The sequence below is a fragment of the Coregonus clupeaformis genome, unplaced genomic scaffold, assembly GCF_020615455.1.
Source record: "Coregonus clupeaformis isolate EN_2021a unplaced genomic scaffold, ASM2061545v1 scaf1209, whole genome shotgun sequence".
NCBI lineage: Eukaryota > Metazoa > Chordata > Actinopteri > Salmoniformes > Salmonidae > Coregonus > Coregonus clupeaformis.
The window spans coordinates 89,256-161,344 of NW_025534663.1; the positions used below are offsets into that span (position 1 = coordinate 89,256).

The window sequence follows — 72,089 nt, forward strand, 5'->3', positions numbered from 1 at the left end:
GCTGCTATCCAAGATGACATTAGGGCCCATCTCCACAAAGCTGCTCAGTGTAGGAGTGCTGAGCTAGGATCAGTTCCGCCTTCTAGATCAAAATGAATAAGATTATAAAGACAGATGGTGACCTGATTCTAGATCAGCACTCCCACTCTGAGACGCTATATGGATACGATCCCTGATCTCTGAATTACGCATTCAATCAGCGGTGGGAAAAGTACCCAATTGTCATACTTGAGTAAAAGTAAAGATACCTTCATAGAAAATGGACTCAAGTAAAAGTCACCCAGTAAAATACTACTTGAGTAGAAGTCTAAAAGTATTTGGATTTAAATATACTTAAGTATCAAAAGTAAAAGTATAAATAATTTCAAATTCCTTATATAAAGCAAACCAGACGGCATAATTTTTTTGTTTTTTATTGATTTACGGATAGCCAGGGGCATGCTCCAACACTCAGACATAATTTACAAACGAAGCATGTGTTTAGTGAGTCCGCCAGATCAGAGGCAGTAGGGAGCGGGTCGAGAGTTTCAAGTTCCTTGGTGTCCAAACACACCAAGACAGTTGTGAAGCGGGCATGACAACACCTTTTCCCCATCAGGAGACTGAAAAGATTTGGCATGGGTCCCCAGATCCTCAAAAATTATACAGCTGCACCATCGAGAGCATCCTGACCGTAAGGCGCTACAGAGGGTAGTGCGTACGGCTCAGTACATCACTGGGGCCAAGCTTCCTGCCATCCAGGACCTATATACTAGGCGGTGTCAGAGGAAGGCCCAAAACATTGTCAAAGACTACAGTCACCCAAGTCACCCAAGTCATAGACCAGGGGTGTCAAACGTCCGGCCCGCGGGCCAGATCAGGCCCGCAAACGGGTTTAATCCGGCCCGCGAGATGATTTTGAAAAAAATATATATAAAAAAATATATATATTTTTTTTTTGTAAAGTATAAAAATGCGCTGCAATTTTTCAATAAAATAAACTGCTGTTCCAATTGCGTCCACTGGATGGCGCAATAGCAATTGTGTTAAGCAAGCAAACTGTTTATACCGGGGCAGAGCAAGTAGGTCAAGCACGTGCAGCCAATGAGCTACTTTGTTTTGCCCGCGATATTTATTACGGCTTCTACTTTTAACATTATGTGCTTTGGCACCGTCATTGCCCCAATATGTCTCTGTCAAAAAAGAGAAAAGTGGACGCAGAGTGCAGAGTGTTCCAAGAAAAATCTCTGAGTGGCGCAATCTCTAAGTCTCCTGAGTGGCGCAGTGGTCTAAGGCACTGCTGCGCAGTGCTAACTGTGCCCCTAGAGATCCTGGTTCGAATCCAGGCTCTGTCGCAGCCGGCCGCGACCGGGAGACTCTGGCGGCGCACAATTGGCCCAGCGTCGTCCAGGGTAGGGGAGGGAATGGCCGGCAGGGATGTAGCTCAGTTGATAGAGCATGGCGTTTGCAACGCCAGGGTTGTGGGTTCGATTCCCACGGGGGGCCAGTATAAAAAAAAAATAATAATAAAATAAAAAAATATAAAATAAAAAAAACATGTATTCACTAACTGTAAGTCGCTCTGGATAAGAGCATCTGCTAAATGACTAAAATGTAATGTAAATGTAAAAATGGTCATCCTATTTATTCACGGAATTGAATGGGAAAGCTGTATGTTTGGTGTGTTCAGAGCATGTTGCAGTGCTGAAAGAATATAACCTTCGTCGCCACTATGTGAGTCTTCATGCTGACAAATATGACAACTTTCAAGGACAGCGGAGATGAGAGAAGGTGAATGAACTGTTGGCGGGTCTGAAGAAACAGCAGTCTGTGTTTACTCACAGCCGAGACATTAGTGACGCTGCAGTGAAAGCTAGCTACCTCATTGCTAATGAAATCGCAGTGGCTTCAAAACCATTTAGTGAGGGTGAATTTGTAAAAACATGCATGATGAAGGCAGCGGAGATTATGTGCCCTGAAAAGCGGCAGGCTTTTGCAAATATCAGCCTGACAAGAAACACAGTTGCAGACAGGATTTCCGATCTTTCAGTGGATTTGGACAGCCAGTTGAAGCAAAAAGTAAAGTCATTTATTGCGTTTTCGGTTGCAATTGATGAAAGCACGGACATTACAGATGTTGCACAACTGGCCATTTTCATCTGCGGAGTTGATGACACATTGACCGTCACCGAGGAGTTCGTGGAGTTGGTGCCGATGACAGATACAACGACAGCAGCTGATATTTTTACCGCACTCGTCGGCGCTCTGGACAGGGTCGGAGTGGACTGGTCCCACGCTGTCAGCCTGGCTACAGATGGTGCGCCCTCAATGATCGGGAAAAAAGCAGGCGTTGTGACAAAGTTCAGAGAGAAAGTGCAATCTGCAAATGAAGGACGTGATTTTTTGACTTTTCACTGTATTTTGCACCAGGAGGCTTTGTGTTGCAAGTCATTAAAGATGGATAACGTCATGAAGGTGGTCATCCAAACTGTTAATTTCATCCGATCCAGAAGCCTGAATCACCGTCAGTTTGACAGCCTTCTCAGAGAGAAAGACCACATCTATGGCCTGCCATACCACACTGAGGTAAGATGGTTAAGCCGAGGTGCTGTGCTGAGCCGTTTCTTTGATTTACGAGAAGAAATTGAACAGTTCATGGAAGAAAAGGACAAACCAGTGTTAGAATTTCATTCCGCAGAATGGATGCAGGACCTTGCATTTATGGTGGATGTTACAGAGCACCTGAATAACTTGAACAAACAGCTGCAAGGGCGCAACAAAGTTGTCACGCAGTATTATGACAGCATAACGTTCTTTCAAGTTGAAGCTGTCATTGTGGGAGACGCAACTTGCCGGTGGTGATGCAGCTCACTTCCCTGTCTGAAAAATGTGTGCGCGACCCAACATGTGGCAGACATGAAGCGGTTCAAAGATAAAATAACGGGACTGTTACGGGAGTTTGAGCAACGCTTTCAGATTTATGTTTATATGTTTTTATGTTGATGTGCTATTGTTTTTAATTGATTTTATTTGTATATTTAACCTATTCTTGACTCTGTGGTTCTTGCACTTGTTTGGGGAACAGGATTTCATTATTTTTATCTACATTTCTGCCTGAGAAATGACACCTGATATAGTTATGTGATCTGTGAAACAGTTCTGTTAATCACTGAGGCATTGTGTGTTTGTGTGTTCTTTTTCTTTAGAATTTTCAAATAAACTTGACGTGTTTTATGATTAATAGTGATGTTGTGCTTGTACTATTTTGGACACACTGTCCTCAGGCTCCAGCTTTATGTTGTATGTTGATCGTATTAAAACAAAGAAAACAATCTGAAGTTGTTGTTTTTAAGTTATATATACCATGATTTTTTCCGGTCCAGCCCACTTGGGAATAGATTTTCCTCCATGTGGCCCCTGAGCTAAAATGAGTTTGACACCCCTGTCATAGACTGTTCTCTCTGCTACCACATGGCAAGCGGTACTGGAGCGCCAAGGCCAAAAGGCTCCTTAACAGCATCTACCCCCAAGCCCATAAGACTGCTGAACAATTAATCAAATGGCCAGCCGGACTATTTACATTGACCCCCCCTCCATTTGTTTTTACACTGCTGCTAGCCACTGTCTATTATCTATGCATAGTCACTTTACCCCTACCTACATGTACAAATTACCTCGACTAACCTGTACCCCAGCACATTGACTCGGTACCAGTACCCCCTGTATATTGTGGTCCTCTGTAGCTCAGCTGGTAGAGCACGGCGCTTGTAACGCCAAGGTAGTGGGTTCGATCCCCGGGACCACCCATACACAAAAATGTATGCACGCATGACTGTAAGTCGCTTTGGATAAAAGCGTCTGCTAAATGGCATATTATTATTATTATTATATAGCCTCGTTATTGTTATTTTATTGTGTTACTTTTTATTTAGTAAATATTTTCTTAACTCTTTCTTGAACTGCATTGTTGGTTAGGGCTTGTAATTAAGCATTTTACTGTAAGGTCTACACCTGTTGTATTTGGCGCATGTGACAAAATACCATTTGATTTGATTTGATTACCAGGGACATTCTCGTGATAAGTGTGTGAATTAGACAATTTTCCTGTCCTGCTGATCATTCAAAATGTAATGAGTACTTCTGGGTGTCAGGGAAAATGTATGGAGTAAAAAGCACATCATTTTCATTAGGAATGTAGTGAAGTAAAAGTTGTCAAAAATATTAATATTATTTTGTTTTCTTTATTTAACCAGGTAGGCCAGTTGAGAACAAGTTCTCATTTACAACTGTGACCTGGCCAAGATAAAGCAAAGCTGTGCGATAAAAACAACAACAACACAGAGTTACACATGGGATAAACAAAACATACAGTCAATAACATAATAGAAAATCTAAATACAGTGTGTGCAAATTTAGTAAGTTATGGAGGTAAGGCAATAAATAGACCATAGTGCAAAATAATTACAATTTAGTATTAACACTGGAGTGATAGATGTGCAGAAGATGATGTGCAAATAGAGATACTGGGGTGCAAATGAGCAAAATAAATAACAATATGGGGATGAGGTAGTTGGGTGGGCTAATTACAGATGGGCTGTGTACATGTGCAGTGATCGGTAAGGTGCTCTGACAACTGATGCTTAAAGTTAGCGAGGGAGATAAGAGTCTCCAGCTTCAGAGATTTTTGCAGTTCGTTCCAGTCATTAGCAGCAGAGAACTGGAAGGAATGGCGGCCAAAGGAGATGTTGGCTTTGGGGATGAACAGTGAGGCCAGCCAACGAGAGCGTACAGGTCACAATGGTGGGTAGTAAATGGGGCTTTGGTGACAAAACGGATGGCACTGTGATAGACTACATCCAATTTGCTGAGTAGAGTGTTGGAGGCTATTTTGTAAATGACATTGCCGAAGTCAAGGATCGGTAGGATAGTCAGTTTTACGAGGGCATGTTTGGCAGCATGAGTGAAGGAGGATTTGTTGCGAAATAGGAAGCCCAAAGTAAAGTACAGATACCCCAAAAACGACTTATGTAGTACTTTCAAGTATTTTTACTTAAGTACTTTACACCACTGCATTCAAATGTGTTTCTTATTTTGTTTTCTTTTTTTCTCGCTACCCAAGAAGACGTCTGACCTATGAAATACACATTCAATTTAGAGGGAAATGTTTTTCATCTTTTTTTTTAAAGAGCCTATTTAATATAACATTATGGAGTACGTTTAGTGACAAAAAAATACTTATCAAATCCATTTGAATTAATTCCATGTTGTAAAACAAGAAAATTGGGAAAAAGTCCAAGGGGGGTGCAATAATTATAGACACTGTTATGTATAGAGCTCAAATGAAACTTGCATATAACCAAGAACATACTCAAGCTAGAGCACACGCTAGGGTTGAAGAGTGGGAAGATGAGAGCGAATGGATGGTCGGAGAAATATGTTTATTGTGCTTCATTACTTCAGCAATAACAACATCTGCTTCAATGACAGCAAGGGATAAACAAGATGGCCCTAGTACAATATGTCTCTTCGCTACATTAGTAACCATGCGACTTTAGACTGCAGTAATGGCACTAATGTAATGAGCAACACCATCAACCCTGCATCATCCCGTGGCTTCATTCTGCCCTCTTCAGGGAATCACCACACAGAGAAATATTGAAATGATGATGTTTGAGGACAATGATACTGTCAATGCTAAAGCATCTAGAACTGAGAGAAAGGGGAGAGTCCAAGGAAAACTAAAACATCTGATTACCACAAACTCGTTTGAAAATGTAATAATGTCGGAGGAAATGTTATGTAAGTCGGAAAAGTAAGTAGAAAAACCATAGATGATATCTTGTTCCAAACTTTTTCTGTGTAGTTACCTTTCTTTCAAAAAAGAATTCAACACAAACGCTTCCCACCTCAGCTCATGAACAGTGAACACCCAGCTTATACCAAGTGAGGCATGCCTAGAAATTCAGTCTGTCAATTTACAGTGAGGGAAAAAGAATTTGATCCCTGCTGATTTTGTACGTTGCCCACTGACAAAGAAATGATCAGTCTATAATTTTAATGGTAGGTTTATTTGAACAGTGAGAGACAGAATAACAACAAAAAAATCCAGAAAAACACATGTCAAAAATGTTATAAATTGATTTGCATTTTAATGAGGGAAATAAGTATTTGACCCCCTCCATTTGACCCCCACCATGGCCAAGACCAAAGAGCTCTCCTAGGATGTCAGGGACAAGATTGTAGACCTACACAAGGCTGGAATGGGCTACAAGACCATCGCCAAGCAGCTTGATGAGAAGGTGACAACAGTTGGTGTGATTATTCGCAAATGGAATGTGATTGCCAAGAAGGGTCTTGCCACCAAGTACTAAGCCATGTTTTGCAGAGGGGTCAAATACTTCTCTTTCCCTCGTTAAAATGCAAATCAATTTATAACATTTTTTGACATGCGTTTTTCTGGATTTTTTTGTTGGTCCAATTCACTGTTCAAATAAACCTACCATTAAAATTATAGACTGATCACGTCTTTGTCAGTGGGCAAACGTACAAAATCAGCAGGGGATCAAATACTTTTTTCCCTCACTGTACCTACTACAATGTACAAAAAGGAAAGGATGCAATAGCTTTGCGGGGTGGTAATAGTACATGCAAATATGTGGACAATTAGCATAAAACCATGTCTGTCAGTCTGTCTGTCAGTCTGTCTTTCTTGAAGATCTTGTAAATAGCTCTCTAAGTAAAGACAATTGAATAAGGAAGCTTATAGTCTGAGGAAGAGGCTGAGGTTGAGTCCAAAAATAGCACCCTATTCTTATATAATGCATTACTTTTGACCAGAGACCTATGGGCCCTGGTCATAAGTAGTGCACTTAATAGGTAATAGGGTTCCATTTGGGATACAGACAGGGTTTGAAGCGAGTGGCGATTATGACTGAGTTAGTTCTGGTTTCATTTGGAGTGCAGACAGGTGAATTATCAGTATTGTCGTGTGAGGATTGCGAGGCAAGGCAAGTCATGGTCTTGGTTCTGCTTCTTGAATATCAATGCACATTCATAAGCTCTCTGAACTAAAGGGTAGACAGTAACAGCACAACAGTAGCCTAACCTCTGGCATTTCAAAACAAAAACATGATATTTCTGCTTTACCATGTGGCAAAACTGACCGAAGGTTATTCTAATTTTTTTTTTTTATATTGTACTTTAACTGAGTCTGTTTGGGGTGCCAGTGGGGCGGGATTTGCACTTTTGGGGCTATTTAATTGGTTCCACTGTGCCTGGCAAGCTCAATCGAGCAAACTGCAGCTAAAGTATTTGGAAGTAAATACACAACAGTCAGAAAGTTTCCTTCACAGCTTGTCTGCTGTCCTTCCATAGAGTTGCATAAAGAGTGCATATGGAAGATGCAAAGATGAGCCCTCTATCCAATTCTATGCCTCCTTGCAAATCCATAGAGGAATGCCCAGTCCCAAAAATGTTCACATGGGAGTTGGAGGATTAGTCACGTCTAAGTGGGTTCAGATTGGATAAGGGATTGACTAATTTCCCTTCCACGACCACATGTACGACTGCTTCCTAGTAGGAAAGCATCTGTTTGACTTTAGTTTAGGATAATTGGATAGATATCTGCTTTGTTTTGACTGTCCCCCACGCCACTTTAACAATAGTTTAGATTCAAGGGAAACCACAATAGCTAAATTCTGCAACACCATGGTAATGTAAATACTGTATCACAGAATGTTGACAGAGCATCCACAAGAAGAAGTAGGGATGCCAAAAAGTGGTGGGGTGAACACTTTGTTGTTGTTTGAATCCCAGACAGCCCCTTAGGAACTTTTCTTTGTAGGTAAACTGCAGTAGCTAAATTCTACTACACAATGGCAGTGGTGTAAAGTACTAAAGTAAAAATCCTTTAAAGTTGTACTTACAGTGCAATCGAAAAGTATTCAGACCCCTTTACTTTTTCCACATTTTGTTACATTACAGCCTTATTCTAAAATGGATGTAAAAAATTATCCTCATCAATACACAATACCCCATATTGACAAAGCAAAAACAGGTTTGTAGAAATGTTTGCACCAAAAAGCAGTAAAAAAAAAAAGGAAAACCTTATTTACATAAGTATTCAGACCTTTGCTATGAGACTCGAAATTAAGCTCAGGTGCATCCCGTTTCCATTGATCATCCTTGAGATGTTTCTGCAACTTGATTGGAGTCCACCTGTGGTAAATCCAATTGATTGGACATTATTTGGAAAGGCACACACCTGTCTATATAAGGTCCCACAGTTAACAGTGTATGTCAGACCAAAAAACAAGCCATGAGGTCAAAGGAATTGTCCGTAGAGCTCCGAGACAGGATTATGTTGAGGCACAGATCTGGGGAAGGGTACCAAAACATTTCTACAGCATTGAAGGTCCCCAAGAACACAGTGGCCTCCATCATTCTTAAGTGGAAGACGTTTGGAACCACCAAGACTCTTCCTAGAGCTGGCCGCTTGGCCAAACTGCGCAATCGGGGAGAAGGGTCGTGGTCAGGGAGGTGACCAGATGGAAACCACTCCTCAGTAAAATACACGACAGCCCACTTGGAGTTTACCAAAGGCACCTAAAGACTCTCAGACCATGAGAAACAAGATTATCTGGTCTGATGATACAAGGATTGAACTCTTTGACCTAAATGCCAAGCATCACATCTGGAGGAATCCTGGCACCATCCCTACGCTGAAGCATGGTGGTGGCAGCATCATGTTGTGGGGATGATTGTCAGCGGCAGGGACTGGCAGATTAATCAGGATCTATAGAAAGATGAATGGAGCAAAGTACAGAGAGATCCTTGATGAAAACCTGCTCCAGAGCGCTAAGGATCAGAGACTGGGGTGAAGGTTCACCTTCCAACATGACAACAACCCTAAGCACACAGCTAATACAATGCAGGAGTGGATTCGGGACAAGTCTCTGAATGTTCTTGAGTGGCCCAGCCACAGCCCGGACTTGAACCCGATTGAACATCTCTGGAGAGACCTGAAAATAGCTGTGCAGCGACGCTCCCCATTCAACCTGACAGAGCTTGAGAGGATCTGCAGAGAAGAATGGGAGAAACTCCTCAAATACAGGTTTGCCAAGCTAGTAGCATTATTCCCAAGAAGACTCAAAGCTGTAATCGCTGCCAAAGGTGCTTCAACAAAGTACTGAGTAAAGACTTATATAAACGTGATATTTCCTTTAGTTTAATTATATATTTTTTGCAAACATTTCTAAAAACCTGTTTTTGCTATGTCATCATGGGGTAATGTGTTTAGATTGATGAGGGGAAAAAACTATTTAATCCATTTTAGAATAAGGCTTTAACGTAACAAAATGTGGAAAAAGTCAAGGGGTCTGATTACTTTCCGAATGCACTGTAAGTAATTTTAGGGGGCATCTGTTATTTACTTTACTATTAACATTTTGGACAACTTTTACTTTTACTTCACTACATTCCTAAAGAAAATAATGTACTTTTTACTCCATACATTTTCCCTGACACCTACAAGTACTTGTTACATTTTGAATGCTAAGCAGGACAGGAAAATGGTCCAATTCACGCACTTATCAAGAGAACATTCCGGACACTGATCTGGTGGACTCACTAAACACAAATACTTCATTTGTACTGTAGATTATGTCTGAGTCTTTGAGTGTGCCCCTGGTTATTCTCAAATTTATAAAAAACAAGAAAAGTGCCGTCTGGTTTGCTTAATGTAAGGAATTTGACATTTATACTTTTACTTTTACCTTTGATACTTAAGTATATTTTAGCAATTACATTTCCTTTTGGTACTGAAGTATATTTAAAACTGAATACTTTAGACTTTTACTCAAGTAGTATTTTACTGGGTGATTTTCACTTTTACTTGAGTAATTTTCTATGAAGGAATCTTTACTTTTACTCAAGTATGACGATTGGGTACTTTTTCTACCACTGCACAATGGTCATGTAAATACCACAGAATGTTGACACAGCATCAACAAAAATAATTAGAAGGCCCACCTAATAAAGAACATACAATTATTTTATTTACAGGATCACTTTAAACCAAACACGTTACATCGACAATGACAAAGTCCACGTTGTGAGGAAAGTCAACCAAAACTCAACCAGTTGGTCATAAATAACTCAAACTAAACTGTTCACAATGTACAAAATTGAATGTATTGATTTATGATTAAACGTCTTAAATTGGAAGGGCCTGTGCTACTGTTATCACTGTGAAACACTGCAAGTTTTACATATGCTGCTTATCACTGTTCATATGCTGCTTATCACTGTTCATATGCTGCTTAAAACTGTTCATATGGTTCTTGTAAATGTACATGTTCTGTAGCACATATACAGTAACTACATAAAACACTTTTCAATCTGAGCAAACAGGATTTTCTAAGTGTATGTTTATTCAATTTTGTATGTATTACAATCAAGTATTATAAATTCAATAGTTTTGGTTGTGTAGATGTAAACATTCATGATAAGAGCATAGACAGACCCTTGACATTAAGCTAAAACAGAATTTTGTACATTGATACCAGGACAATACTGCTTAGGACAGGCTGGGTTCACATACCCAGATTAAGCCTATTCAAAGGAAAATCTGAGCACATGAATAAACTTAATCTGGGTCCATGAAACTGGCCATAAAACCAAACTTTAGAAGAGGTTATGCAGAAATACTTTGTACCACATGTATAATCATCACATTACAACTTCATAAGCACTACATGAACATGCATAATACCTTATGCCAATGTCACTACACAGCATATGTCAACTAGGAGTTTGTTACATTCTGTATGCTGCCATTAGCATTTATATAGTGTTTGTGAAGGTGTTATGACTGATTACACTGTGGTATATCCATATTCAGGGCCCTTTACAATGAAGTATTATCAAATCAGATCATCTGGAGAACTGCAAAGCAAAAAATACCTACCATTTGATAGAGGCACTATTAGTTATACATTAAACCTAAACATTGTCTTCAGTAACACACATATACAACTGACATCACAACTGTTTTATTTTCTTGCTGTATTTTGTTTCTTGTTGTATCAAACCATATCTTAATGAATAACAACGTTGTATAAAAAAACGAAGTATTGAAGAAAAGCTTGATTTGGTATTGAATGATAAATACAGTAGCTAAAACACATCATGACATCACATAATGAAATACATGACGCAAATATAGTATTTCTTTACATTCTTGAATCATAATGTCTCAAAAGTTTAACATTCTTTCACAAAGTCTTAGAACATTCTACTGGCATACTCCAGCAACGCTACACCAGACACACCTCGTTAGAAATATGTCCGAATGTAGACATTATAGGACATTAGGACAACCTGTCCCTAATCTTAGCCAATACGTCATTACAATGACATAAGAGTAATATTTCACCGTACGTGACATACAAGTAATAAATCAGATTAGGTGACACATAACTACAATGGTTGAATATATCATTATAGTGACATAAGTAATGTCACTGTAAGTGATATACAACTAATATGTAAGCTTAAGTGACATTTAGCTACAATGGTTTAACGTCACTATCTTTACATATTCTGGTAAGACCATGTTGACTTCACGTCTGGGGGTAAGGAAACATTGAAGGTTTCCTCACAGAGAAGATGAATGGCAATATTAAACTAAATCTAGCCTGATTTCACTGTAATATATGCATTTGCATCACTATCAAATCGAATGGTCACATTAGCTCATATCAAAACAGACAAATGAAAGTGCGTGTCATGAAAACTCATCTAGAAATGTCTTTGATCAAAGTTATAATGCTCTTATTATCTTTTGATAAACCTGCTCATTGCCTTTACAACTTCATGCCAAATTCCTGCCTCTATTGCTATATCACTATAGCATTGGCTGTAATCATTCCAATCCTCACATTTTATTGAACAAATGCACTGCTTAAGAATTAGGCATCATGCTCAAGTATTAAACTAAAGAACTACATTCCATCACTTGTGATGCAACCTGTCACAGCGATGCAACCCCACTAATATATGAACGCTATCAAATGTGACTTGTTGTGTATAGTTTGTTACCTTACCACCGGCAAAAGGAAGGCTGTGTTTTTATTTTTCACAGAGCTGTTATTTTCATGTTGTCTTTAAGTCAAGCTGAGGGCCACAGGTGGGTAGTCTGTCATCTGGAAAAAAAATCCATTACACTTCAATTCAAACTGTGACAAAATACAACAATTCACTGGCTACAAGGGCCTTAGGGGCCCAAGGTGAGACTAGTGCCTCAGGTTTTGAATTATCTTTGCCCCCTGAGGGAGTTGGCAGGAGACCCCCTAGAGACCCCTATCAGACAGCCGTGGAACCTGAGCTATGGCATGTAATGTCATTATACTGCACTGGGCTGTTGGGTATAACAAGGCTCACTCTCATTGGTCAGGGGAAGAAATACCCTAAAACAAATAAAACAAAGGATGTAGAGACGCCTGGTGCTAGTGCCAGCACTTGATTTCAACCCTGGAGGATTCCACACACACACGCACACACACACACATACACATACACACACACAGTATATAGTACACGCACACATGCACGCAAGCACACAGATACACAGACGCACACCCAGGGGAGAAATACCACCCCTTACTGGAAGTCTGATGGGATGGCAACCCTCTTTCAGTATGGCACCTATCTAATTGATGGCCCAAGGGTTTCCCTGACATCCAGATTCTAAACACTGTGGTCATATAAACACTGCACTGTGGACGCACACACACACACGCACTGTGATCATGAAAACTCTGCTCCGTGGGCACACTCACGCACAAGCACACACACGCACTGTGATTGTATAAACACCTCATTGTGGGAATTTATTTCAAAGCTACAGTACTATATGTAAGTACAATGCAGGAGATGACGCACTTCTCAATGGGAATATGAAGGCAAAATAAAAGTAGGTGGCCAGCTAAAAAGAAACTAGCAAATGTAATCTGCTATTTTCATTCCATTCCACATCCGTTTTCCCTGCACTTGTTTTCTTATTTGAAAGCATGCATCAACTACAAAGCTACCCAAACATGTAAAAACATTGACATTAGCATTAGCAGTAACAAATAGGCATCTATTTACGCTGTACTAAGCATTCGGATTCAGATCAATGACGCCGCTTTCAATAAACAATTAGCTAGTTATTTATGTGCAAATTTGTGTAATCGTTAATTTGCTTTTTTTGCCAATGGTGACCTAATGTTGACCATGTATGACTATGGGGGGAAAACTATGTACATACACACGATCACCTAACACACACACACAAACGCGCACTCTCACGTGCACTCACACATAAGGACACGCACACACACGGGACTATTGGAAAAAAGATGAGGGACCATTAGGTAACCAAACCACACTTCTCTGGAGCCCAGATTCACTGCAGCGATGGCATGCCACCCAAACTCAATTAACAAAGCTATTTCTTACTGGCGAAGTTTAATCAACAGTGTTTTCCATTGGAAATCACTAAGTGGCTATAGAGGTTACAATTGGGACATAACGGAGGATACTTTGGTAATTCTATACATGATGTAACTACATGACGTAAGACTATGTAGAATCTATGTAGTGCTTATGAAGACAATATGTATGCCATATGAAGCCTTTATAAGTTGTAGTTTGTTTAAACTGGGACTAGTCATTCTATACATTACGTAAGACTACAGCTAAAACCCACTGCTACAAATGGTAACTATGGGTACACTGCCTAAAGATATACAGTAGGTCGCTCCAGAAAATGTATTCTCTATGGTATCTAAAACACAGGTCAATCAAATGTGCTGATGTTAGAGCGTCACATGATGATGGAGATCTGGCACACAGTAGCCTAGCCTATACAGTTTACAATAGTATGACCCATACACTAACATGGCAAGCCATGTCTCCCAGCATAATGCCAATGTTCTAATCATAGCTCCGTAAACAAAAGATCAAAGGAGGGAATGTTCTCTTGTTCAGTGGAGGAGGGTTTAGGTGTACTCATAGGTGTCCATGTATATTTTAGGAGCCCCTCCAAGACCTTTTCATTGTAAATCTCCCACAGTGCTGTGTGTGTGTGTGCGTGCACATGCGTGCATGTTAGCGCGTGTGATGAGAAACGATCATTCAGCTCAATGAGGACCATGCATACAGAAGAACCGTCATCAGCCAGGCATTATGCCGGATTCACCCCAGCACATCATTGTAAATGGAGTACTGGCCAACGTTATCACGTAAACAATACATTGATGACTTCGTATGCTGTCGCTGTTGTAGCTCTTCACATGAACACTGTTTCAAATGTATCATAATACAGTATTTCATAATATACAATGTGTTATATACAGTGAGCTCCAGAAGTATTGGGACAGTGACAAATGTTTTGTTGTTTTGGCTCTGTACTCCAACACTTTGGATTTGAAATGATACAATGACTATGCCGTTAAAGTGCAGACTGTCAGCTTTAAATTCAGGTGAAAGCCCAAAAAATTGTCAAAGACTCAAGTCATAGACTATTCTCTCTCTGCTACTGCACGGCAAGCGGTACCGGAGCGCCAAGTCTAGGACCAAAAGGCTCCTTAACAGCTTCTACCCCCAAGCCATAAGACTGCTGAACAATTAATCAAATGGCTACATGCTGTCTATTATCTATGTAAAGTCACTTTACCCCTACCTACATGTACAAATTACCTCAACTAACCTGTACCCCCGCACACTGACTCGGTACCGGTACCCCCTGTATATAGCCTCATTATTGTTATTTTATTGTGTTACTTTTTACTATTTTTTACTTTAGTTTATTTGGTCAATCTTTTTTTAACTCTTTCTTGAACTGCATTGTTGGTTAAGGGCTTGTAAGTAAGCATTTCACGATAAGGTCTACACCTGTTGTATTCGGCGCATGTGACAAATAAAGTTTGATTTGATCCGTTTAGAAATTACACCACTTTTTGTACAAGTCCCCCCATTTTAGGAGACCAAAAGTATTGGGACAAATTCACTTATATGTGTGTTAAGGCAGTCAAAAGTTTAGTATTTGTAGTGCTGAGCAATTAACTGAAATGTTGCTTATTTTTCGGTATCTTAAATAACTAATTGACCAAAGTCAGTTCAATTATTTGAATTCCATTTATTTAGGGGGGTTTCTGTGAGCTCAATGTGCACATTGCACAGTTTCTCTAGAGATAAATCAGATCCAGCCTGAACTATGCGACATAGTAGGGAGTTGTAGTTTCCAACATGCCACTATATCCTACATAGTTTAGTGCATAAAACGTGGTAATTAACTACAATGACCATAATCCATTGCGCATTTACTTGTCCGGTCTGTGTTTCTTCTACACCTGCTATGGAAGACAGAGAAGAACGTGCAGTCATGAGGGGATATGGAGAGCAGCTGTTGCTTCGGAGGTATCGCTACCTGAAAATACATGATCTAAGTGATTGATAGTTGGTATTCAGCAGTCATAAAAGTATGCCTTATTTACTTTGAAGAACTACAAAATAGTGATATCGTCAGACAGCATAGGCAGCAGCTCTATAGACAGACTGTTTTGGTTGTGTTTTGGTTGTGTTTCAGATTATCTTGTGGCCAATGTAATGTATTGTGTAATTTTTTAGTCACTATCGTAAATAAGAATAGGTTTCTAAACATTTCTACATTAATGTGGATGCTACCATGATTATGGATAATCCTGAATGAATCGTGAATAATGATGAGTGAGAAAGTTACAGACGCACAAATATCATACCCCCAAGACATGCTAGCCTCTCACCATTACACAATAACATGGGAGGTTAGCATTTTTGAGGGGCATGATATTTGTGCGTATTCAAACAGTGCTGTAATTTCTAAACGGTTCACCCAAAATTGATTAAAATACCTTCAAATTAAAGCCGACAGTCCGCACTTTAACCTCATATAATTTAAAATCCAAAGTGCTGGTGTGCAGAGCCAAAACAACAACAAATGTCACTGTCCCAATACCTTTGGAGCTGAGTGTACAAAACATTAAGAACACTTTCCTAATATGGAGTTGCCTCAATTCATCGGGGCATGGACTCTACAAGGTGTTGAATTCATTCTACAGGGATGCTGGCCCATGTTGACTCCAATGCTTCCCACAGTTGTGTCAAGTTGGCTGGATGTCCTTTGGGTGGTGGACCATTCTTGATACACACAGGAAACTGTTGAGTGTGAAAAACCCAGCAGTGTTGCAGTTCTTGACACAAACCAGTGAGCCTGCCACCTACTACCATACCCCGTTCAAAGGCACTTAAATCTTTTGTCTTGCCCATTCACCCTCTGAATGGCACACACACAATCCATGTCTCAATTGTCTCAAGGCTTAAGAATCCTTCTTTAACCTGTCTCCTCCCCTTCATCTACACTGATTGAAGTGGATTTAACAAGTGACATTAATAAGGGATAATAGCTGGTCAGTCTATATCATGGAAAGAGCAGGTGTTCATAATGTTTTGTACACTCAGCAGCCTTTGCATTCATGATGTTACTTGGCCAGGCATTTTTTGTATATCTTTTTTCGTATGCATGTTTTTCTATACAGTACACTCCAGTGATTTTCACAGTATTACAGAGCGTACAATATGGTTAAATTTTACAATTAATTCCTGCTTCTCATCTAAAATGTGTTTTCTCTGAACTCTTTGAAAAGTGTGTGTGTTTGCGTGTGTGTATTGACTGTGACATTGTGTACCTGTCTTTGCATGTACTGTACACAGTATATGGTACCACTCTATACATGCCTGTGTGTTTGAACACATGCCTGTGTGTTTGCAAGTGCCTGACAGTGTGTGTCTGCTTCCCCGTATGCCCTCCTTTAGGAGAAGTCCTCAGCCTCAGCGTTGGGGGCGCAGCCTGCCTTAGTCTTGGCCCCGTTCCCATTGCAACCAAGCCCGTTTTCCACTCTAGGGTTGATGTAGCTCTTCTTCCTGGCCTGGTTCTGGTTGTTCGCTCCGTCTACAGGGTCGTAAACCACTACCATGGAGGTATCCATGCGGGACAGGGTGTACATGCTGCTCTGGCGGGCCGGGTGGAGGCGTGTGGCTCTCAGCTCCAGCTCGTCATAGCTGGACACCTGGATGAAGGGGCACCAGCGGAACGCCCTCTTGAAGCCGGCCCGGAACCTGGGGGGAAGTAGGGGCGAATAGAGAGGGGGGCGGGGGTGTGGAGGTGGGGTGGGGGGAGAGATGGGTCGAGAATGACTCACGTGATTTTGCGAACGGGATAGTGTTCAAGAGCACGCTGTTGTGAAATGTTTTGCAATGGAAAAGGAAAATCTGTGTTCTTATTGGACGAGTTCAAGTAGCACAGTACCTGTGTCATTACGTTTCAAAACACAATCCAGGTTTTCATATGATGATCTGATTTTCATAAGACAGGAGTAAACAAATTACATTCCAATTTATACAGTGCACTGAGGTTGGAGAATTGTATAATGACATAAAACATCAACCGAAAGCACACAGACAAACAAATAAACAATCAAACAGGAAACTAAATCTAATCGACTGCAACATACACAGCCCTGCGTCTTCCATCAATTTAAAGTCAGCTAATGACCCAGATAATAAACAATAAATACATACTTAAAACTATACAGTACATAAATAAATACATAAAATAAAAAAATGTATATGAGGATAGAGTCCTGTCCAGGGGTGTACTTCAAGCTGCCTCACACTACTGAAACAGGAGATAGCCAAAATGGCCCATAGGTCAGGAGCCTAGGACAAGGCTTACTTAAAATGGCCAATAATTATTTAATTATATGTTTTTTTATATATATACTGTACATCATGAAGGGGGCAAAGCAACCACACGTACCACACAGCACATCCTTCCTGAATAGTCTGATTGTGTTGATGGTAAGAGTGCTATGTGCTTTAGATAATTGCCTGCGTGTACCTAAGTGCACTGGGGCTAGCATGAATCAACGCTCAGACTACAGATTCAGAGTGCTGAAGCTTCTTCAAGGAGGTCTCGCTCTTTGTTTAATATGCTTATGAGATATCCGAGGCCGGGCAAAGGAAAGACTAAGGCATAAAGCTTGCCATGCTCTTTTCATGCCATTAGGATTAATCAACCATAGAAATACAGCTACGTGTGTGCGTGTGTGCATGTGAATGTGCGTGTGTGTGTACACGCAGTGAAGCTGAGAGGGTCTTATAGGCCTACACCTGACGTCATACCTCCAGGTTCTGTACCTGCATTGTTCCTGTTTGCAGAAAGAATGAGTCACACAGGTACTGAACTACCCACATAAGCACTGAGGGGTTTAAAGAACATGTTCAAAAGCATACAATGGTAACCAATTTAAATCATGCTTTAAATTTCTCAATGATGTCCTTGAAGTAGCTTTACTTTCAATCCTTAGTCCTAAAATACCTAATATGGTATTTTGTCTGCATTTTCATGAGGGCATGAAAATCACATAAGGACATGTTATCAGGGTTGCCATAGCCTGGACCTTTGTTGAAGCACATCCCTCTTGTGCTCTGTTCAGAGGATTACACGATATTCAAATAGGACATAAGCTTCGAGACCCTTATGCACATTAGTTACAATGGGACAAGAATGTTCTTCAAGGATTTTTATGAACCTATACAGAGGCAGGCCAACAGCATAAATATAATTTCCATGCACTTTTCAACTATCGACCATGAAAATATAGCTACATGGGTATGTGTGTGTGTGTGTGTTTGTGTGTGTGTGTGCCTGCGTGCACGTGTGCCTACCTGTGCATGCACATGTGTGTGTACACTACCAGTCAAAAGTTTGGACACATCGTAGAATAATAGTGAAGACATCAAAACTATGAAATAAAACATATGGAATCATGTAGTAACCAAAAAAAGTGTTAAACAAATCAAAATATATTTTATATTTGAGATTCTTCAAAGTAGCCACCCTTTGCCTTGATGACAGCTTTGCACACTCTTGGCATTTTCTCAACCAGCTTCATGAGCTAGTCACCTGGAATGCATTTCAATTAACAGGAGTGCCTTCCTAAAAGTTAATTTGTGGAATTTCTTTCCTTCTTAATGCGTTTGAGCCAATCAGTTGTGTTGTGACAAGGTAGGGGGGGTATACAGAAGATAGCCCTATTTGGTAAAAGACCAAGTCCATATTATGGCAAGAACAGCTCAAATAAGCAAAGAGAAACGACAGTCCATAATTACTTTAAGACATGAAGGTCAGTCAATCTGAAAAATGTCAAGAACTTGAAAGTTTCTTCAAGTGCAGTCGCAAAAACCATCAAGCGCTATAATGAAACTGGCTCTCATGAGGACCGCCACAGGAATGGAAGACCCAGAGTTACCTCTGCTGCAGAGGATAAGTTTATTAGAGTTACCAGCCTCAGAAATTGCAGCCAAAATAAATGCTTCACAGAGTTCAAATAACTGACACATCTCAACACCAACTGTTCAGAGGAGACTGTGTGAATCACGCTTTCATGGTCGAATTGCTGCAAAGAAACCACTACTAAAGGACACCAATAAGAAGAAGAGACTTGGATGGGCCAAGAAACACGAGCAATGGACATTAGACCGGTGGAAATGTGTCCTTTGGTCTGGAGTCCAAATTTGAGATTTTTGGTTCCAGCCGCGTGTCTTTGTGAGACGCGGTGTGGGTGAACAAATGACCTCCACATATGTATTTCCCACCGTAAAGCATGGAGGAGGAGGTGTTATGGTGTGGGAGTGCTTTGCTGGTGACACTGTCTGTGATTTTAGAATTCAAGGCACACATAACCAGCATGGCTACCACAGCATTCTGCAGCGATACGCCATCCCATCTGGTTTGGGCTTAGTGGGACTATCATTTGTTTTTCAACAGGACAATGACCCATCACCCCTCCAGGCTGTGTAAGGGCTATTTTACCAAGAAGGAGAGTGATGGAGTGCTGCATCAGATGACCTGGCCTCCACAATCCCCCAACCTCAATCCAATTGAGATGGTTTGGGATGAGTCTGACTGCAGAGTGAAGGAAAAGCAGCCAACAAGTGCTCAGCATATGTTGGAACTACTTTAAGACTGTTGGAAAAGCATTCCAGGTGAAGCTGGTTGAGAGAATGCCAAGAGTGTGCAAAGCTGTCATCAAGGCAAAGGGTGGCTACTTTGAAGAATCTCAAATATAAAATATAATTTGATTTGTTTTTTGGTTACTACATGATTCCATATGTGTTATTTCATAGTTTTGATGTCTTCACTATTATTCTACAATATAGAAAATAGTAAAAAATAGTAAAAAATAAAGAACAATCCTTGAATGAGTAGGTGTGTACAAACTTTTGACTGGTACTATACAGTGGGGAAAAAAAGTATTTAGTCAGCCACCAATTGTGCAAGTTCTCCCACTTAAAAAGATGAGAGAGGCCTGTCATTTTCATCATAGGTACACGTCAACTATGACAGACAAATTGAGAAAAAAAATTCCAGAAAATCACATTGTAGGATTTTTAATGAATTTATTTGCAAATTATGGTGGAAAATAAGTATTTGGTCAACTACAAACAAGCAAGATTTCTGGCTCTCACAGACCTGTAACTTCTTCTTTAAGAGGCTCCTCTGTCCTCCACTCGTTACCTGTATTAATGGCACCTGTTTGAACTTGTTATCAGTATAAAAGACACCTGTCCACAACCTCAAACAGTCACACTCCAAACTCCACTATGGTCAAGACCAAAGAGCTGTCAAAGGACACCAGAAACAAAATTGTAGACCTGCACCAGGCTGGGAAGACTGAATCTGCAATAGGTAAGCAGCTTGGTTTGAAGAAATCAACTGTGGGAGCAATTATTAGGAAATGGAAGACATACAAGACCACTGATAATCTCCCTCGATCTGGGGCTCCACGCAAGATCTCACCTCGTGGGGTCAAAATGATCACAAGAACGGTGAGCAAAAATCCCAGAACCACGGGGGACCTAGTGAATGACCTGCAGAGAGCTGGGACCAAAGTAACAAAGCCTACCATCAGTAACACACTACTCCGCCAGGGACTCAAATCCTGCATTGCCAGACGTGTCCCCCTGCTTAAGCCAGTACATGTCCAGGCCCGTCTGAAGTTTGCTAGAGTGCATTTGGATGATCCAGAAGAGGATTGGGAGAATGTCATATGGTCAGATGAAACCAAAATATAACTTTTTGGTAAAACTCTACTCATCGTGTTTGGAGGACAAAGAATGCTGAGTTGCATCCAAAGAACACCATACCTACTGTGAAGCATGGGGGTGGGAAACTTCATGCTTTGGGGCTGTTTTTTCTGCAAAGGGACCAGGACGACTGATCCGTGTAAAGGAAAGAATGAATGGGGCCATGTATCGTGGATTTTGAGTGAAAACCTCCTTCCATCAGCAAGGGCATTGAAGATGAAACGTGGCTGGGTCTTTTAGAATGACAATGATCCCAAACACACCTCCCGGGCAACGAAGGAGTGGCTTCGTAAGAAGCATTTCAAGGTCCTGGGGTGGCCTAGCCAGTCTCAGATCTCAACCCTAGAAAATCTTTGGAGGGGAGTTGAAAGTCCGTGTTGCCCAGTGACAGCCCCAAAACATCACTGCTCTAGAGGAGATCTGCATGGAGGAATGGGCCAAAATACCAGCAACAGTGTGTGAAAACCTTGTGAAGACTTACAGAAAACGTTTGACCTGTGTCATTGCCAACAAGGGGTATATAACAAAGTATTGAGAAACTTTTGTTATTGACCAAATACTTATTTTCCACCATAATTTGCAAATAAATTCATAAAAAAATCCTACAATGTGATTTTCTGGAATTTCTTTTCTCATTTTGTCTGTCATAGTTGACATGTACCTATGATGAAAATTACAGGCCTCTCTCATCTTTTTAAGTGGGAGAACTTGCACAATTGGTGGCTGACTAAATACTTTTTTTCCCCACTGTATGTGCCTCCGCCTGTGCATGCCTGTGCCTGCTCCCATTTCTGCTTGCCTGCCTGTCTGCCTGTGTGTCTGAGTGCACATGTGTATATTCTCCTTACCTGCTGTTGAGGCAGCAGTATATGATGGGGTTGTACATGGTGGAGCTCATGGCCAACCACAGCACTGACAGGTAGAACTGCTGAATGGACTTCCACCTCATCAGAGCCTTGTTGAGGCCTGTCACGATGAAGTAGACGTGGTCGGCAGCCAGCAGAGGCGAAGGTCACCACCACAATGATCATCATCTTGACCACCTGGAGGTGAGGGAGGGAGGTCGGGGGTATGAGATAACATTAGTTCAATTCTCGTTCAACCCAGTGAGGCAAGCTGTCTGGACACTGTGTGGCGTCTGCTGATAAAGAGGCAAATTCTCCTGCCACACTATCAGCCAGACAAATGGAGCTAATTAGCCTGTAAAGTGCACTCTGCAGTTATTTTTCTGTGGAGAGCAGAGAGGTGTCTCTCCTTCATTTGGAGAAGGGAAGTTAAGTTTAGCCTGCGGTTTCCTACTTCCACATCACCTAGCTGCATTGGCTTTAATTGTGTGTGTGTGTGTGTGTGTGTGTGTGTGTGTGTGTGTGTGTGTGTGCTTTAATGAGCCTGGTAGGAGCTCTGACTAGCTGGAGTGTATATGAGTAAACTTATATACTACAGTGATCAAAGAGAATAGGCCAGGCTAAGGGAACATGTGCATTAGAAGTGCATCAGAGAGAAAAAGCCCTGTCTCTGTGTCTGCTCTTTGCACTTTTCAAAACTAAAATGTATGTTACTGTATATCAAAGTTGTGGTTAGATATCAAAATGCCTTTCTTGCTTAAAAAACACTCCAGATCCAGTTCCTTTGATCAAAGGCGAAGCAAAATACAATTTTAACGCCACACACACTGGCCATTTAAACCTTAATTTTCTTCAAGGAGAAACTGGTGTCAAAAACACAGTTTCTGAAAGACACATCAACAACTACTGCACGGTTGAAATGGGAAGAAGTGAACTCCAGCTTTCAGTCTCTTATCACCAGTTGGTGGTGTTCTGTAGTCAGCACCACAGTCCCTGAAGTATTTCAGAGACTGAAGGCGTTTCTCAGGGTCGTTGTCTTCATAGTAAGGGGTGATCTTTGCTCCAGGTGGGCGTCAAATCCGACAGGCAGGAGAGAATAACAGAGCTTCTTTTTATGTGTATCGCGCACGCATGTGTGTGTGCGTGTATGTCTGTGTGTGTCCACTGCGGAAAGACTGCTATTATGATTGCACATCTCTCTTCTCCTCAAAAGGACCCGTGGCCCCCTAAGATTAAAGAAACGGGAGGCTGACCATTCGGCCCTGCCCGAGAAACTGGCAGGAAAAGCTGAGAAAAAGACTTCCGCTCCTTTTTTGTCTTCTTTGATCTTGCTACCCTTTGAATCCCCAGGACATGGCTTATCTTCTGAAGAGAGAGCTTGGATTTGTCCCAAATGGCACCATATTCCCTATATAGCGCTCTGCTTTTGACCAGAGCCCTTTGGGTTAGGTTAAATAGGGAGCAATTTGGGACAGAAGCCCTTAGCTTTGTGTAGTTAGGCTGCACAATTGTGTGGATGTTAGATGGTGGTAGGAGTTGTTATCGCAAAAGCAAATATGGTATGTTCAAGGTGAGTGGACTTGTTAAAACGGAATAACAGCAAGGGCATCTACACCTAAAGACTTACTGGATCAGTGTTAATGCAAAATAGACGGATGAGCAAATGTCGCTGTCAAATCAAAAGAATGCTGAAAACTGTTCAATATCAAAAGCATATAGGTAGAAAGATAGGTAGATTTCCTGAATAAAGCAATCTTCCCTCGTCTGTCGCATTGTGGATACAGGTAAGCGCACACACTCTCTCTTTCTACCTTGCTCTCTCTCTCTCTCTCTCTCTCTCTCTCTCTCTCTCTCTCTCTCTCTCTCTCTCTCTCTCTCTCTCTCTCTCTCTCTCTCTCTCTCTCTCTCTCTCTCTCTCTCTCTCTCTCTCTCTCTCTCTCTCTCTCTCTCTCTCTCTCTCTCTCTCTCTCTCTCTCTCTCTCTCTCTCTCTCTCTCTCTCTCTCTCTCTCTCTCTCTCTCTCTCTCTCTCTCTCTCTCTCTCTCTCTCTCTCTCTCTCTCTCTCTCTCTCTCTCTCTCTCTCTCTCTCTCTCTCTCCTCTCTCTCTCTCTCTCTCTCTCTCTCTCTCTCTCTCTCTCTCTCTCTCTCTCTCTCTCTCTCTCTCTCTCTCTCTCTCTCTCTCTCTCTCTCTCTCTCTCTCTCTCTCTCTCTCTCTCTCTCTCTCTCTGACAGCATCAAGTGGACGGCGGACGGTGGGCGAGCATGGGAAAAGAGTCGGCTGTCTTCTCACGGTGGATGATTCAACAGAAGGGATTTTCATAGAAGCTCAGAAGACCAAAGTTCAGAGCGCTCCACACGACTGAGCCCAGACAGGCAGAGAGCAGCAAATAACAAAAATAAGTGGAGGAAAACAAGTTCACGGATGCCTGCGCAATAATTGAAACAAGGCAAGACAATCTTATATTTCTCATGTCCATGACGTGGAACAGTACAGTCGTGGTCAAAAGTTTTGAGAATGACACAAGTATTGGTCTTCACAAAGTCTGATGCTTCAGTGTTTTTAGATATTTTTGTCAGATGTTACTATGGTATACTGAAGTATAATTACAAGCATTCCATAAGTGTCAAAGGCTTTTATTGACAATTACATAAAGTTTATGCAAAGAGTCAATATTTGCAGTGTTGACCCTTCTTTTTCAAGACCTCTGCAATCCGCCCTGGCATGCTGTCAATTAACTTCTGGGCCACATCCTGACTGATGGCAGCCCATTCTTGCATAATCAATGCTTGGAGTTTGTCAGAATTTGTGGGGTTTTTGTTTGTCCACCCGCCTCTTGAGGATTGACCACAAGTTCTCAATGGGATTAAGGATTGGGAGTTTCTTAGCCATGAACCCAAACTGTCTATGTTTTGTTCCCCGAGCCACTTAGTTATCACTTTTGCCTTATGGCAAGGTGCTCCATCATGCTGGAAAAGGCATTGTTCGTCACCAATCTGTTCTTGGATGGTTGGGAGAAGTTGCTCTCGGAGGATGTGTTGGTACCATTCTTTATTCATGACTGTGTTCTTAGGCAAAATTGTGAGTGAGCCCACTCCCTTGGCTGAGAAGCAACCCCACACATGAATGGTCTCAGGATGCTTTACTGTTGGCATGACACAGGACTGATGGTAGTGCTCACCTTGTCTTCTCCAGACAAGCTTCTTTTTCCGGATGCCCCAAACAATCGGAAGGGGATTCATCAGAGAAAATGACTTTACCCCCAGTCCTCAGCAGTCCCAATCCCTGTGCCTTTTGCAGAATATCAGTCTGTCCCTGTACTCCTGAGTGGCGCAGTGGTCTAAGGCACTGCATCGCAGTGCTAACTGTGCCACTAGAGATCCTGGTTGAATCCAGGCTCTGTCGCAGCCGGCCGCGACCGGGAGACTCATGGGCGCGCGCACATTCGCCCAGCGTCGTCCAGGGTAGGGAGGGAATGGCCGACAGGGATGTAGCTCAGTTGATAGAGCATGGCGTTTGCAACGCCCAGGGTTGTGGGTTCGATTCCCACGGGGGGCCAGTATAAAAATTAAAAAATAACTGTAAGTCGCTCTGGATAAGAGCGTCTGCTAAATGACTAAAATGTAAATGTCCCTGATGTTTTTCCTGGAGAAGTGGCTTCCTGCGCTACCCTTCTTGACAGCAGGCCATCCTCCAAAAGTCTTCGCCTCACTATGTGTGCAGATACATTCACACCTGCCTGCTGCCATTCCTGAGCAAGCTCTGCACTGGTGGTGCCCGATCCGCAGCTGAATAAACTTTAGGAGATGGTCTGGCACTTGCTGGACTTTCTTGGGCGCCCTGAAGCCTTCTTCACAACAATTGAACCTCTCTCCTTGAAGTTCTTGATGATCCGTTAAATGGTTTATTTAGGTGCAATCTTACTAGCAGCATTATCCTTGCCTGTGAAGCCCTTTTTGTGCAACGCAATGATGACGGCACGTGTTTCCTTGCGGTAACCATGGTTTTACAGAGGAAGAACAATGATTTCAAGCACCACCCTCCTTTTAAAGCTTCCAGTCTGTTATTCTAACTCAATCAGCATGACAGAGTGATCTCCAGCCTTGTCCTCATCAACACTCTCACCTGTGTTAACGTGAGAATCACTGACATGATGTCAGCTGGTCCTTTTGTGGCAGGGCTGAAATGCAGTGGAAATATTTTTTTGGGATTAAGTTCATTTTCATGGCGAGAGGGACTTTGCAATTAATTGCAATTCATCTGATCACTCTTCATAACATTCTGGAGTATATGCAAATTGACATCATAAAAACTGAGGCAGCAGACTTTGTGAACATTTATATTTGTGTCATTCTCAAAACTTTTGACCACGGCTGTACTTGTTTTCTTTCTGTCCTTGATTGAGCTTGTGTGGCTTGATGGAGCCATTGGAACCAATGGCATAATTCCAAAGGTGCAAACCCTACCCGGCACTCCAGGCAATGCCCAATCAAACTCTCAAAGTATTTCAGTGAAAACAAATGCTATTCAAACCCAGGTCTGGCTGGCATATCGACGGTATTGTACAAAAGGACAGTACATGGAATGTGTTGTTTTCAGTGTTTCTTGGGAGAATAAGGAAGCCATACTAGCATACCTAGTCAAATGCCAGTCATTGTCCGTGGCTACATGAGGTCATGTCCTATAATAACCAATAGAAACAATGGTCAGGTAGTCAACATGTCACAGACAAATTTGGTGTCGGCTTCTTTAAGGCAACACACTCCTTAAAGAAGTGTTTCCACTTAAATATCAGGAAATATATATATATAGATAAATAGACTCAATTATTTTCTCCTTCTTCTTTTCCATGTCAGTAAGTGGAGATAAAAATGGAGGGGGGTTGTTCTCTGACAAGGAGAAAGGACATTTACTTGCTAGAGGACACTTGTTGCTAAAATTGCTCAAATGAATAGACAGCTCAACAAAACAAAAGCCTGTGGGTGGGAGAAAACTAGAGAGGTCACAGAATGTGTTAGTAACACTACTGCTGGGCTGGTTAGCTGGATGCGGTCTTTAGCATGACTTGGGGGGACTGGAGCAGTCACATAATGTGTTTGTTTGTAACCCTACTGCTGGGCTGGTTAGCTGGGGCAATATGGATTCTGTCTGTCTGCGTTAAGTGGGTTGGTTCCCTGTTATTCAACTGTACGCTATGAAAATAAAGAGCTAGGGGATCTATCGACCACTGGGTAAAAGAGACACAGACACAGTCACAGCAACAAACACATGCAAACGCACACACACACACAAATGCGAATGCATACAAATGTACTGCATGCGGACACAGACACACACAAAGACACACACAGCAGCTCAAAACTAAATGGAAAGTACAATATAACCCACAACCAGCTGAATGAACCACGAATCATTAATCACAATGACTATCCTAGTAAAAAGCAAATGAACTGGCATCTCGCTCAACACTTGAGCACACACATTGAAGAGCAGGGGAGCTAGAGACTCAAAAACAAGTGAGAGTAAATACAACCTGCAAGCCTGCGGAGCTATCAAGAATGGATCAGGTATGCATTCATTCACAGGGAGAGCAGTGGGATGTATTTACTCATAAGTGCCACTCGCCGTAGGGTGGCAGGGAAGGAAAGCGATGGGTCCCGCAGAAAGAGTAACTGTCTGATTAGGTAGGTGATGAGGTGGGTTGATTATGCCCAATTGTTGCCCTCCCCATTTACGCAATCTGAAGCAACCGCCTGCTGTCAGCAATCACTAGTGTTGGTGGTGACTCAGTTATCTGGACCGTATGAACCCTTGCAGGCAGGCACACACACACACACACACACACACACACACTGCCCCATACAGGGTTTTCTCTCTGCTAGACCTGGGTTCAAATAGTATTTGTTTACTTTCAAATAGAGCACTTCAGGTGCACTTGTTTGAGCTTGAGCCTTGTACAATGGAACCAATGGAGTAGTCCCAAACACCGCCCATCTCATGGCACTCAACTATGATTCAACCAGTGTGTGCACTTCTAATGGCCTCTATTGCTGCCTCCAGAACTCTGATGAAAATGTTCGGAAATAGTGTTTAATGGTCCGTTTTCCATGCAATTCTCTCTCAAGGAAGAGACTTTGTGGTTTTAGGGTCCACTGATTGCGAGTTCAAAAACAATACCAACCTCATCACTGTAAGCTGGGTAAGTTAAAGGGTGTTTTCAAACCTCAAAAAGGAGACTTCTGTTGAGATAAGCACTTTCCAGGCCATCTGTTTTGTAGAGTTTAGAAAACTCTTAAGAGAGGAATGTTCAGTGCAGTCTATTTTCTTGTTTTTCTTTCCTTCGCACATAAGAGAACTAAGAGTCATTATTTAATTTAATTAAGAAAATAAAATGGCCAACTCTCCTTCCCTGAGGCCTTCAATAGCAACTGACCAATTTTGTATTTTTGCTTTCAAAGGCTGATTTGTTCAAAGAAAAAACTGAACTGAAAATGCTCTTTCAAAAACGTCTATGCAACTGATGTGAAAGACTGTACAGTACTTTCTGCTCTTCGAGTGACGTTGTGACAGACATTTATGAATGTGGCATGCTGATTACAGCTTCAAGCAAATAGGAGAAAATAGCAACTTTTAGAAAAACATACTGTATGTCAAACAAATGTACTGTTTAAAGTGGGGGTCAATTCATTTCCAAGACAAGTCCTGGTGAGGACAAGAAATCCTTCAAAAGCCCAAAACAAAAACAGTGTATTTAATTCACCCTGGCTCAACCCAAATAAGCTACAAATCCTTTGAATTCAGTCCTACAGAACACCTACTGATTTGAATATATAGTCTACTCAAATAACCAGAGAATATATGAATACATATTTATACACCCAGAAGCTACACTGAATACAGTCTGTCTAGCCTCTCTTTTATTATTTTATTGTCAATATTACCATATCATGCCCTCAAGACTTCACATTTCACAATAACCACTTGGAAGCAGATAGAAAACAATGCTGATTTAAACTAACACCGGGGAGAAACCTTGTTTTATAAATACTGAATGTTAATGATCATTTACATGTGGGTAATGGATATTGAATTATTCAGTAAGAGAGCTGAACGGTCTTGGGGCAAGTCGTCCCCTGACATCAGATTGATATTGCATCGTAATGCCGGTAAGTGACTAACAATAAGTTAGACTAGAGGAAAACAGGAGTATGTAGCGCGACTGACAATGATGAGAGAGAGAAATAGCAAGAGAAAAAGAGAGAGGTACAGAAAGAGCATTTTAAAGTTTTGTGGTGGAAGCATCATGTTATGGGTATGCTTGTCACCGGCAAAGTGAGTTTCAGGATCAAAAGAAAAATTAAAGGAGCAAAGCCCAGGTAAAAGTTAGAGGAAACCCTGCCTCAGTCTTCTGAATATCTAACCCTGGGATAGTTTTATTCTTCTGTGGAACAAATACATTTTTCAGGCCAAAGACACACCAGAATGGCTTTCCAATAGGTGTTTAGTGTTCCTAAATGATCCAGCTTCAGTCCTGACTTAAATCTGCCTGAAAATCTGAGACAAGACTAGAATATTGCTGTCCATCAATGATTCCCAACCGAATGTACTGAGTTTAAGCAATGTTGACAAAAATAATGGATATATGTTGCCCTAAGAGTTGTGCAAAGTTGGTAGAAAGGCAGCAAAATGTGAAGACTGTGCAACGGGTGTTTAGAATTTTGCTAGGCACATTATACAGTGAGGGAAAAAAGTATTTGATCCCCTGCTGATTTTGTACGTTTGCCCACTGACAAAGAAATGATCAGTCTATAATTTTAATTGTAGGTTTATTTGAACAGAGAGAGACAGAATAACAACAACAAAATCCAGAAAACGCATGTCAAAATGTTAGAAATTGATTTGCATTTTAATGAGGGGAAATAAGTATTTGACCCCCTCTCAATCAGAAAGATTTCTGGCTCCCAGGTGTCTTTTATACAGTTAATGAGCTGAGATTAGGAGCACACTCTTAAAGGGAGTGTTCCTAATCTCAGCTTGTAACCTGTATAAAAGACACCTGTCCACGAAGCAATCAATCAATCGGATTCCAAACTCTCTACCATGGCCAAGACCAAAGAGCTCTCCAAGGATGTCAGGGACAAGATTGTAGACCTACACAAGGCTGGAATGGGCTACAAGACCATCGTCAAGCAGCTTGGTGAGAAGGTGACAACAGTTGGTGCGATTATTCGCAAATGGAAGAAACACAAAAGAACTGTCAATCTCCCTCGGCCTGGGGCTCCATGCAAGTTCTCACCTCGTGGAGTTGCAATGATCATGAGAACGGTGAGGAATCAGCCCAGAACTACACGGGAGGATCTTGTCAATTATCTCAAGGCAGCTGGGCCCACAGTCACCAAGAAAACAATTGGTAACACACTACGCCGTGAAGGACTGAAATCCTGCAGCGCCCGCAAGGTCTCCTGCTCAAGAAAGCACATACACATGCCCGTCTGAAGTTTGCCAACGAACATCTGAATGATTCAGAGGAGAACTGGGTGAAAGTGTTGTGGTCAGATGAGACCAAAATGGAGCTCTTTGGCATCAACTCAACTCGCCGTGTTTGGAGGAGGAGGAATGCTGCCTATGACCCCAAGAACACCATACCCACCGTCAAACATGGAGGTGGAAACATTATGCTTTGGGGGTGTTTTCTGCTATGGAGACAGGACAACTTCACCGCATCAAAGGGACGATGGACGGGGCCATGTACCGTCAAATCTTGGGTGAGAACCTCCTTCCCTCAGCCAGGGCATTGAAAATGGGTCGTGGATGGGTATTCCAGCATGACAATGACCCAAAACACACGGCCAAAGCAACAAAGGAGTGGCTCAAGAAGAAGCACATTAAGGTCCTGGAGTGGCCTAGCCAGTCTCCAGACCTTAATCCCATAGAAAATCTGTGGAGGGAGCTGAAGGTTCTAGTTGCCAAACGTCAGCCTCGAAACCTTAATGACTTGGAGAAGATCTGCAAAGAGGAGTGGGACAAAATCCCTCCTGAGATGTGTGCAAACCTGGTGGCCAACTACAAGAAACATCTGACCTCTGTGATTGCCAACAAGGGGTTTTGCCACCAAGTATTAAGTCATGTTTGCAGAGGGGTCAAATACTTATTTCCCTCATTAAAGTGTGAATCAATTTATAACATTTTTGACATGCGTTTTTCTGGATTTTTTGTTGTTATTCTGTCTCTCACTGTTCAAATAAACCTACCATTAAAATTATAGACTGATCATGTCTTTGTCAGTGGGCAAACGTACAAAATCAGCAGGGGATCAAATACTTTTTTCCCTCACTGTATAGGGAATAGTGTGCCATTTGGGATGCAGACACAGTCAGACTGGGAGGATTACACCTGCTGCTCCTGCCCTCCTATCTGCCCAGTTCAGAAGGAGCCTTTGTATCACACGTGTGTACCATGGGGATTACCACACAGTCTTATTGGATTTTTTTAAAGGCTAAAATCCAGGTCTCCCCAGGTAATCCATCTATCCACCACCCACATGTCAACAGCAACATGCATCCAACCGTTTTCAAATCCTTCTTCGCTGACAGACACTCTGAATTGATAATGCCTCGAGCGACTCCACTCTATACCCAGATGGGGTAATGGATTCGCAGGTGTCATTACGAGGCATTTGTCCAAAACCTAATGTCATTTTTCCCAGAGATAGAGCTTTTGTATGTACGCCACCAGACAGGGACCAAATATAACCTGGAGTTCCAGGCCTGGTCTGCACAGTGGAGATTCAAGCAACAAAAGGAGATGCAAGCCTCCTCCAACGTCATTTCAGTTGAATGGAGATGACGGGAGATAATATTGATGAATGTCAGGGAATTATTACATTTACATTTTAGTCATTTAGCAGACGCTCTTATCCAGAGCAACTTACAGTTAGTGAGTGCATACATTATTTTTTTATTTTTCATACTGGCCCCCCGTGGGAATCGAACCCACAACCCTGGCGTTGCAAACGCCATGCTCTACCAACTGAGCTACATCCCTGCCGGCCATTCCCTCCCCTACCCTGGACGACGCTGGAACAATTGTGCGCCGCCCCATGGGTCTTATATAATTATGGCTTTTATAGCTATTACATTTCTCCTGGCACCCTTCCGACCTGTGCTCACATTAATAATAACCTGTCCATCTCACTTCGCTGAGAAAGCGAGAAAGATCAATTAGGCTGCTGGCAACCTGAGACTCAAGATTAGCATTTCATTCACTGTATATACCGTTCACCTTTCTCATGTCCTAGCGATGGCGATGGAATGCCCCTAAAAACAAAGGCCCACAACAAGACGGTAGCACACCCACTTGGTTTGCTATATAACTGAGGGATGATAAACAAAAATATGACAGAGTAGGCCTGTCAAAAGATGTCCATTCAGGGACCCTATTGGAAGATCTTGAACTCTCATGCATATTACCTGTACCAATGCCTATTATCTGTACCACTCCCTTTCAATGGTAGAACACACGAACAGCCTCTCGTGTCTGCTGAGGTAAATTAAGTAGGCTTCCACTGCAGCACTCCACCAATCAGGCCTTTATGGTAGAGTGGCCAGACAGAAGCAACTCCTCAGTAAAAGGCACATGACAGCCCGCTTGGTGTTTGCCAAAAGGCACCCTAAAGGACTCTCGGAACATAAGAAAAAATATTATCTGGTCTGAAATCTTTGGCCTGAATGCCAAGTATCACGTCTGGAGGAAACCTGGCACCATCCCTACAGTGAAGCATGGTGGTGGCAGCATCATGCTGTGGGGATGTTTATCAGCGGCAGGGACTGGGAGACTAGTTAGGATCGAGGGAAAGATGAGCGGAGCAAAGTACAGAGACATCCTTGATGAAAACCTTCTCCAGAGCGTTCAGGACCTCAGACTGGGAAGAAGGTTCACCTTCCAACAGGACAACGACCCTAAGCACACAGCCAAGACAACACAGGACAAGTCTCTGAATGACAAGTATCTAGCTTCGGGACAAGTCTCTGAATGTCTTTGAGTGCCCCCAGCCAGAACCCGGACTTCAACCCGATCTAACATCTCTGGAGAGACCTGAAAAATAGCTGTGCAGCAACACTCCCCATCCAACCTGACAGAGCTTGAGAGGACCTGCAGAGAAGAATGGGAGAAACTCCCCAAATACATGTATGCCAAGCTTTTAGTGTCATACCCAAGAATACTCGAGGCTAATACTTATGTAAATGTAATATTTCCGTTTTTTATAAATTTGCTTTATAATGAAGGGGTATTGTGTGTAGATTGATGTAAGGCTGCAACGTAACAAAATGTGGAAAAAGTCAAGGGGTCTGAATACTTTCTGAATGCACTGTATCTGCCAGGCATGCAGAGATGCGTGTCGCCACCTGGGTGTCAGAAGGGAGAAGGAAAAAAGTAGTTGAGTGTCATCTGCATAGCAATGATAGGAGAGACTAAGTGACTTGGTGTATAGAGAGAAAACGAGAGGGCCTAGGCCCGAGCCCTGGGGGACACCAGCAGTGAGAGTACGTGGTGCAGACACAGATCCTCTCCACGTCACCAGGTAGGATGCAATCCAAGAGAGTGCAGAGCCTGAGACGGCCGGGCCTGAGAGGGTGGAGAGGAGGATCTGATGGTTCACTGTGTCGAAGGCAGCAGATAGATCTAGGAGGATGAGAACAGAGGAGAGAGAGCCTCTGTGACACTGAGAACAGCAGTCTCGGTTGAGTGACCCATCTTGAAGCCTGCTGTTTAGGGTCGAGAAGATCGTTCTAAGAGAGATAGCAAGAGAGTTGGTCAGAGACAGCATGCTCAAGTGTTTTGAAAAGAAATGAAAGAAGGGATACTGGTCTGTAGTTTTTTGACGTCAGAGGAGTGGAGTGTTGGTTTCTTGAGGAAGGGAGTGAATCGGGCCATTTTGAAGTCCAAGGGGACGCAGCCAGTGGTCAAAGATGAGTTGATAGCGAAGTGAGGAATGTGAGGTCTCCAGAGATGATCTGGAGAAGAGAGGAGGATATGGGGTCGAGCGGGCATGTTGTCAGGTGGCCGGACCACACTAGTCACAGGATTTAATCTGGAGAGAGGGGAGAACGAGGTCAAGGCATATGGTAGTTCTGTGTGAGTGGGACCAGTGGACTCAATAGGCTGAGTGAATGAAGAGCGGATGTCGTAAACCTTCTTTTTCAAAGTGGTTGACAAAGTCGTCCGCAAAGAGGGAGGAGGGAGGGGTTGGAGGATTAAGGAGGGAGGAGAAGGTGGAAAATAGTTTCCTAGGGTTTGAGGCAGAAGCTTGACATTTAGAGTGATAGAAAGTGGCCTTAGCAGTGGATACAGAGGAAGAAAAGGTAGAGTGGAGGGAGTGAAAGGTTGATAGGTCCTCCGGAAGTTTAGTTTTCCTCCATTTTCGCTCAGCTTCCCGCAGCCCTGTTCAGTAAGCTCACAATGAGTCACTCAACCACAGAGCAGGAGGGGAGGGCCGAGCCAGCCGTAAGGAAAGGGGACAATGCGAGTTATAGGATGCGGAAAGGAAGGAGAGTAGGTCGAAGAGGCAGAATCAGGAGACAGGAGGGAGAAGGACTTAGCAGAAGGAGAGCTGATTGGATAGAAGAGGAGAGAGTAGTGGGAGATAGAAAGCGAAGATAGCGATGGCGCATGACCATCTGGGTAGGGGCTGATTGGCTAGGGTTGGAGGAAAGGGACACAGAAAAAGGAAACAAAGTAGTGATCAGAGACCTGGAGGGGGATTGCAGTGAGATTAGTAGGCGAACAGCCTCTAGTAAAGATGAGGTCAAGCGTATTACCTGCCTTGTGAATGGGAGGGGACAGGGAAAGGGTGAGGTCAGAAGAGGCAAGGAGGGGAAAGAGAGAGTTGGAAAGAAATTAATCGAAGGTAGACGTCGGGAGGTTGAAGTCGCCAAGTACGAAGAGCTGTGAGCCATTGTCAGAAAATTAGCTTATCAAGGTGTCAAGCTCATTGAGGAACTCTCTAAGGACATCTGGTGGGCGATAGATGACAACAATGTTAACCTTGAGTGCACAAGTGACAGTGACAGCATGGCATTCAAATGAGGAGATGGACAGGTGAGCGAAAAGAGAAAACCTCCACTTAGGAGAAATGACTAGATGCTCTTGGAGTATGAGAGAAAACGTAGTCACATGAAGAGAGAGTAGCTGGAGTAGCAGTGTTCTCTGTGTGGATCCATGTCTCCGTCAGGGCCAAAAAGTCAAGGGACTGCAGGGCAGCATAGGTGGAGATAAACTTTGACCGCAGATCGGCAGAGACCAGCCAAGGGTGGGGTGCATCTGTAAAGCTTACAGGGAGAGGAGCGGACAGGTATAAAAAACACACACATAGTTGCCAAAGCTACAAAAGAGAAAAATGAGATAATCTGAAAAGAACTAGGTAAGATACTAAGGTGAGAGACTGGTGTGGAGCCTTCCTCTCTTTCCTACCTTGAATAACTCTGCAGAACAACTCGGCAGAACCGTCTTTGTTTCGGCAACGTTCTTTGTTTTGTGACGAGCTCGCCGGTTTCAGCTGCCACTGAGAAAACAGGGGAGACTGAAGTACTAATACTAATTGCTAATTGCCTTGAAAAGGTGAAGCGCACGCCTCCGGTCAGTACTAATTGCCTAGGAGAGGAGAAACCCCTCCCCGTCCAATACAACCACTGATTCGCAAAACAACAACAGTCACAAATTGCCCTGCCCCTTAGTCCTGGTTGATGTGAAAACAATCATCTGCAATTTAATAGCAGTCAGCAGTTAACACACCGAGTAGGCTACTGGGAAGACAGGCAGCACTTAAAGTAGATGGCCCTAACTAGCAAAAAATACAGTACTAGACAACAACATATAAAGACAAAAATTATACTTATCAATCCTGGAGATATCAGGAGTCCCTCTAGCTATAGAATGACACGGAATAGAGGAATAGAGGAAAAATGATGAGGAGGGTGAATAGGGTGATTGAATTTAGAACAATAGTGTAATGATGAAGAATTGTGAACCCCAAGAAAGAAGCTACAAGGAGGCAGCCAAGCCAAGATCGCATTGTCTTCCTTCTCAGTATCGTGCACCATGCTCTAAATAACTCAACTGGCTAGTTGTTTAGAGAAGTGTGGGTTGTACATTGATCCTGCTGCCCTGTTGGATAGAGCGAAGCCGTTTCCGTTCACTCGCTTCATATTTCACCCAATCACTTCTGATCGGATGTTTCGGTCTAATCATTTAGATTACTGCAGCCTCCTGTTAGCCTGCTACTATGATAAATCAATAGGTGAGGACGTTTGCTAGCAGCTATCAATGTGAATTACTGTACGTCTAACAAGCGAAGTGAGAGTAGGGAAAGAAGAAGAAACGCTGATGCGCATTCTGACTGAGTGACAGCAAACTTGTCTGCCAGCTTGTCCTCCAAGTTTGGAAGACAAGACACACAGACACAGTCACACACACACCTCCGCACGCTGCTCCTAATCTGCAGCTTTTCTGTTCTATAAACCTGCAGATAGGTATTTTGCCAACATCTATTTAGGCATAATAAAACATTTTACATTTTTACATTTTAGTCATTTAGCAGACGCTCTTATCCAGAGCGACTTACAGTTAGTGCATACATTATTTATTTATTATTTTTTTCATACTGGCCCCATTCACGAGTATCAACTGTTCATTTATGGATACGATTACTAATCCGAGTATTGTTTCCCCTTTAGCCTACATATCAGGGGAGAACAATTTTTTTAAATTACGTGTGAAAAATTATTTCAGTTTTTAAATGCATCAACATAGACATGTTAATATGAAGGAGAGTTGTGTAGCCTATTCAATATGTAGGCTAAAGGGGGAAACAATTTTTTTTAAAATTACGTGTGAAAAATTATTTCAGTTTTTAAACGCATCAACATAGACATTTTAATATGAAGGAGAGTTGTGTAGCCTATTCAGTTCAGTCAGTCAGCATCAGTGATTTGTATTTTCCTGCAACGGCACAGGAATGTCCCTGTCTGTGTGTGTGTGTGTGTGTGTGTGTGTGTGCAGTGTGCAAATATGTCTACACTTTGTGTAGCCGTTAGCGATGATGCTAATGATAAACTACTTCTTGTGGAGATGGAAAGGCTTTCCCAAAATCTTCTCAATTAAATGTTAACTACGAAGTGGCCTACGCATACCTGCTAGAATGATATCATGATGATTTGCATCAATCTAATGGCCATTTGTTTTGCAAACTCATGCAAAACACACCCAAAATCTAAATGTCTTCTATTTTTCCCAGACCTCAAAATTGGCCCCTGATGTGGTTTAAGCATTGTTGTGGACATAAAACATCAAATTGTTGTTTTTCTATTTAAAAAGTGTGGTTTTGAGAGTGAAAACCTACAAAAAACGGGGAAGAAATTAAACCTGGAAAAACTAAGTGGAGAAAACGGAATTTGGGAAAATACATAGATCTTATAGGGGCCTATGCATGCTATGCTCAGTTAACTTGTGTGTGCCCCTTGGGTTTAAAGGTGCTAAGAGGGAAGGGGTTCCCCTTTTCCGGCCAGTGGGTCCCTCTTCCCACTGATCTCCCCTCTCCAGCCTAGAGAGGACTTCACTGTCATCCAAATACGTTGTGAAGAAATGTAGTTGATTTATATAAAACGTCAACAATGCCTCATTGTCTTCTGTGCTCTATTATTACAGTTTGCACATACTGTGGTATCCTAGTAGCAGAGTGTATAAAAGTGTAGTAGTCCAAGTGTAGTTATTTCCGATTAAATGTGTGATCTAACTGCCGCACAGTCCAAAGTAATAAGGTTGATATAGTAATAAAGTTGACAAAGTAATCAGACCAATTATTATATGGTTTATCCAGAGGTATTGTTCTGATACATAGAAAGATATTTTCACATACAATAGCCTAGCCTGGTGCTCCAGTCCGTTCGTGTTTTAGCCAACTTCACACTCCATTCTCTTGTCTCTATGGTCTGTAGAGTGTGGACACTCTAGTGCCTCCAGTCCAATCCTTATCACTCATATTGATTCCCAGTGGAGGTGCATCGCCCATTTTTCCTGTCGGCCTAAGGTTATTTATCCAGCAGAGCTCCCACTTTAAAAGGGGCAATCTGGAATTGGTACATACATGTTTTAACTCAAATGGATGGCCAGTTCTTCATCTATGAATTTGACAGTGGTTACATTTATCCAGCCCCATACCTTAGCTGTTTAGCAAAATAGTGGCATGGTGCCAGCTTTGTTGTTGTTTGAATCCCAGATTGCCCCTTTAAGGAGCCTCTTAATCTTACTGCCAGGATGGACAGGGCCCGACCTACCCACTGTTGTCGATACTGAATCCCATTTGCACAGGCTTCTAAGGGACAAAATGGGTCAAAATCCAAAGCAAAATGTAATCTGTTATATGGAGTGTGTACCGAGATTTTGGGCCAGTTTCCAATTAACTCTGCCCAGGCTGCGTTTCCAGTTTCTGTTTAACACGACTACTTTCTTAGGAAGCAAGTTTTATTCTCAAAACCAGAAAACAACACTGATAAGTCACCTGTTCTGACTGTCTGAGTATGCCTGTGACTCACAGAGTAGACAGTCCGGAGAGTATATCCAAGTGTTGACTTTTCACATCGGTACGAGATGGAGGGCCAAGCTCACAGTGCCTCAGGAGGCCATTAGCATTCAGAGCTAGCGCTTCATGTCAAAAAGCCACTATGTCAAAAAAACAGGGTCGATGGAGGAACGGCGACCACAAGTCAGAAAAAACTAACGTCTCAAATTCGTTTTCATAGACTTAAAGGTCTGTGCTGTGTTTTGGCGATCAGTTTGTGTTGATAGGTTTTTGTCTGCAGAGATTGACTAATGTGCTGGATTAGGTGACCCAGACTGTAACGTAATAGTTATTGTGAACGTCAAAACACATAAAGACACAGTAAATCCTCCATTATCTTGTTATAAACACACTCCGAGTTTGTCCCCATAGTACAGTATGTGTGTAGTATGTGTGTTTTGATGTATTGTATGTCCCCGTAGTACACTAACCCTCAGCCAACTCACTTTAGTGATCTTTGGGCACTTTGAATATACAGTCAAAAACCCATTACACAATAATCAATCTCTCTGTCTGTGAAAATCCTAGTGGATGGCTTATATAGCATCGCTACTGCCTTAAAGTTCCTGAGACCTGAAGCGCTGTCACCCCAGAACCAGAGATGCCTTTTCTGGGTCAGTGGTACTGACAGAGCTTCGTAAGTGATGCCGTGATGTTGTGTCGTGGTTACAGTGCCTTGCAAAAGTATTCATCCCCCCTTGGCATTTTTCCTATTTTGTTGCATTACAACCTGTAATTTAAATGGATTTTTATTTGGATTTCATGTAATGGACATACACAAAATAGTCCAAATTGGTGAAGTGAAATGAAAAAAAAAAATAATGGAAAAGTGGTGTGTGCATATGTATTCACCCCCTTTGCTATGAAGCCCCTAAATAAGATCTGGTGCAACCAATTAACTTCAGAAGTCACATAATTAGTTAAATAAAGTCCACCTGTGTGCAATCTAAGTGTCACATGATCTGTCACATGATCTCAGTGTATATATACACCTGTTCTGAAAGGCCCCAGAGTCTGCAACACCCCTACGCAAGGGGCACCACCAAGCAAGCGGCACCATGAAGACCAAGGAGCTCTCCAAACAGGACAGGGACAAAGTTGTGGAGAAGTACAGATCAGGGTTGGGTTATAAAAAATATCTGAAACTTTGAACATCCCACTGAGCACCATTAAATCCATTATTAAAAAAATTGAAAGAATATGGCACCACAACAAACCTGTCAAGAGAGGGCCGCCCACCAAAACTCACGGACCAGGCAAGGAGGGCATTAATCAGAGAGGCAACAAAGAGACCAAAGATAACCCTGAAGGAGCTGCAAAGCACCACAGCGGAGATTGGAGTATCTGTCCATAGGACCACTTTAAACTGTACACTCCACAGAGCTGGGATTTATGGAAGAATGGCCTGAAAAAAGCCATTGCTTAAAGAAAAAAATAAGCAAACACGTTTGGTGTTCGCCAAAAGGCATGTGGGAGACTCCCCAAACATATGGAAGAAGGTACTTGGTCAGATGAGACTAAAATTGAGCTTTTTGGCCAACAAGGAAAACGCTATGTCTGGCGCAAACCCAACACCTCTCATCAGCCTGAAAACACCATCCCCACAGTGAAGCATGGTGGTGGCAGCATCATGCTGTGGGGGATGTTTTTCATCGGGCAGGGACTGGGAAACAGGTCAGAATTGATACAGGGAAATTCTTGAGGGAAACCTGTTTCAGTCTTGTAGAGATTTGAGACTGGGGACGGAGGTTCACCTTCCAGCAGGACAATGCTAAGCATACTGCTAAAGCAACACTCGAAGTGGTTTAAGGGGAAACATTTAAATGTCTTGGAATGGCTCTAGTCAAAGCCCAGACCTCAATCCAATTGAGAATCTGTGGTAGGACTTAAAGATTGCTGTACACCAGCGGAACCCATCCAACTTTAAGGAGCTGGAACAGTTTTGCCTTGAAGAATGGGCAAAAATCCCAATGGCTAGACGTGCAAGCTTATAGAGACATATCCCAAGAGACTTGCAGCTGTAATTGCTGCAAAAGGTGGCTCGACAAAGTATTGACTTTGGGGGGTGAATAGTTATGCATGCTCAAGTTCTGTTTTTTTGTCTTATTTCTTGTTTGTTTCACACAAAAAATATTTTGCACCTTCAAAGTGGTAGGCATGTTGTGTAAATCAAATGATACAACTCCCCCCAAAAATCAATTTTAATTCCAGGTTGTAAGGCAACAAAATAGGAAAAATGCCAAGGGGGGTGAATACTTTTGCAAGCCACTGTATAATCCCAGGTCTGCTCTGGATTTACCTTCCTCTTGGCCCAGAGCTGGCTGTGGTAGTTGTCAGATGAATCCCCGGGATCTCTCCCCCCACAGCGTCACCCCCGACGATGGTGTAGGTGATGCCCATTACCATTAGGGGGCAGCAGGTAGACCAGTATCATCACAATGATAATGAAACCTGGGACGACAGGGAGAAGAAGAAAACCAGAATGTAAACAAAGATGATTGATTAGAAACAACAATGAGCAAAAATGGCACTGGCCCATTTTTTTTATGTAGACAGAGAAGTAAGGGATGAGAGGAGGGACAAAAATAAGAGTGAGGTAAACTAGAGCAGTTCAAATCTCAGAAAAAAGAGAGAGAGAGAGAGAGAGAGAGAGAGAGAGAGAGAGAGAGAGAGAGAGAGAGAGGACCAGTGTGCACTTCCAGAGAGAAGAAAAGCAGATGGGAAGAGAGAAGAGCCTACTGTAGGTGCTGGTAGGATGACATGTTTATACTGTAACACAACAAAAGGAGTGTGGTGAGATAAACACATTGACTTGTGGAGAGAGGAGTGAAAAGAAGGGCTATGCTAAACTGGCCTAGAGCGGGCAAGCTAATCATCTCTATCTCAACTGGTACAGCTTCACATCTTTCCATTGTCACAGCCAATGTGTGATGAGCGCTCTGGCAGAATATGGCTGCCGTAATGCATCATAATGCTGCCATAATGCAACCCTGAAGAAGGCCACGAGCTGAAATAACAATAAATATGCTTTTTTATGGACTTCCACTGTCGTCAAAGAGTTGCTAAATATCCTCCTCACTTTAGTTTGCTCCTCAATTCATGCACCTTGGTTGGAGAGCGAGGTAGCGGCAGTTTTCCCATAATACATAAGCTGCCACAAACTGTAACCATGTAAATCTGAGTGAAATAAAGAGGCTTATGATGATGAAAGAGGCTTAGGGTGATAGAATTGTCTCATATGAAATAGTCGTATAGAAGTCTAGAATGAGATGGCCTGGTACAATGTACCGCTACCAGCATGGGGTTCAAATCTGGCCTACTGCTCTTTCAGCAATCTCTCTCCTACCTTTCACCTCTATCTCTCTCTATCCAATAAACATACAAAATACTTTAAAGATATATACTATATATTTTTTTTAAGGCTTGAAGGAGGCTAGTCTACAAAGGAGGCTACTGGGCTAAAGGTGTCGTTACTCACATGAAGGGGGTCCTCATGCGGGCCAGGCCACGTAGCAGATGGTCGCGCGGGGCAGGATGCGGATGGTGGAGTAGAAGCAGAGGGGGAAGGCCAGCACCACGGCCAGTGCCCAGATACACATGATCACCACCTTGGTGGCCGTGGCGAGCAGCCGGGGCTTCAGAGGGTGGATAATGGCCATGTACCTGCAGGGGTCAAGATGTCGAAATGGGGTCAAAGGTCAAACATAAGAAAAGGGAAAGGGTGATACCTAGTCAGTTGTACAACTGAATGCATTCAACTGAAATGTGTCTTCCGTATTTAACTCCAACCCCTCTGAATCAGAGGAAGTCCTCTCTTTCAGGGGTGTGGAGTCAAGGAATGAATTGGAAGTCCCATTCATGAATTTAGTTTTTGTAGTGGCAAATTACATAAATGAATGTGTGAATGTTATTTTAAATTTTTGACATGCAATTTGAATTATTTAAGTCTATTCCTGTACTGAATTGAGCAGGAATTGACTGCAACCTTGCTCCTGTCTTTGTCCCCTGTGTTTCCAAAACACAAAGACGTTCAGAAATCCACTTGTGGTCTGGCGGTTTCTATTATAACATGGATTAATTCATATCAAACAAGAGGCTTTTTTGGACAAAGCCACAGACAAAGCGGAAACAATGGATCGTCCAAATTAGTAGGAGATTACTCTGAACACGCTGTAAGCCTGGGGACACACTTTATTATGCTGCTATGTCCTCTGGTTTGTCTCACTTTATGACTGTCCATTACTGAGAGCCACAGCTTGTTGATGCTAATGATAATTAGCATCTCCTCTCCTTGAATGAAGCGGCCGCTAACAGACAAGTTCCCTCCGGACTCTGTTTCTGATAACTTTCAGAGCCTTGGCTGCCATCTCAATGGCGGTCAGAAATCCCCCAAAAGAGCCGTGCCAGAAAGCAGTCCGTGCAGTCCCTCAACTCATCTGTAATAACTTGGCATTTAGTCTGAGTGGCACTTGGGCTTCAGTAGCAGTACAGGTGAATGAAGTGTGTGTGTGTGTGTGTGTGTGTGTGTGTGCAGTGCACAGGTTGATTATAAGAGCCAAACCACACAGGGGGCTGCTCTTTCAGGGCTTCATTGTATTTCATCACAGAAATCTCATTATGGTGTTTTCCTGAGGTCCTTTTCTTAGGTGAGGTAAAAAGTACCACAAAGCAATACCCAAGGGCAGACAAGACCAAAATAGATACTTGCAATGAGGCATTTCGTCATTTCTTTAGGCATAAAAAGGGGTAAAGGGTAGAAGTAATGCATGGGAAGGGTAGAGGGTGAAAATACTGCATTAGCCTACACATCAGTCTTCCAAAATGTGTTACTCTCCTTCGCATTAGCAAGGAACGAATTTGAGCATTCCATTCATTAAAGGCCCAGTGCAGTCAAAAACGTGATTTTCTGTGTTTGAACCAAAGATACCGATTTCCACACTATGAGGTTGGAATAATACTGTGAAATTGTGAAAATTATGATAATGACCTTTAAGTGTAAGAGCTGTTTGAAAAGACCGCCTGAAATCAGCCTGGTTTGGTGGGATGGAGTTTTGGTCTGCCTGGTGACACCAGCTATCTGCCAATAAAAGCTAACTTGCTTGAGAAATTGGTCTTTGCTAGGAAGCTATTCTTGTTTCTTTTTGACCATTTTAATTGAAAATAATTGTTACCCAAAAATTATTTGATATTGAGATAAAAATGTCTGCATTGGATCATTAACAATTCTCAGAGTTGTAACTTGCATAGTCTCAGCCGGTAACATCAGTTATGTGGTACTGCGCCTAACATTATCATCTAAGAATAACGAAGAATAATGAAGTGAGGGACTTGCTTGAAGAGTGTCAACTACCAACAATGGTACATCTAAATCAGTCCCATCTCAAAACAATACACTCGCTGACAGACTGGCACCTCTTGTCACACTCTTCCCGCCAAACGTGTGTGTGGGAGGATGTCTTGCCGTTTTTATCAAAGGTGTGTGAGTCTTTCCTGAAGTGTTATTCACACAGGAAATGTGTTTTACTTCCACAGGAAATAGGGATGGAGGGGTGGAAGGGGGGCACATTCTGCCTTTAATAGAAGGGGGGCACATTTACGGTTGGCCACCACATTGCAACCCTGTGACATTTCCAAGGCGACAGACTGTCTGGATTACGCTGCGCATCAGTTCAGCCATGCAACAAGTAGGACTGGAGGTTATGTGTTTCAATCTGGGTCAAGTCTATGTTCTCTTGTCCTCTTGTTCTCTTTATCTCTGGCCTTGGGGGATGAAATCGAAGGGACACTTAAAAATATGGAATTCGTCTGTCTCGGCTGCAGGAAGGTCATGGAGAGCAGAGCCTAAAGGGTGCTCCTTTTGTGTTGTCGCAGAGCTGCAGGAGATACCAGTGCCTCACACTCACTACTTCTCCTCCATTATCACACCATAGCTCTACAGAATATGATGTAACATGGGGATATTGATCAATATCAAATCAGCCCGGGTCCCATTTGATATGATAATCTCATTAAGCCAAGCCACTTGTGTTTGATGCAAGGGTGCGCGTGTGTGTGTGTGTGCATGCCTTTGATGGAAGTGTGTGTGTGTGTGTGTGTGTGTGCCTGTGCGTATGTGTATGTAGTCAGTGCAAGCGTGTGTGTGTGTTATTTTTATAAGCAAAGCCTGGCATCTGGCTTTGGCTAGGGTATAAACAACGCTTTAGGCCTGTGGTGTCGGGAAACAATTCACTTTGAGGTCAAAACAACAAGTCCTGTCTTATCGGTCTCATCTCTTTAGCAGACCATCGGAGAATGGTGTCAGCAGTAGAACAGCAACTCATAGTGTTTGACTGACACCCCATTGACTGAATACTATTCAGTTAAAATGCCAATTCCAATCAATCTGCTGTCAAATGAGGGAATAATTTAAATTCACTGCAACCAATCAACCAACCAATCAATTTCTTATAGAAATAAGAGGAGAGACGAGATTACTCTCTGTGTATACATTTTACATTACATTTTAGTCATTTAGCAGACACTCTTATCCAGAGCGATTTACAGTTAGTGAGTACATACATAATTTTTTTTATTTTTCATACTGGCCCCCGTGGGAATCGAACCCACAACCCTGGCGTTGCAAACGCCATGCTCTACCAACTGAGCTACATCCCTGCCGGCCATTCCCTCCCCTACCCTGGACGACGCTGGGCCAATAGTGCGCCGCCCCATGGGTCTCCCGGTCGCGGCCGGCTACGACAGAGCCTGGATTCGAACCAGGATCTCTAGTGGCACATCCTTAGACCACTGCGCCACTCGGGAGACTCGGTGCATACACTGTATATCAATGCACTTCATACTTAACACCAGATCCGTTTGCGCTATAGCCAGCTCCTATGAGCATAATCAAGCCATGTTTGGCATGACAAGGTATAACAATGACCATAGGAGTTGGCAAGACAGCACAGATCCAAACATACTATAAATATTTAACTACACATTTACCTAAGGGGTAGTGTTTCTCTGCATGGGCAACTGATTTGAAGTGGATGCACAATAACACAACCCTCATAGGCACCTCCATTACAGGAATGGATGTGTGTAGGCTTCCCCAGTGACACCCCCTGAAGATGCCATTAATAATTTATTCGCGTCTGAAAATTAGCAATAATAGTGCTGGCTTGCGCCAATTTGTCAAACGACTGTAATTAGCTATTTCCAAGCTGTCTTGGCGGGGCGTTTTCCAAATGTAGGTTTTGGTTTCCTTGAGTATAAGTAAAGCCCAGCTAAGAGTGGATACTGGTGTTTCTGTGTTCAAAAATGTGTTCTTCCTTTTTGGTCATATGAGTGTATACCTACACACACAAACACACGCACGCACTCATGAGCATGTGCGCACACACACACACTACACTGCCACCCACTACACAGATGCAAGCATTTCCTAGCATGCCACGAGACACCCCACACACACATAATACTCTGTGCTAAAGAAATGTGTGAGTAAGATATGACTAAAATGTCACACCCTCAGTTAAACTAATAATGTATGACTATTAGAAGACTAGAGCCTAGAGAGTTAATCATATGCTTATATGAGCCTCCTGAGTGGCGCGGGTCAAGGCACTGCATCGCAGTGAACTGTGCCACTAGATATCCTGGTGAATCCAGGCTCTGTCGCAGCCGGCGCGAAGGAGACCAGGGTGCATTGGCCAGCGTCGTCGGGGGGAGGGAATGGCGCAGGGATGTAGCTCAGTTGATAGAGCATGGCGTTTTGCAACGTCAGGGTTGTGGGTTCGAGCCAGATAAAATTAATATTCACTAACTGTAAGTCGATCGGGAGGCTGCGAATGTAATGTTATATAAGATGCATATTTGCCCAACAACAAAGTATTTGTGTCTTGTAGTTAGGCAAGCAGAAGTGCAAACGTTGAAACCAATAACAGGAGACCGGTTTCAAAAACAGATGTCCCCACACAGAGAGGGGGAGTGAGAGGCTTGCAGAATATTGTGAGAACGCGATAACTATGTATGGGAATAGTGAAAAAATGCAGCCTGCCTGAGCAAGGAGTAGCCTATGATAAGAACTTGTGTGTGTGTGTGTGTGTGTGAGTATAAAAAGACTGTGCAGAGCGCTCTCTGAAAAAAGACCTGATAATTGTAAACTGGGAGACTGTCTGTTTATTAGAGATTTACAACCTCTGGGATACAGATGAGTAATATAAGAGTTCAGTTTGAAACATTGAGATAGAAATTCTTGTGACACTCTGCCACCCCACATGCAAGCAGGTCATCAGCGTAGTGTCAATGTGACGTTCTACCTGCTACACAGAGCGTGTTGTTGAGAGTGGAGGAGCAGAGGGGAAAAGGGTCCTTATTGTATTTTTTCCTACTGTACCATATTAATCGATAATGTGTAAGTACAATAGCTTTAGTCCAGTTTTTCGCAAGTACTCATTAAATTGTTGCTAGTGGTTGTACTAAATTATCCTCTAATTACACAAGTTGCTTTTGTATTCAATGTGAAAATAATCAATGTAGCTACCTAGCTAGAGTTTCTTCTCGCTAGCATCTTCTTGGCTTCATAAATCTTCGTAAAATAACCAATGGTGTCTAGTGGAGGCCATCTGCAACCAAAATCAACTTTATTTCTAATTATTTAAATTCACAAGATAGAATTAACACGTGCGTCATCCATCGAGAACTGAACCTCAGAGATTCTTGAGCTTGGACGCTGCCATTGGACGTGATGTAACGTGAGCACAAGATGGACAGTATAGCAGCTTTCATTGATTTCAAAGAATTGTTCCCTCAATGGCTGATGACTGACGACAATGCCAGATGGCGTATGGCTATAGTGTAGCAGGGCCATAATGATGACAAACCTGCAGTTACTGATATGCCAGAACATGCTACAGAAGTCTGACACCAGCTCCATCTAGATTTACAGTTTGAATCACAAGGACATTTACAACATAGAACCTGTAATATAGCTGTGCTCTGGTGGCATGGATTGACATCAGTAGTCTGGATATTCCATGTCTCTTGATATGACTGCCATGAATAAGATGAAAAGCATTGCTAATTTCAGGGTTACTCATCTTTTTAATATTTTCTTTATCTTCTGTGGTTGGTGCTGCTTTGAACCCCTCCACTGACACTCATCCACTCCACACACACATAAAGGCATAAATGTGTGCACATGCATGTATGCAGGCATTCACAAACAGACACACAAACAGGCACACGCATGCGCACACACGCAAACTCATGATTATACACGCAATATACTGCCCTCCCCAGCATAGATACATGCAGGCATGCACACACACAAATTAACATTCACGCATGTATGCATGCACAGACACAAGCTCACACCTAATATATACCCTACACACACGCGCAGGCATGCACTCACACACTGTAACTCACACAACACACTGTCATCCTACACACGCAGGTATGCACACACACACAACCTACTGCCTGGATAGAATACCAATCCCCTACAACCTCATCAGCATCACCATGTAGATGGAGTGAATCCTATTAGGTTTTTTTACAGGTGGAAAATGCATGTAAAGAATCATGACAAGTGCTGAATAATAATCATAATAATTAATAATAAATAAATACCATTATTGATTTAAAAAGTAAGCATGATCAGCATCAGTTGCCTACCTATCAACGGCAATTGCAGTCATCGAATAGATGCTTGCGAACACGGAGGTGACGGGGAAAAAGTTGTGAAACCTGCAATAAGCCTCTCCGAAGTACCAGTCTCCGTGGGAAGCGTATATGAAATTAATTAAAGTATTGAAGGCGGCCATGGATGCGTCCGAAAATGCCAAGTTCAAAAGGAAATAGTTGGTGACTGTCCGCATTCGTTTGTGGGCGAGAATTATCCATATGACAATGAGGTTTCCGAACACAGCCACCGCCAAAACGGAGCTGTAGGCGACCGACCACAGTGCAATGCGCCATGGCGGCTGAACAAACTGATTCGTAAAGTTCCCCGTAGTTATGTTCGATCCATTGAGTGCCACAGCTGCCATTCTGACTATATTGTTCACTTCCTACTGTGGAACAAGTTGTTATTTCAGTCTGTGTCTTTGAAATGTTTAGAGAAACAGAGTAGATATCTGCACCACTGCGCGGAACGCACCTCTCCTCTCCGCAATACACCAGTAAAAATCCTCTCAACTTTGAATAAAACGACTTGTCAGCTTCTACTCCACTGCAGTCGCCTGAGGGCATCCCATTTAGAATTTTAGCTTTGAGTGCATGCCTCTACTTCGGTGAAGATGGCAAGATGCGAAGTAGAAGTTTCCAACCACATCCATCACTTGCCTCCTGTTGAATGTGAGCGCGATGGTCCCAAGCATCTACAGTATAAACTGTGCGCGACATAATGACGTACCACCAGTAGGGCAGCTGGGCACAAATAGGCTAGAAAGCTCGATTGATTCTGGCACTGCTGCTTTTAAACTCGGTGAGTGACAAATAGGTCGGATCAGGCGTCTGCCTACGCTCAGTGAAGCAAAAAACACAATCCCGAGTGACAAGATGATGTTTGAGTATTTGGGAATCACTCTGCAATCACTCCGCATCCATTCAAATATCAGACAGCATATCCGTATTTTTCATGTTTTATCTTTTTACCATATTTTATTAATTCTGTCAAACAATTATAGCTTTGATTTGCTACTGATATTTCTGCAAATATTTACTTTGCATAGATATTGATGTTTAAAAGTTCAAATCAAAGTGAAAACAGTAGCCTGTTAGTCATATACCTTAAATGTTTACACCATTGCATGCATCTCCTGTTAGGTTGATGCAGCCCAACCCACAAAAAAAACGTCAACAAAAAATCACGTGAAAAAAATAGGCATGTTGTTTTGAAGACACATGTTTGAATAAATCACGTGAAAAATGTCACCAATCAGACACGAGTTTCGGACACGTGAAGTTTCACATGGACTTTCACATGTACATTTTTCACATTTATTTTTCACATTAACAAATCACATGAAAAATGTCACATGTGAAAAAAAAGACATGGTTTTCAGAGACCTGTGAAGTTTCACATGACTCAGAGGTGCTTTCCCAACATTTCAAATGTGATATTCTATGTGCACTTTTGTAAATGGCAGGATTAGCACCCAGGTCTCCCACTGGATAAGTCAATGTCTTGACCATTAGACCAAGGGGGCCAACAATGGGTTTCTCTTCCAATGTATATTTAAATTGAGTTAATCGAGGATTTGCTGTAATTAATCACAATTAATCGCAAATTCAGAATTAGCTCGAAATGAGCGAATTTACAATATTTTTAATATGAAAACATTACAATAATATTGACATCTTGACTTTGTTTGAAGTAACGGTTAGTAAATCTGGTAAATTGATAAAGCACACTTTCTTTAACCTCAATGTCAATTTGTTATGACATTGCATTGTTGTTTTTGCTGTATAGATTATGTATTTTAGACGTTTTCGTGTATTTTGAACGCTTTCAGACCATGCGATTAATCACAACAACAACAAAAAGAGTGCACAAAAATGTAGTGCTGAGCAATTACCTGAAATGTCGGTTATTTTTAGGTTTTTACACAACTAATGAGTGGCTATAAATAAATAGGCTGGAGCAGGGGTTGCCCATCTGTATTTGTGCTAATCATTAGCTAGATCAGTGCTTCCCCATGATCCTTTTATCATACGGGAGCATCCTAGGGGAACCTCCCCCATGCCCCCTCACCTCCCTCAATTGAAGAACTGTACAATTGTTAACAAAATATGGTTTAAGAATACTCAGAAACAATCATACAATTATTTGAATTCTATTATTTGAATTCCATGTCGCGATTTTTTTTCTGTGACCGCAATGCACAGTTTCTCTAGAGATCAATCAGATCAAGCCCGAACTGTGCGATGTAGTAGGGAGTTGTAGTTTCTAACAGGCCAATATTCTACATAGAGTAACGCAGAAAACATGGTAATTAATTACAATGACCATAACCCATTGCGCCCCTACTTGTCCAGTCTGAGACGGAGAGAAGAAGCCGAAGAATGCTAGATCGAGAGGGATAGAATAGTTACTTCGTGAGGTATCTCTGCCTGAAAATACATAATCTAAGATTGATAGTTGGTATTCAGCAGTCATAAAAGTATGCCTTATTTACTTTAAAGAACTACTAAAATAGGAGATTTTTGTCAGACAGAATAGGCAGCAGCTCTTGGAATGAAATAATAAAGTCATCAAATAGGCCTAAAACAAATGTAATATGTGATGACACCACAGAGACAGCTGGAACTGAATATAATTTGCATATACACTGTGTGTACAAAACATTAAGATGCTCTTTCCATCAAATAGACTGATCACATAAAGAAGATACAGTTTGTACTGTAATACTAAGTTAATAATTGGCCTATGACCTGGCCTGGTTATGCATCCACCATAGTTGCGGTAACTGTGCTGAAAAAGATAATGTAGCCTTTAATCAAAAGTAAACCATCATAATCTTCCGAAGGGTTAGTAAAACCAGCGAGTACAGATTTACAAAGCTCTTTGTTCCTTTTCGATTTGTAAAATACTTTTTTACTGCAGGGGGATAGCATACACAGATGTTTCGGCTAACAAGTCTTCTTCAGTGTGTAGGTTCAGTAGTAGTTTGGTAAAACAGCACATTTGATATAGACAACTAGTGCACAACAGATGAGCAACAGGTGCTTCAATTAGCTGATTTAATTAGGATTGGGTTATATGCCGCAGCTTGTCTTCCTGTGTGACATACAGTATTACAGAAAAAACACAGGGATACAACAAAAGTATACTGTGAAAAGAAATTACCCAAGCCAGCACAGTTTGGTTCAGGTTGTCATAATTGTTTGAAAAGTGTATGATTAGAATGATTTAAATAATGGAAAAAGAGGGGAGATGATTATGAATATGATAACCAAGACTGTGATTATACGTTTTGAATTCCGAGTAGGTTTGAATATTATGGGCTCACTAAGTCTCACGTAGGCTATCTGGTAAAGTGCTACCAATAATTTTTTACCATTGGAACAGAGAATCTTTAGGAGTCAGGATTCGTAACCTCACTCCCCAGCTTGAAATGTCTCCTCCTGTGCTATGGAATTCCTAGCTTTTTGGTGGCACAGCTGGCTAGTGGCTAAGACATTGTGAAGCGGGCGGTCACGTGATTACAAGACAGAGGACGCGAGATAAATGACAAGTGCGGGCATCCCCAAACTATCACTACCACCACCATGTTTGACAGTTGGTATAAGGTTCTTACTGCGGAATGCAGTGTTTGGTTTTCACCAGGCATAATGGGACCCATGTCGTCCAAAAAGTTATACTTTTGACTCATCTGTCCATAGAACATTCTTCCAAGAGTCTTGATGATCATCCAGGTGCTTTTTGTCAAACTTCAGTAAACATTTTGGACGAGATGTGTCCCATTATGTCTGGCGAAAACCAAACACTGCATTCCACTGTAAGAACCTCATACCAACGATCAAGCATGATGGTTTGGGGATGCTTTGCTACCTCAGGACCTGGACGACTTGCCTTAATAGAAGGAACCATGAATTCTGCTCTTCATCCGAGAATTCTACAGGAGAATTTCAGGCCATCCGTCTGTGAGCTGAAGCGCAGCTGGGTCATGCAGCAAGACAATGATCCAAAACACACAATCAAGTCTACATGAAAATTGTTAAAAAGCAACACATTTGAAGTTTTGTAATGGCTAATTCAAAGACCAGACCTAATCCCAATTGAGATGTTGTGACAGGACTTGAAACGAGCAGTTCATGTCGCTGAGTGTTTACGGACATATTACATCTCTCCCTATCAGAGTCTGCTGTCCCCACTTGCTTCAAGATGTCCACCATTGTTCCTGTACCCAAGAAAGCAAAGGTAACTGAACTAAATGACTATCGCCCCGTAGCACTCACTTCTGTCATCATGAAGTGCTTTGAGAGGCTAGTTAAGGATCATATCACCTCCACCTTACCTGACTCCCTAGACCCACTTCAATTTGCATACCGCCCCAATAGATCCACAGACGATGCAATCACCATCACACTGCCCTATCCCATCTACATATGTAAGAATGCTGTTCATTGACTACAGCTTAGCCTTCAACACCATAGTACCCTCCAAGCTCATCATTAAGCTCGGGGCCCTGGGTCTGAACCCCGCCCTATGCAACTGGGTCCTGGACTTCCTGAAGGGCCGCCCCCAGGTGGTGAAGGTAGGAAACAACACCTCCACTTCGCTGATCCTCAACACAGGGTGCGTGCTCAGCCCCCTCCTGTACTACCTGTTTACCCATGACTGCGTGGCCACGCACGCCTCCAACTCAGTCATCAAGTTTGCAGACGACACAACAGTAGTAGGCCTGATTACCAACAATGTCGAGACTACAGGGAGGAGGTGAGGGCCCTGGCGGAGTGGTGCCAGGAAAATAACCTCTCCCTCAACGTCAACAAAATGAAGGAGCTGATTATTGTGGACTGCAGGAATCAGCAGAGGGAGCACGCTTCTATCCGCATCGACGGGACCACAGTGGAGAAGGTAAAAAGCTTCAAGTTCCTCGGCATACATATCACTGACAATCTGAAATGGTCCACCCACACAGACAGTGTGGTGAAGAAGGTGCAACAGCCCGTAAGACCCTCACAAACTTTTACAGATGCACAATTGAGAGCATCCTGTCGGACTGTATCACCGCCTGGTACGGCACACTGCCTGCCCTCCAGGACACCTACAGCACCCGATGTCACAGGAAGACCAAAAAGATCATCAAGGACATCAACCACCCGAGCCACGGCCTGTTCACCCCGCTACCATCCAGAAGGCGAGGTCAGTACAGGTGCATCAAAGCTGGGACCGAGAGACTGAAAAACAGCTTCTATCTCAAGGCCATCAGACTGTTAAATAGCCATCACTAGCCGGCTACCACCCGGTTACTCAACCCTGCACCTTAGAGGCTGCTGCCCCATATACATAGACATGGAATCACTGGTCACTTTAATAATGTTTACATACTGCTTTACTCATTTCAAATGTATATACTGTATTCTATTCTACTGTATTTTAGTCAATGCCACTCCGACATTGCTCATCCTAATATTTGTATATTTCTTAATTCCATTCTTTTACTTTTAGATTTGTGTGTATTGTTGTGAATTGTTAGATACTACTGCACTGTTGAAGCTAGGAACACAAGCATTTCGCTACACCTGCAATAACATCTGCTAAATATGTGTATGTGACCAATAAAATGTGATTTGATTTGATTTGAGTTAAACCAGTTCTGAATGCAAGAGTGGCCAAAATTCCTCCACAGTGATGTGAGAGACTGATCAACAACTACAGGAAGCATTTGGTTGCAGTCATTGCAGCTAAAGGTGGCACAACCAGTTATTGAGTGTAAGGGGGCAATTAATTTTTCACACAGGGGAATTGGGTGTTGCATAACTTTGTTAATAAAATAAATAAAATAAGTATCCATTTTTTTTGTTATTTGTAAACTCAGGTTCCCTTTGTCTATTATTAGGTTTTGGTTAAAGATCAGATAACATTCAGTATAAACATATTCAAAAATAGAGAAAATCAGAAAGGGGCAAATACTTTTTCACGGCACTGTAAATTATGTGCTCTTCTAGCACGAGAGTATCTAAAGATACATATAGTTCAATAGTTCAATCATATTAATATGTTGTATGTTATGTTCAACTGCTTCCCAATCCACTAGCATAGCCACGGGAAGTAGGGTGCTGCAGTACCCTCTGAAAAATCAGAATAAAAAAAGTATTAATAATTGTTTAAAATATAAATAAATAAAATATATAGAGATGTTTTTTTATTTTATTTTTTACAAAAGTAGTGCACTGGGCCTTTACTAGTTCTGTAATAGCGGACCGATATAGCCGTCTGTAGCATAGGATAAAAAAAAAAATCTAGTAGCTGTAATTAGTTACTTCACACCTCTAATGGTTACACAACCACATAGCGGTTCATTTAATCAATAACCTACATGTAACTTGCGGGGGGACAGGGGGGTCATGATCCCCTCAATAATATACCATGATGAATTTTATAGATTGGAAATTAATTTCCCACTGGCTTTCTGTGGCTTTACACTACACAGTACTACTCAATTATTCTTTTTCATAGAGATGCATGTGACATTGCACAGCAGTAAGCTGGTTCATTTCTCCTTCATGAATCTTTTCTTATTGATTTCAATACGGAAGGGAAACCAGGTACCAGTGTTTGTATGTATTGTTTCTTGAAAAGGTATTCTTAAACCATATTTTTGTTTAACAATTGTAGCAGTTCATTCAATTGAGGGAGGTGAGGGGGCATGGGGGAGGGTTCCCCTAGGATGCTCCCGTATGATAAAAAGGATCATGGGGAAGCACTGATCTAGCTAATGATTAGCACAAATACAGATGGGCAACCCCATGCTCCAGCCTATTTATTTATAGCCACTATGCTGCATTAGTTGGGCTACAGGTGATAATGCTTATTGCTAAATAACACACCAGTCTGATAATATGGACCATTATGTTGTTAGGCTCATTTTTGGGGAGGACATTTTTATTTGAATGGTGTCACTATCATTTTATTTTAATTAATTTTGGATTAGAAAAGTCACCAATGCTGCGTTCAGTACGAAATAACGTAATGCAACGTTAAATTAAACGGAAACGGTACTGTTCTGAACAACCTGTTTGAAAAACAGGGAGGGGTTGGGTTGTGGGTTCAAAATGCACCGCTGCCATTCTAATACATTACTCATTGCTTCAAGCCACAACCTGCCACACTCTCCAAATTGAGGAAATTAGATTTTCACATGTGAAACTGCAAATTTCATGTTTTTTTTTTAAACGGAATTAAATTATATGGGGTGTTTAAAGTAAGTGGTACGCTGTTCAGCAAAACATTTGCAATACCCTACTAATTACATTTGACATGATTTTTCAAATTTGACCCTACTTGGGATTCAAACTGACGACCTCTGGATTTGGGAAATGCTGATTTTTCTGCTTCACCGCAAAAGTCTGAAGCATTCCTCCACACATTAATTTATATAATACATCTCTGGACTGATTATTCTCTCATCATTGATTTCATTTACTTATTTCAGAAATTTGAGGGGGTTTCTGCATAGTTGTCTAATAATGGTGGGGCAATTATTCTGTTTTAATATCAGTCCTGAATCACCATGATAAATATAATAGTTTTTCTTGAGTGTATTTGAACAAAGATGAGATTTACTTTACTTACGTCCAAAGTGTAGGAATCCAGGGGCAATCAATCATTGGCACAGACATGGTGGAGTAGCAAGAAGATCATTATGCCGTGAACCAAGAGATTGTGAGTTCCAATCCCAGGTGAGGACATGCTGAATAATAATGATTGTATAAATAAACATACACAATATGATCATGATTGTCAAAATGTGTCAAATACAGTATGTAAGTTGAAAACACTGTATGTTAAAAGCACTTTTTGTGTGTGTATCACAACGACTCATTTTTGTTTGGAGGGCATCACCTGTGAAATATATTGAACATTTGAATCCACATGTGAAAGGTTATATGATCACATATGAAAATCCACATGTGAAACGTCATGTGAAATATCATCACATGTGAAGTGTTCCAAAAACACTTAGTTCATTTGATTTCATATATGAAAATCCACATGTGAAACTTCATGTGAAATATCATCACATGTGAAGTGTAAAAAAAAAACATGGTTTCTAATTAAATAAAATGTTATTTGTCACATGCTTTGTAAAAAAACAGGTGCAGACTAACAGTGCAGAGAGAAATAATAAATACATGAGTAACGATAACTTGCCAAATATACATTTTACATTTTAGTAGACGCTCTTATCCAGAGCGACTTACAGTTAGTGAGTGTATACATTTTCATACTGGCCCCCCATGGGAATCGAACCCACAACCCTGGCGTTGCAAGCTCCATGCTCTACCAACTGAGCTACACACGAGGTGCTGTACCAGTACTGAGTCGATGTGCCAGGGTACGAGGTAATTGAGGTAGATATGTATATATACCCTACCAGTCAAAAGTTTGGATACGCCTACTCATTCAAGGGCTTTTCTTTATTTTTACTATTTTTTACATTGTAGAATAATAGTGAAGACATCAAAACTATGAAATAATACATATGGAATCATGTAGTAACCAAAATAGTGTTAAACAAATCAAAATATATTTTATATTTGATAGTCTTCAAATAGAGACCCTTTGCCTTGATGACAGCTGTGGTGTATTGACATTATGACTGGTTTGGAGGAACAAAGAATGTTGTTTTATGATCTTATTTCAAATGTGGCGTTTGGAGGGTGACGCCCCAGGGGAGACTGGTGATTGGCCAGAAGAGGGAGCCCCCGTCTCCTTGTCATTGTTTATAAGTAGGACCTGAATGAAGAGGAAGTCAGAAGCATTCAGATTAAATTAGGATGATGCTCCTCCAGACAACGCAGGTCTGTAATTTATGCTGTAACCTCGTGGTATTGAATAAAAGCCTCTAAAACACGGTGCAGCCTAAAGCGGACTCTTTGTTGACAGCAATAATTGCCAGCATTCTCCCGATACGACACAGCTTTGCACACTCTTGGCATTTTCTCAACCAGCTTCATGAGGTAGTCACCTGGAATGCATTTCAATTAACAGGTGTGCCTTCTTAAAAGTTAATTTGTGGAATTTCTTTCCTTCTTAATGTGTTTGAGCCAATCAGTTGTGTTGTGACATGGTAGGGGGGTATACAGAAGATAGCCCTATTTGGTAAAAGACCAAGTCCATATTATGGCAAGAACAGCTCAAATAAGCAAAGAGAAACAACAGTCCATCATTACTTTAAGACATGAAGGTCAGTCAATATGGAACATTTCAAGAACTTTGAAAGTTTCTTCAAGTGTAGTCGCAAAAACCATCAAGCACTATGATGAAACTGGCTCTCATGAGGACCGCCACAGGAATGGAAGACCCAGAGTTACCTCTGCTGCAGAGGATAAGTTCAGAGTTACCAGCCTCATAAATTGCAGCCCAAATAAATGCTTCACAGAGTAATTGTAATTCTTTGTTATTGTTGTTTCTCTGTAATACTGCTAGCATAATATGACTATCCACCTAGCAATTTTATGAAGTTGGCTGTAGCTAGCCCAGATAGGGTCCCAATATCCCAACCTCATAAGTAGCTACCAAAAAGTAATTTCAGGCTATCAATCAAGTTAGAGTACTGTAGCTAGCTTGTCTAACTATCTTAGCTGGCATACCTGCTGGTAGACTTTAGAAAATGTATGCACTCACTACTGTAAGTCGCTCTGGATAAGAGCATCTGTTTAAGAGGTATGCTTAAATAGGTAGTCTTAGAAAGGTACGCTCAAGAGGTATGCTTATATATGCAGAAAAATAAACATATTTCTGACATAGGATTCAGCATAATGATTATGGCTCTAATGCTGGAAAAAGTGGGTTCCGGTGTTTGAAAAATGATGCCCCTGGGCCAAGGTGTTGGGTTGACTGTCGGTCGCTGGACCTGGGTTCATGTCCCGGCCGGGGCTACCACCCAAATTTGCTACGAAGGATGTTAACTGTTGTGGCTCTGTTCCAATATCCACCATAGCATTCCTTGCATCCTCTCTCCTTGCCTCTTGTTCAAAACCCTTTGGATGAGAAGGTCAAACGGGAGGAACCTTTGACCTTCTTATCCAATGGGTTTTGAGGAGATGAGGGGAGAGAGAGGACGATGGAAACAAGGAAATGCAATTGAGAGTCTCCCTTGTATATACAGGTCTGCATAGGCATGCATACTAAGTCACATTGAGGTCAGAATACCTATTTTATGAGAGAGACCTGGCCAAGAGGGCAGCTCAATTAAAAACACATAGATCAAACACATTTCAGTGCATACACAGCACCGAAACACATAAAACTCAAACTATGAATTGAGTTGACAGTTCACCTGTCTATCAAGTGTCTACAGTACTTCCCAGTTGGCCTTTGATTGGCTCTCAACACAACACAACCAAGGCCACTCTGCAGCTTAGATACTGGAGGCTAATTAAGGTTCAGAGAAACTGAAATGTTTGTGTATCACAGGAATGCATTTCCTTCACTGTCTGCCTGGTTGCATGCCACCGTCAAACCCGCTGGGTTTGGGTCAATTACCCAGCATTATTCCAACATCGTCAAGAAGTCCAACAGAGCGGATGGTGGGGGACTGATTTAGGTTCACAAGGTTTGAGTGCACGTGATGAATATGATCTGGGTTCAAGCAATTATTTGTTTTCTTTTTAAATACTTTGAGAGAGTTTCATTGAGCCTGCCTGGAGTGCCAGATGGGAGGTTTTGCACTTTGGGAGGATTCAATTGGTTAAATTGCAGGAGGCATGCTCAACCAAATGCAGATAAAGTGTTTGAAAGATAACCAAAACTATTTGAACCCAGGTTTAGACATATTACAGTTTTTTTCAATCACTTTGGTGCAATTTTTACAAGTATGTGGTACATTTTCACCACTCTAAGCACAAAGATCTCAGCAGAGCATCAAAATGGCTCATATTTCAAAACTATAAGCACATTTTCAATTGACTGAGTACAACAAACAAATTCACAAAGTCACTTGTTCACTGCATCAAATCACTCTTTCAATTTGGATATATATTCAATCAAAGGCTGTGTTTACACAGGAAGCCCAATTCTGATATTTTGTTCAATTATTGGCAAAATATCTAATCTGATTGGTCAAAAGACCAATTAGTGAGAAAAAAATATCAAAATTGGGCTGCCTGTATAAACACAGCCTAAGTATTTGCTTTTCAAAATGCAATATCTACTTTACTTTTGATATATTAACGATGCAATTAGCTATCACTTAATCAAACTGCTCAAAATGTATAACTACTGAACCAAAATGATGTAGTGCCTAGTTAACATATATCGTTTGATAACTGCTGAACACTGTAAATGTCTATATTTTTACCTCATAAATGTATCAATTTGACATAATTTATTTTGGAAGGTAAAACTAAATCATATATGGATTAGGCAGTAAATACAACATCCATACAGTATATTCCAGGTGCATTCCACCCTGCATCCCGCTGCTGGCTTCCTCTGAAGCTAAGCAGGGTTGGTCCCCTGGATGGGAGACCAGATGATGTTGGAATTATAGTGTAGTGTACCTGGGTTGTATTTAACAATGTATTCCACTCAATTTCTGAATTTCATTGTTACACTGTAAGCTGATTAATTTCAAGCAGATAGACAGGCGATAGTTTATCAGTTGACACATCACGTAGAAAAGGGTGATCTTGTACAATGTTGCACAGGACAGAAATGGAATACGACACAGTGTTATGTTTTACAGTAGCCAACTGCTTTCCAATACCCTATTTCTGATGATTTGTCCTACGTATGTATTGTATAAGGATAATAAAACTAAGACTGACATATTTCTCAACATGTTCACAACCTGCCATTGGATATAAATAATAATGTAAGAATCATTCACATGTGAAAATATAACTTTCACATGGGAAATTGCAAGTTCACATGTGGGGTCGAAATAGTGTTGAATTGAATTTGAATTGAAGTAGTAAACAGTATACAGAATTGCAATTCAAATTTTAATTAAATGAAATAGAATTGAATTCAGTGAAATGTTTTTTTTTTAAATGGAATTAAATTATATGGGGTGTTTAAAGTAAGTGAGTCGCTGTTCAGCAAAAAATTTGCAATACCCTACTAATTACATTTGACATGATTTTTCAAATTTGACCCTACTTGGGATTCAAACTGACGACCTCTGGATTTGGGAAATGCTGATTTTTTCTGCTTCACCGCGAAAGTCTGAAGCATTCCTCCACACATTAATTATATATAATACATCTCTGGACTGATTATTCTCTCATCATTGATTTCATTTACTTATTTCAGAAATTTGAGGGGGTTTCTGCATAGTTGTCTAATAATGGTGGGGCAATTATTCTGTTTTAATATCAGTCCTGAATCACCATGATAAATATAATAGTTTTTCTTGAGTGTATTTGAACAAAGATGAGATTTACTTTACTTACGTCCAAAGTGTAGGAATCCAGGGGAAATCAATCATTGGCACAGACATGGTGGAGTAGCAAGAAGATCATTATGCCGTGAACCAAGAGATTGAGTTCCAATCCCAGGTGAGGACATGCTGAAAAATAATGATTGTACAAATAAACATACATAATATAATCATGATTGTCAAAATGTGTCAAATACAGTATGTAAGTTGAAAACACTGTATGTTAAAAGCACTGTTTGTGTGTGTATCCCAACGACTCATTTTTGTTTGCAGGGCATCACCTGTGAAATATATTGAACATTTGAATCCACATGTGAAAGGTTATATGATCACATATGAAAATCCACATGTGAAACGTCATGTGAAATATCATCACATGTGAAGGGTTCCAAAAACACTTAGTTCACCTGATTTCATATATGAAAATCCACATGTGAAACTTCATGTGAAATATCATCACATGTGAAGTGTAAAAAAAAAAACATGGTTTCTAATTAAATAAAATGTTATTTGTCACATGCTTTGTAAAAAAACAGGTGCAGACTAACAGTGCAGAGAGAAATAATAAATACATGAGTAACGATAACTTGCCAATATACATTTTACATTTTAGTAGACGCTCTTATCCAGAGCGACTTACAGTTAGTGAGTGCATACATTTTCATACTGGCCCCCCGTGGGAATCGAACCCACAACCCTGGCGTTGCAAGCTCCATGCTCTACCAACTGAGCTACACACGAGGTGCTGTACCAGTACTGAGTCGATGTGCCAGGGTACGAGGTAATTGAGGTAGATATGTATATATACCCTACCAGTCAAAGTTTGGATACGCCTACTCATTCAAGGGCTTTTCTTTATTTTTACTATTTTTTACATTGTAGAATAATAGTGAAGACATCAAAACTATGGAATAACACATATGGAATCATGTAGTAACCAAGAGTGTTAAACAAATCAAAAATATTTTATATTTGATAGTCTTCAAATAGAGACCCTTTGCCTTGATGACAGCTTTGCACACTCTTGGCATTTTCTCAACCAGCTTCATGAGGTAGTCACCTGGAATGCATTTCAATTAACAGGTGTGCCTTCTTAAAAGTTAATTTTTGGAATTTCTTTCCTTCTTAATGTGTTTGAGCCAATCAGTTGTGTTGTGACAAGGTAGGGGGTATACAGAAGATAGCCCTATTTGGTAAAGACCAAGTCCATAATATGGCAAGAACAGCTCAAATAAGCAAAGAGAAACAACAGTCCATCTTTACTTTAAGACATGAAGGTCAGTCAATATGGAACATTTCAAGAACTTTGAAAGTTTCTTCAAGTGTAGTCGCAAAAACCATCAAGCACTATGATGAAACTGGTCTCTCATGAGGACCGCCACAGGAATGGAAGACCCAGAGTTACTCTGCTGCAGAGGATAAGTTCAGGAGTTACCAGCCTCAAAAATTGCGGCCCAAATAAATGCTTCAGCAGAGTAATTGTAATTCTTTGTTATTGTTGTTTCTCTGTAATACTGCTAGCATAATATGACTATCCACCTAGCAATTTTATGAAGTTGGCTGTAGCTAGCCCAGATAGGGTCCCAATATCCCAACCTCATAAGTAGCTACCAAAAAGTAATTTCAGGCTATCAATCAAGTTAGAGTACTGTAGCTAGCTTGTCTAACTATCTTAGCTGGCATACCTGCTGGTAGACTTTAGAAAATGTATGCACTCACTACTGTAAGTCGCTCTGGATAAGAGCATCTGTTTAAGAGGTATGCAAATAGGTAGTCTTAGAAAGGTACGGCTCAAGAGGTATGCTTTATATGCAGAAAAAATAAACATATTTCTGACATAGGATTCAGCATAATGATTATGGCTCTAATGCTGGAAAAAGTGGGTTCGGTGTTTGAAAAATGATGTCCCTGGGCCAAGGTGTTGGGTTGACTGTCGGTCGCTGGACCTGGGATCATGTCCGCCGGGGGCTACCACCCAAATTTGCTACGAAGGATGTTAACTGTTGTGGCTCTGTTCCAATATCCACCATAGCATTCCTTGCGTCCTCTCTCCTTGCCTCTTGTTCAAAACCCTTTGGATGAGAAGGTCAAACGGGAGGAACCTTTGACCTTCTTATCCAATGGGTTTTGAGGAGATGAGGAGAGAGGACGCATGGAAACAAGGAAATGCAATTGAGAGTCTCCCCTTGTATATACAGGTCTGCATAGGCATGCATACTAAGTCACATTGAGGTCAGAATACCTATTTTATGAGAGAGACCTGGCCAGGAGGGCAGCTCAATTAAAAACACATAGATCAAACACATTTCAGTGCATACACAGCACCCGAAACACATAAAACTCAAACTATGAATTGAGTTGACAGTCCACCTGTCTATCAAGTGTCTACAGTACTTCCCAGTTGGCCTTTGATTGGCTCTCAACACAACACAACCAAGGCCACTCTGCAGCTTAGATACTGGAGGCTAATTAAGGTTCAGAGAAACTGAAATGTTTGTGTATCACAGGAATGCATTTCCCCTCACTGTCTGCCTGGTTGCATGCCACCGGTCAAACCCGCTGGGTTGTGGGTCAATTACCCAGCATTATTCCAACATCGTCAAGAAGTCCAACAGAGCGGATGGGGGGGACTGATTTAGGTTCACAAGGTTTGAGTGCACGTGATGAATATGATCTGGGTTCAAGCAATTATTTGTTTTCTTTTAAATACTTTGAGAGAGTTTCATTGAGCCTGCCTGGAGTGCCAGATGGGAGGGTTTTGCACTTTTGGGAGGATTCAATTGGTTAAATTGCAGGAGGCATGCTCAACCAAATGCAGATAAAGTGTTTGAAAGATAACCAAAACTATTTGAACCCAGGTTTAGACATATTACAGTTTTTTTCAATCACTTTGGTGCAATTTTTATAAGTATGTGGTACATTTTCACCACTCTAAGCACAAAGATCTTAACAGAGCATCAAAATGGCTCATGTTTCAAAACTATAAGCACATTTTCAATTGACTGAGTACAACAAACAAATTCACAAAGTCACTTGTTCACTGCACCAAATCACTCTTTCAATTTGGATATATATTCAATCAAAGGCTGTGTTTACACAGGAAGCCCAGTTCTGATATTTTGTTCAATTATTGGCAAAATATCTAATCTGATTGGTCAAAAGACCAATTAGTGAGAAAAAATATCAACATTGGGCTGCCTGTATAAACACAGCCTAAGTATCTGCTTTTCAAAATGCAATATCTACTTTACTTTTGATATATCAACAATGCAATTAGCTATCACTTAATCAAACTGCTCAAAATTTATAACTACTGAACCAAAATGATGTAGTGCCTAGTTAACATATATCGTTTGATAACTGCTGAACACTGTAAATGTCTATATTTTTACCTCATAAATGTATCAATTTGACATTTATTTTGGAAGGTAAAACTAAATCATATATGGATTAGGCAGTAAATACAACATCCATACAGTATATTCCGGGTGCATTCCACCCTGCATCCCACTGCTGGCTTCCCTCTGAAGCTAAGCAGGGTTGGTCCCTGGATGGGAGACCAGATGATGTTGGAATTATTGTGTAGTGTACAATGCACTGCTGAAATACCTGGGTTGTATTTAACAATGTATTCCACTCAATTTCTGAATTTCATTGTTACACTGTAAGCTGATTAACTTCAAGCAGAGACAGGCGATAGTTTATCAGTTGACACATCACGTAGAAAAGGTGATCTTGTACAATGTTGCACGGGACAGAAATGGAATACGACACAGTGTTATGTTTTTACAGTAGCCAACTGCTTTCCAATACCCCTATTTCTGATGATTTGTCCTACGTATTTATTGTATAAGGATAATAAAACTAAGACTGACATATTTCTCAACATGTTCACAACCTGCCATTGGATATAAATAATATTGTAAGAATCATTCACATGTGAAAATATAACTTTCATATGGGAAATTGCAAATTCACATGTGGGGTCGAAATAGTGTTGAATTGAATTTGAATTGAAGTAGTAAACAGTATACAGAATTGTAATTCAATTTTTAATTAAATGAAATAGAATTGAATTCAGTGAAATTCAATGAAATTAAAATGCCTCTTCTATTCTTTATTAGGCATAGTCTATACAGACAAACATCTTGGAAATAAAACATCAAACATCGTTATATACATGCATATAAAATATTGTTGAAACAATTGATTTGCAGGACAAACTCTTAAAATGAATGTTCAAGGAAAACAAAACCTGTATGTGAATATTCTAAGTTATTATATTTCATGAATTGCTTCAATTTTGTTCAATATGGGGAAAATACTAAATTTCCCAGAATGCATTAGTTTAACCCTCAAGTTGACCCTGAGGCCTTCAAAAAGAGGCCAAACCAATTAAAGCACAGATAAAGTGTTTGAAAGAAAATAAGAACTATTTGAACCCAGGTTTAGACATAGGAATAGTTGATGCCAGAAGATTTGCTCATGATGTACAGAATTAATGGGGTTTTGCTGTTTAATTGCCTGATAACGAAACCCAAAATAAAATGTGATGGTTTGTGAATACTGAACACAAACTCATCCAAGAGTAATCCTTAGAATAGTAGTGCAACTATGCCAGGTGAGGAAAGTGTGTGTGCATGCATGTGTGTGCGTGTGTGCATGTGACGTTTCTGGAATCTGGTTTTGAAAGAGCAGAATCTTCTTGTACTGTGGATTTCAATCACACTTCACATTAGTGTCCCAAAAACCTGTGGGCCTATGCAATTACTGCAATTAACTGGTGCAGTTAACTTAATAACATAATTGTTCCCTCTGAAAACAGATAATGCATTTGTACTGTAGAATTCCATAACATGTACACCAGTCCAGACACAGTATGGCGCTTCTCCACTAAATGAATGTTATCTGTTCCTGTAGACAATATAGTATATTACAGTAACAACGCCGTGACTTTGAGGTACATTTACAATGAAAGTAATACTATTCCCTGTTCATACCTGAATCTCCTGCTTTTCTCTCTGAGGATTTGTGACATTAAGGAGCATACCCTACTAGCCTAAGAACAAGAACGTATTTTTTTTCTAAGTACTTCTACCAGCGTACTTATTCAAATGGCTTTCTCACTAATAGAAGAGGTACTAATCCAGAATTCCTTCAATGTGTGTGCAATTACAATGATAATTTAATATGGTACATTTCAGAAAATTGTATATACCATAAACATACTGTTGACAAGTAGGCTATGGTGTAATGGAATGTTTTGCCTTGTGTGGTAGGTTTTGTGGGTTTTGACACTCTTATGTAGGTGTCATAACCAGCCGTAAAATAACTACCATGGTAGGTTTTGTTAGTTTTTACACTCTTATGTAGGTGTCATAACCAGCCGTAAAATAACTACCATGGTAGGTTTTGTTAGTTTTTACACTCTTATGTAGGTGTCATAACCAGCCATAAAATAACGCAATATATGTCTCAACAGGGCTAAATATATGTGTTATGAACGTGTCATAACATGTTATGAAGCTGGCTGTCAAGTAAAGTGTTACCAAAAAGACAATTAGAAATTAGAAGAAAGTTGGTGAGCTATAAGATGTGCCAAGCTCCAAGAGACTTGCAGCTGTAATTGCTGCAAAATGTGGCTCTACAAAGTATTGACTTTGGGGGGTGAATAGTTATCCACGCTCAAGTTTTCTGTTTTTTTGTCTTATTCCTTGTTTGTTTCACAAGAAAAAATATAATAATCTCTGTGTCTGAAGTCAAGCCTATTATGTTTTCCATTACTTCCATCTCTTTTTCCCGCCTTCTCTCTCCCCACCAATCAATCACTCAATAAAATTTATTTATAAATCCCTTTTACATCAGCAGCTGTCACAAAGTGCTATATACAGAAATCCGGAAGCCTAAACCCCAGAGAGCAAGCAATGCAGATGTTGAAGCTCGGTGGTTAGGAAAAACTCCCTAGAAAGGCTGAAACCTAGGAAGAAACCTAGAGAGGAACCAGGCTCTGAGGGGTGGCCAGTCCTCTTCTGGCTGTGCCGGGTGGAGATTATAAGAGTACATGGTCATTAAGGCTAGATTGCTCTTCAAGATGTTCAAACATTCATAGATGACCAGCAGGGTCAAATAATAATCACAGTGTTTATAGAGGGCGTAACAGGTCAGAACCAATAAATTGATTACTTAATGAATTCATAAAAAATGCATCAGCTGTTTTCTAATGCAATACTGAGTAGCCTACCATAATTACAATCTAACATTCAGCATACCAGGAGTGACGCTCACATGAATTGAATGATTACACAATCAATGTTTCGCTGGCTCAAATGCCTTTTTGAACAGTATCCAAAGTAATTGCTGGGGAACAGTTCGATGGTAATGATTTGACCCATGAGCTACATGATTTGTAAGAGGAAAACCAATCATAGCCTTTAGTAAAGCAGCGCATCTGCGCTGCCCGGGACTAGCTGGGTGGAAGGTTTATCGCCATGACGACCTGTGAGCAAGGGCTTATGCCGAGCAGCGCGCCGGGAACTTCCCTCCTTTCTGAAACGCTCTGGTAAATGCAAGTGACAGCGGCATTGGCAGAGATTTCCTGGCTGTCACTCGGGGTTCTGATGAGGCGAAGAGTTTTCTCCCTCTCTGTCTTGTTCGTTACGCACTGACTGCCCAAAATGGATATCGCCAAAGTGGAGGGGAGTTAGGAGGATAATTGCTTAAATCCTCCTGATCTATTATCCACTTACTTTGCTGCAGTGGTGCAGTCGGGTTTGAACCCATGCCTTCAGGGTCAATGTGTAGTCCACAAAGGACCAGGTCCCTTGGAAAAAGCCATGCTGTATTTGCGTATATACAATAATCTGATTAAAATCTGTTATTTTTCCTATGGTCTGAACAGCACATAAAATCCGATATTTCAAGCCACATTTCAAACCACCTTCATAGGTGGTTTGAAATCAGATACAAATCTGATTCCTGGCCACATGACTTGTGTCTGAACAGTCAAATCTGATTTATTTGCCCTCAAGTGGTTTTTAGCATATCTTGTTTCTTCCTAGTTACTCTGTTGACAGTTTTGATAAGAACATGTGGTAGCTAAACTAACTTGTTAATTGTTTACAAACAAATAAGTGAATGCTAGGAGCTAAACAGCTACCTAGATAGCTAGTTGACTGCTGTGGCTGTCCAAAAAGGGCTTGTTTTGAAAGTTGTATCATCTTATACTTTGAGGCTTTAAAAATGTTTTCACACTATGATTTTGAACATACAAAGCAACTGGGAAACGTTGGCAGGCATTGTTGTCACCTTAGCTTGCTACATAACTTCTGTGTGATAGGAAGCATGAGCACCACCACCAATCAGCCTACACCACTGCACACAAACCCGTTGTTACTATGACAACTAGCGTAGCCATGTCAGCAAATGACTGCTGTCTGAACACACACAAATCCGATTTGGTCACTTGTAACTTGCTGTTTGGACAGTCAGTATTCCAAAACGTTTTTGAAAAACAAAACTGATTTGAGCATTAAGGCCTGCAGTGTGAACAAGGCTTAACTGGTCTTGAGATACCATCAAAACTACAGGTCTTGCACCCCACTGCAAAGGTCAGATTTTCAGTACAAGTTCACTTCCCAAATGCTACAGTCATGTTATATTCATTCAATACATTTAAGACAGATAACACACCCAAGGCCATATTGTGAAGTGGTGTGTGTTAACTATGGTTTTCTCACAGATATTCCTCAAGGGATATTGGATACGTGGTGTTAAATACTGTATTACCTCAATGGAAATTGCCAATATTGTGGTACTGCTCTAGACCCAACACACCCTCTCAAAACCCAATCATATCCATACTGTAGGAGAACGCGATTAGGTCTCCTTTGGGAAATCACCTTGTATATACCATTTATCCTATCCACACTCTAGAAAAGCCATGATTCACTCACCATGGGTTAGATAGATGCTGGTCTACAGGGGCATTTCTCTATTACCAACACAAAGGCTACAGTTCCTTTCCACAAGGAGTATTACATTTACATTTTAGTCATTTAGCAGACGCTCTTATCCAGAGCGACTTACAGTTAGTGAATACATATTTTTTTATACTGGCCCCCCGTGGGAATCGAACCCATAACCCTGGCATTGCAAACGCCATGCTCTATCAACTGAGCTACATCCCTGCCGGCCATTCCCTCCCCTACCCTGGACAACGCTGGGCCAATTGTGCGCCGCCCATGAGTCTCCCGGTCGCGGCCGGCTGCGACAGAGACTGGATTCGAACCAGGATCTCTAGTGGCACAGTTAGCACTGCGATGCACTGCGCCACTCAGGAGTATGTGAACAAAACATTTTTTTGCTAACTAACCAACAAACAAAATGATATAAATGGTTTGGGTTCTTTGCATCATAGGGCTGAGAAAAAGTAGTTTAGCTTGATGAGAATAAGGGCTGAAAAATAGGCTAGAACAGAGCCAGCTAATTACCTCTTTCTATATTGTGTGTACTGTATGTGGGCATGTATGCTGTATAGCCCAGTTGTAGGCCTACATACAGTATCTATGATAGCGTTGGTCCTATACTAAAGAGGTAGTCAAGCATCAGGGTTGTGTTCATCAGGCACCAAACAAAAGAAAGTGGACTGAAATAGGGGAGGGACTACCTGGACTTAATAAAAAAGCGCTCATTTTCATTTTTGTTTTAAAAACTTTTGCTATGGTGTGCATTACAGAACATGACCCTGCTCTTTTCAGTGGGGCATATATGGGTCTTCCAGGAACCACATCCACTCCAATCCTAAAGGTGGCCTCCCATATGAACTATTTTTTCTTTGGGATCATATGAATGATAATGTTGAGCTTGAAAGGGAAAAATACTAAAAAGGAGGTCTGCATAATGCATTCGATCAACTGACTATTTACAGAGATAGGAGCAGGTCAGGTCTTCCTATTGCAGCATTGAGCTGAAAAGAATGAAGGATAATGACACTGGCGTCCAATCCATTGGAGATAGATAGGGTTGAAACCTTGTTTAAATGTATTTTCTTGTTAACAAAAAATATAATTTGGACACAAAAGAAAAGACAGATGTGCATCTGCATCTCCCAGATATGCATCTGTTTGGTCCCAATACCTTAAAAAAATCTGGTCACTCTGACAGAGCTCTAGAGTTCCTCTGTGGAGATCGGAGAAACTTCCAAAGGGCACACCATCTCTGCAGCACTCCACCAATCAGGCCTTTGTGGTAGAGTAGCCAACGGGGAAGCCACTCCTCAGTAAAAGGCACATGACAGCCCACTTGGAGTTTGCCAAAGGACCTTAAGACTCTCAGACCATGGAAACAAGATTCTCTGGTCTGGTGAAACCAAAATTGAACTCTTTGGCCTGAATGCCAAAGTGTCACGTCTGGAGGAAACCTGGCTCCATCGCTTCAGAGAAGAATGGGAGAAACTCCCCAAATACAGGTGTGCCAAGCCTTGTAGCGTCATACCCAAGAAGACTCAATGCTGTAATCGTCTGCCAAAGTGCTTCAATAAAGTACTGAGTAAATTGTCTGAATACTTATGTAAATGTAACATTTCAGGTTTTTATTTGTAATTCATTTACAAACATTTCTAAAAACCTCAATCCCACGTAAATACAAAAAAAAATAGATTTACCATCATTTTGATTGTAGTATCATTTAGTTTTTAGAATTGTGATGTAAATACACATTTTCATCATATTTATGTGGTAAAATCGACTGCCATTTAAAGGGGCGGTACACCAAAATGCAAAAAAATGATTAATCCCTCCAAGACAATGACCAAATATATATATCTTAGTTTTCTTTATTGCTAGTGAAACAATGGGAGTAGTAGGGTTCTATGGCAGGATGCTTCAAAAGCATGCCCAAATCCCCTCAAAGTCACTTTAAACCAAATGTTATAGCAACCAAAATACCACAACAAGTTGCACATATAGAATATTGAGGGTAATAGGAATTCTGGTATTTATTTTATGAATACGCACCATTGCAGCACTATCCGTACATTCAGAGAGTAGATAGTTATTATATTACAGTTCTAGCAAGTATTTAGGCCATTGACTGCAACTAAGCATATGTCTAAGTAATTTTGAACATACCTAATTATAACTATAGTGAGTACATAAGATGCTCCATCTGTGCAGGTGATCTGTCTATCAATCGACCACTCCATCAGATCCCACTCCCACCCTCTGAGGATATTATAACTTAATATTATGTGCTCCAAAGAAACCTGGATTCAAATAAATACATTTTTAGATTTGCCCTAGAATAACTTCGTTTTCAGAAATACACATCAATACAGCTCTCTGTGTAGATTCAGAGCATATTCGAGTTCTGTATTGCAGTTCTATCAATATTATACACTGGCAAAGAAAAAGTATGTGAACCCTTTGGAATTACCCAGATTTTTTTGCATAAATTGGTCATAAAAGTCACAACAATAGAAAAACACAGTGTGCTTAAACTAATAACATACAAATTATTGTATTTTCTTGTCTATATTGAATAATTTAAACATTACACAGTGTAGGTTGGGAAAAAGTATGTATACCATTGGAAGACTTAGTATACCATATGATAATTTTGGTTTTGTACACAGTCATATGATACGTGGTATAGAAAAGTACATTCTTAGGTGAGTACATGGGGAGCTATATCTCTGCAGATTATCTGTCTATCTGGTCAAAATCACTGATACAGGTCCCCCTCCAGCCTCTGGTGGTATTGATAACTTGTTATTATGTCTCCGGATAAACCTAGTTTCCAAGAAAGGTCCTATTAATCAATTTAATATAAGTGGAATTAGCTGTTTATGGCTGGGGTCAAAATGACCTCAAAATACTTGAAATTTGAAAGTCCATTTTGATACAGAAACACTAACCAATGATATAGATTTATTAAGAAAACATTGATTGAAAAAAGTCATGAAATATTTGAAGATTTTAATATAATATCTTTAGGCTTTATGCAAAAAAATATTTATCTGGGGGTCAAAATGTTTTTTCTTCTCAAAACCTCCTTGTCTACCTCTTCTCCTCTTCCTCTTTCTTCTCCTCCTTTTTCTCTTCTGCCTCCCCCTTCCTTTTTCTCCTCCTCCCCTTCCCTCCTTCTCCTCCTCATCTGGGGTCCTCCTCTGCCACATCCTCTCCAGTCAGCCGCTCTATCTCAGCGTCGTTCCCTCGGGAGCCCTCTGTCTGGTGCTGTAGTCTCCCAGCAGCTTCTTCCAGCTTGGTCTGCATTCAGCTCCAGGTTGCTGTACATGCGGTTCACCTTAAATAAAAAATAATT

General features: G+C 41.3%; 1 pseudogene; it reads right to left on the minus strand.

The window, feature by feature from the left end:
* Positions 1-16,453: 16,453 nt before the first annotated feature.
* Positions 16,454-49,009, minus strand: LOC121566098 (annotated as a pseudogene).
* Positions 49,010-72,089: the final 23,080 nt, after the last annotated feature.